Source organism: Vicia villosa, unplaced genomic scaffold (assembly GCF_029867415.1).
Source record: "Vicia villosa cultivar HV-30 ecotype Madison, WI unplaced genomic scaffold, Vvil1.0 ctg.000540F_1_1, whole genome shotgun sequence".
NCBI lineage: Eukaryota > Viridiplantae > Streptophyta > Magnoliopsida > Fabales > Fabaceae > Vicia > Vicia villosa.
The window spans coordinates 168,346-240,434 of record NW_026705248.1 but is presented as its reverse complement, the minus strand read 5'-3'; the positions used below and the strand labels follow the sequence as shown (position 1 = coordinate 240,434).

Here is a 72,089-nt window from a genome sequence, read left to right as displayed (position 1 = left end):
GGAAGATACATGTACACTTCCTCAGTCAAGTCTCCGTGTAAAAAGGCATTGTGCATATTAAGTTGATTGAGATGCATATTTATAGAAGAGGCAATGGCAAGGATAAGTCTTACAGTTGTTAGTTTAATGACTAGAGAGTAAGTGTCAAAGAAATCAATACCTTGTACATGATTAAAACCTTGAGCAAATAACCTTTCCTTGTGTCTTTCTAATGTGCCATTAGAGTGGAATTTAGTTTTGTAAACCCATTTACATCATATACATTTCTTACTTGGGGGCAGAGTTGTGAAATGCCATGTTTTGTTATTGGCCAAAGCCTGAAGTTCAGCATTCATGGCTTTGTTCCAGTGTGGATGAACACTAGCTTGCTTGTAAGAAATAGGATAAGAAGTTATAGTGATAATAGATATAAAATTGAAATATGCAGGTGAGAGAGATTTATATGAAACAAAATTAGATATGTCATACATGGTATTGGTGTGAGCAGTATGGCAAATAAAATCTTTAAGACGAGCAGGGGCAAATTTTTCTCTAACAGATTTTCGGACATTAGTAGGAGCATGATTATTCATAGAATCAGAATTGTCAAGGACATCATGATGTGTAACATTGTCAATGGAATCAGAATTGTTAGCAATACCAGAATCATGATGACTAGCATCAGGATGAGTGAGCTGATTATTGACATCATGATGCACAACATTGTCAATGGAATCAGAATTATTAGCAGGATTAGTATTAACATCAGGATTAGCAATATCAGTGTGATTAGGATGAGTGTTGTCAATAATAGTAAGGGAGTTATATGTATTGTTTGACAAGGTGGGAATGATAGAAGTAGGATATTTCCTAGGTTGAGATTGAGATGAAGGTTGAGGTGTGGAGAGGAAACAGTCTGTGTCAAAAAGAAAGGTTGTATTGGAAATAGCATGGTCACTATTAGGTGGGTTGGAATTGGGAGTATGAGGTGTGTATATGAATATAGATTCATAAAAAACACAATTTCTGGAAGTGAACACATTTCTGGTTTGAATGTCAAATAAAAGATAACCTTTTATGCCAATAGAAAATCCTAAAAAATTACACTTGGTAGCACGAGGATCCAATTTATCCCTATTTCTAAGTAAAGTGGAAGCAAAAATTAAGCAACCAAATGTTCTAAGGTTATGAAATGAAGGAGGGGTGTTAAAGAGAATGTTGTAAGGAGTGTTGTTTTGTAAAATAGGATTGGTTAACCTGTTGATCAAGTAGGTAGCATGACATAAAGAATATGACCAAAAGAATTTAGGTAAATGAGCATGAAAAAGAAGGGAACGAGTCACATTAAGAAGGTGTCTGTGTTTTCTCTCAACCACAGAGTTCTGTTGAGGTGTTTCAACACTACTCCTTTGATGTAAAATGCCAAGAGAAGCATAATAGGAAGGCATGAGGAATTCTATGCCATTATCACCTCTAATGGTTTTAATAGTACATTTAAATTGAGTTTGGCAATAAGAAACAAAATTCTTAATGTGAACACGTGTCTCAGATTTGTTATGCATAAGTAGGGTCCAAGTATATCTAGAGTAATTATCCACAATGGTAAGAAAATATTGAAAACCATCTAGGGAAGGGATAGATATGGACCCCATATGTCCATGTGAAATAAGTCAAAGAAATTAGAAGACAATTTGCATTGCTTAGCCAAATGGAAAGTGTTACAAGCAGTGATCTTATTGAAAGTAATGTCTTTAAATTGTTTGGACATGGTTTGTAAAACATCAATAGAGGGGTGTTCTAATCTATAATGCCATAAGGCATTGTTGTTTTTAGGACTATTGTAATCAACAAATACAATAGAAATAGGTAAAGCAGTGTTATGATCAGCAAGAGGTGTCCTATGCAATATGTAGAGGTTATGAAGTTGTGTCACGGGTCCAATCATCTCCTTGGTACAAACATCCTAAATTTGACAGGAATTGTGTAAGAAAGAGATGTTATATTTAGAAGTATTGCAAAGTTTGGAAATAGAAATAAGGCTGAACTTAAACTTAGGAATGTAAAAGACATGTTGAAGTTGGAAACAATTATCAAAAGTGATACTACCACAATATTTAGCAGATAAACAATCACCATTAGGCAAATTAGTCGAAATAGGTGTTATGGTAACTATATTTGAGATGCAGTGAATAAAAGGACATACATGGTGAGAAGAACCAGAATCTAATATCCAGATATAAGGATGATTAAAAATACTCCCTTTTGAAACAATACCTGAGATGAGTACAATATCAGAGGTATTGGCTTTGTATGTTGATGCTTGTTGTGTGTCTTTTCTAGATTGTTGTAGAAGCCGAACCCAATGCTTGTAATTTTCCTTAGAGATACATGTGTCCTTGTTGATTGGTTGTGTTGCTTTAGGATCAGTGGCATTCTTGGGATTGTTGTTTTTGTATCCGGGTGGAAGTCCATGCTTAAAGTAGCAAGTGTCGATTGTATGATTAATTTTGTGACAATTTGTGAACATCATTGCTGTCTTGGAGGTTCCATTGGATTTAGGTTTTGAATTGGAACTACTGGCAGCAAGAACAGTGGGAGAAGATGTGGGGATGATCTATTGTTGGGCAATTAGAGAATAGACCTTGCTAATGTTAGGTAAAGGATCAAGTAAAAGTATCTGTGTGCGAATATTATGGTAATTGTCGTCGAGACCTTTCAAGAAGCAAGTGACGTATTCCATGTACTTGTAATTTCGCACAGCTTTAGCAAGATCACATGTGCAAGGACTGGGACAAGTGCAAGAAGGAGTAGGCCGCAGATCCTCTAATCCGTCCTATAGTATTTTTACGGCAGTAAAGTAAGCAGACAAAGTATGATCTCCCTATTGTATGGAATGAATTTCGCGAAGAAGATCAGAAAAGCGGAAATAATTACCTTTTGTAAATCTTTCACGAAGATCTTCCCATAACTCAAATGCGGATACGAAGTAAATCGTGCTCTGAGCGATATGAGGGGAAAGAGTCTGATTGATCTAAGATAATACCATATTGTTGGCGCGTTCCCAGAGTTCATAGTTGTCATCATTCAGCAAAGGTTTCTTGGTTCTGCCATTGATGAAAGAAAGTTCGTTCTTGGATGTTAACGCACGACGCATTGACTTGCTCCAATTGTGATAACTGTTATCATCAAGGGGAGGAGAAACATTCGTGGCGCTGGGACTCTCTCCGGGATGAAGATAGTAAGGGTCTCTTGGATTGAGAATTGAATCGGTGGCGTGGTTTTTGGGAGATTCTTGAATTTCTGATTCATGATCATAATCGAAAGCCATTGATATTTGGTGGAAGAAAAAACAGTAACGAGAAAGAAGAAGATAAAGAGAGTAAACGTGATGCGGAAGGTGAAAAAAGTGAAGATAAGGGTATACTCTACTGATACCATATTACAATATGAACATGCATCTTGGGAATGAACAAGGAGAAAGAAAGTTTGAATAAGCAAGTTTTCCCGGGTTTTCTCATTAAGCCAAAAAGGCTGAAATAGTACAATATATAGGAGCACCTAGTGGGCCAAACTAGCACAGACCTAAGCCCAAATATGGAACAATATAAAACCCAATAGTTAATTGTCTAATACCACCAATTTCACAAATTGACAACTCTTAGAATTTTTTAGCACAAGGAACATTACATAAATGTTTGCTACACCAAGAAACCATATTCTTGATTTCAAGAAATTTGTGTACTCATTTGGATCTAAACCTCATAAAACCCATTGTATCATTCGAACATGAACACATATACATTTTTTATCTATACACTTCACTGAATCAGGAGACTTGCACATATTTATTGGACAATCCAAATCAATCTCACATTTATCAAGTTCTGTAATCTTAATATATATAAATGGAAGGTTGTCATGATGACAACCCTAGCCACGTGTCACCATAATAGCTATTCTTAATAAAAACCCTAATGTGTTATTTACTAAATTGACCCTATATTAAAAATAAATAATAATAATAATAATAACATAATAAATTGTCCCTTATTAAAAATAAATATTATTAACAATAACAATAATAATAATGATAAACAAAATAATAATAATAATAATTAAAATAATAATAATAATGATAATAATAATAAACATAATAAACTTAATAAACATAATATATATATATATATATATATATATATATATATATATATATATATATATATATATATATATATATATATATATATATATATATATATATCTTTTCTATTTCATAACCACCTACAACTTTTTAATTTTTAATTTTTTTCATCTCTTTAACTATTCATTAAAGGTGCCATAAATTACTATTTTAATGCAATATTTTATTTCTGTTTTTTTCGGTTACTATTTTTTAATAATGGGTAAAATATCCAACGTCATATTTCTTCTTCCAACTTCTACGATAATTTCACATTTGGTGCATCCTTCTCCTTCTACCGCGGTTACAAAATAGTTTATCTTCCATATGCAAAAAAAAAAACAGTTCCTACAACCGTTACCTATCACATATCCCATAAATAACCGTAAATCTAATAACTTCATTTGCAGATCTAGATAGACTTTTTTTCTTCTTTTCACCTCACTCCCACCTATATATTTGGATTCAAGTCTGTCTGCTTATCAACTTCATCCGATCTCTTCAACTTCGACAAGAGAAAAAAATGCAAATAGGGTTTCCAAATCACATTGCTAGGTTTCCATCAAAACTCATATTCTCACCATCATCTTTCTTTTATTCTTCCTCTATCTTTTTCATGCTTTTTTCTTAACAAGTTTGTGTTATTTAGTGGTGCTGGAATCTAATGTACCTGAATTTTGTTACGGGTTGATCTCAAGTCTATATTGTGTGAGTTTTTTAAATTGGGTCAGTGTGTTAAGGGCTTCAAATGCAAATTTTTAAATTATACAGTGTGATGATGATATGTGGTTCATTGATGTTGTTTGTTTATTATTGTTTTGGTTTTGATGAATTTTCATTTTCATTTTTTTCTAGCTAGGAATGACAGCCACATTGGAGATAGTGGAGAAGTCGAACCAAAATGAGAATAATCATAATAATTGTGATTTGCAAAGATGTTGTGCAATTTGGAGATAGTGGAGGAGTTGAACTAAAATGAGAATAATTAGAACAATTGGGATTTGTTGTGCAATTGATTTATCCTATTATTTTCAATATAGTAAAGTTGATTGTCATTTTATTTTCAATATAGTAAAGTTGATCGTCCTTTTATTTTCAATATAGTAAAGTGGATTATTGTTTGAAAGCAAAATCGTCAAATTTGCCTTTTATTATTCTAATTAATTGGTATTCGAAATTTGATAATAATGCTAATAAATAAAATATTTATTTAATAAAAGTTAATACGATCTAATTAATAAAATAAAATAAATAATAGTGCTAATAAATAAAATATTTATTTAATAAAAGTTAATATGATCTAATTAATAAAATAAAATTAATAATTGCATATTCAACCATTTGTGTATTATATAGATTTATTACATGTAAATGTTTTATATATAGAATAACGTGATTTACTAGAACGTAATTTCATAATTGTGCTTTTGAAATTTTAATAGCTACATATTTTTCACTACTGTAGTGAAAATTATTTTTTTCTCAAATTTTATATTTTTAGTATATTAACTATAAATATGCAATTGTTGTTGACATAAATACATTTATTTTAAATCTAATTTTTTTTATTTCTATGATATTACGGTTATTACAATTATATTCATTTGTACAAAAATTAATATAAATTATAAATTAAATGTTAAGCTTATTATAGTTCAAGTAGTAATATTTTTATATTCTTAATGTTTTAATATATAAATGCAACCATAATAGATATTATTGTTTCTAATTAAAAAATTAAAAGTATAATTTCAAACATAAGCTAAATGGACTAAAACTAATTTTATATGCAAATATAAAAGTTTAATATGAATTATTATAAAATAATGTAATTTTATTTCTAAGATATCCGTGCGGAGCACGGGTGGACAATCTAGTAAGAAAAAAAAGAATAAAATAAAGTTACAAAACATGAAAAAATATTGTAAATGAATTGCAAAGTAAAGAACAATTTTTTTTTAAGAAAAAACATAAAAAAAGCTTACCATCAGCATTCATTGCAACAAGAAATAGAGAAAATAAAATCATAACATAAACAAACTTGAAAATTACAGTCATATTGTTTTTTATTTTCGTGTAAAATAGTATAATATTTGATGACTTTATAATGCATACAATTTATACTCACCAAAAAAATTAAGAAACTGTTTAAAACATATGAAGTTGTAAAAATTCTTTCGAGTGTTAGAATCGTTATTAAATGTCTCAATAAAGTTTATCTTGATGTTTCAAAAAAAAATGTCTCTATAGTAAATCAATGTTTTATGTTTGTCCCTTTAGAACACTTAGTAATGAGGTCATGTAAAAGATTCTTAATTATAATAATCATACATTTATTTTATTTCTCATTGTTTGTTTAACCTTCCATGATAGAAAACAAAACATATTTTGGTTGGATAAAGTGAAGGCATAAACAAATTTGAAAATCGTAGCCATATTATTTCTTATTGACATGTAAGAGAATACATTTGATTACTTAATAATGTTTAAATTTTACTTTCTCCGTTATAAATTATGAGACGTTTTAGGCAAATAGAAAAGTAATCATTGTTGTATAGAAAAGAGAAATTATAAATGACATTACAATATTGTCCTTCATTAATTATAAAATAGAAAGAAGAAAGAGAAATAAATAATAGAGTGTATATTAGAAAAAATATCATTAATATTGTATTGGAATTTTAAAATGATTTATAATTTGAGACAATTTTTTTTTATAAAGTAATTTATAATTTAAAACAGAGGGAGTATGTTTTACCAAAAAAATTAATGTTTTTTCACTAAGAGTCATAAAGAATTAGGAAATTTCTTTACCCACCTCCCTACTTTCTTGGTCACCTCTGGTGAAAAACGATATATACCCCTTACTTCAGAAATGTATTTCTGAAATGCAAGAAAATGTTGTTTTCGAAGATGCATCTCCGAAAGCGCCTTTTTTTTTTCAAAATTTGTCTTATTTCGGAAATGCATTTCCGAAAACAGCATTTCGGAAGTGCATTTCTGAAATACTGCGCATTTTGCAGATTTAGCAAAACAGCCCCCTCCCCCAATTCATTTACCCTAAATCAACTTCAAACTCAACCCCAAAGAGATTTTTTTGCAAACCACTTCCAAGGCTACATCAAAGGCTCCATATACTTGCTCTATTACATTCAAAAGCCCTCCAATCACTTCAATTTGTAAGTTTTATAATCCTTAGATCCATAATTCAAATGCATGTTAGGGTTGTTAGAAATTGCAAAAATGATATAGGGGTAGGTTGTTAGTAGTATTTAGGTTGTTTAGAAGCATTATAAGTATTTTTAATGTTGGTTTTTGGGGTCTGCCATGGAAGTTGCAGAAAACTTCTTCGCAGGGGTGTTTCGGAAGTTCATTTCCGAAAACACCTCCATTCCTAGTTTCGGAAATGAACTTCCGAATTGGTCCAGAAATGAATTTTTTTTAGTTTTTTCTATTGTCTCGCATTCTTATTGATTTCAATTGTTTTCAGGAACATGGCAGACAACCAAGCACGCATCAGACAGGGTAGAGAGACCCAAACTGCGTCGGCTAGACCCGAGCGGGCAACGCAGCTGGCGTCGACGCAAGGACGGGGGCAGGGTCGGGGACGTGTGCGAGTTCCCGTGCAGATGGACGAGGGTACCTATGCATCTAGATCGAGGAGTCGTCTGGCTCGGGTATCTTCTTCCCGCCAGCGAGAGGAGGAGGAGGATTTGACATACCACGAGGCGGAGGAGGTACCAGATGTTGACCCTCCACACGGGGAGGAGGAGGAGCAGGATGAGGGCTACCCGGGAGGGCCCAGTGACACTACCTTGCTGATTACCTACCACGAGCACGTCGCTCGGCGTATCTGGGGGGAGAGGTATTTTTATAATTTGCCCGACTTTATTATTTAACCGTTTTTAATTTAGCCGTTTATTCAACATTTTCTTAACGGTCTAATTAACATACTTTTTTATTTGTTTTTGTTGAAACAGGAGAGAGAGACTTTGAAAATGGTGAACCACTCCCAAAAGGTTTTAGGTCTGTTTAAACCGAATGCTGAGTGGTTTAACGACGCGGTGAGAGCTTCAGGGCTTAATGGGTTGTGCATGACGGGGTATACCACCATTAGCCACGGCATGCAGGGTACCTTTGTGGAGAGGTGGAACAGGGAGACGTCTTCTTTCTACTTACCGGTTGGGGAGATGACGACCACCTTGCACGATGTGCAATATCTTCTCCACTTGCCGATCAGGGGGACGCTGTTGGACCACTCCCGGATCCAGAGGATCGAAGCTAGTGAGTGGACGGCGCTCTATTTGGGTATGGAGCCAGAAGTTGCTGACTTTGAGTGCCATACGACAAATGGGACTCATATCCGGTTCACCACACTAAAAGCTTATTTCGAGCACCACCTGGTGGCGGCGGCCGAATCCGAGGAGGCGGATGACGCCCTATTTACACAGTATCACCGTGGTTGCGCTCTCCGGTTCTGGTACATGTTTGTGGTAGGCGCTGCACTCTTTGTGGACAAGAGTGCAAGGTACGTCGACGTGACCTACCTCCGCTATTTCATGGACTTGACTACCGTTCACCAGTGGAACTGGGGGTCAGCTATTCTGGCATACCTATACCAGAAGCTGAATGAGGCCTCCAACTGGAGGACCAGGCAGTTGACCGGATCCTGCACACTACTTACGGTACGTTTCATTTTAATTGTTTCACATTTATTTATGTTTCGTATTTATTTTTAATACATTATCGTGTTTGTGTTTCAGAGCTGGATCATTTCCTACTTCCCCCGCATCCATGGCTTCCGCGTTGATCCTGAGTACGAGAACGAGATGCCCAGGGCCGCCTGATACGTTCTCCAGAGGGGGAACAATGCAGTGGGACCATACCGTGGGTACCTCGACCGCACAATGCACGATGACATCTGTTGGAGGCCATTCAGCGACTACACTGATGTTGTCCCCTTTGACAGCATATCGTTATATTCTGGCTGGTTGGCATGCGGGACCAACACCATGGTGCGGTATCTCCCTGAGTGGTGCATGCGACAATTTGGATTTGTGTAGCTGATACCCAGGTCACCTTTTGAGGCTGCTCCTGGCACAGTGACCCGAGTGCAGCTCACTGGCATATTTGAGGATTGGGAGCGTCATGTGGTCCTGGAGGAGTATCGTCGCATTCGGGTCACCCAGGACTGGCACAGTGTGGAGGGGTATGTCACATGGTTCTATCGGGTGTCACATCCTCTGATGAGACCCGACGCTCCCGGCGCTCCTAGGCCAACACACGAGGAGATCCTGGAGAACCAGCAGGCCGAGGATGACCACGCCATTGATCTCCTGCCAATCTGCCAGCGGATAGAGATGCTTGGGCGGGACGCGTTGGATCGAGGTATCGTTGATCAGGGCGGTCCAGAGGCAGTCGCCGTGATGGAGAGGATCGTCACTGATGCGGGCCGTGCGGCGGTAGAGGAGGTCCCAGGGAGAGAGGGTTAGACATACCTAGTAGGGGTCCGGGTTTATTTTTTTTATTCGGATTATATATTTCGCACACTATGACTCGGTCTGTATATATTATTTGAATTTTATTTATTATATTAGTATATTACGTTGATATGTCGTTTGATTTGTTCGGCTTTTCCGTTTTGTATATATTATACGTTTTGTATATATTTCGTACGGGACTATTAGAAAAAGCATAAAAAATAGACTTCTGCATAATTCGGAAATGCACTTCCCAATTACACTAAAATCTGAAAAAAGGTGTTTTCGGAAGTGCATATCCGAAAACACCCCCCTTTTGGTGTTTTCGGAGATGCATTTCCGAAGTTTAGGAAAAATTTTTTGAAAAAATACTTCGGAAATGCAATTTTGAAGCAGGGATAAATTGGTGTTTTCGCTGGGGGTGACCCCCATAAGGAGGTGGGTAAAGAAATTTCTAAGAATTATTCCAAACTTTAATATCGTTATTAAATTCATCTTAAGTAAATGAAGGTGTAATTCTTGTCCCTCTGCGATACTTAGTAAAGAGGTCACATATTTTTTTTAACAATAAGAATTATAGAAGTTTTATCCAATTTTTAATTGTATTTTAACCTATTCATAATAGAAAATTTAAAAAAGAACCTTTTAAAAATATTATTGGACTACACAAAGTTACACACTGGAGTATTTGCACTACTGGAATGGCAATATGTATGCATGAGTTGAAAGTATTGTTGAAACAATTAATTCTTTTTTACAAATTTATTGGATCAAATTGAACGTGTATTAACAAATATATTGTTGGTTAAGTAACTTATATTAATATAAGAGAGATGTGAATTGTGATTATAATTATTTAGAAATGTTAAAAAATAAATTAGAGAAGAACACACATGATTTATCAAACTTTTTAGTTATCAAGGATAAATCCTTGAGATTTCCACTAACATAATTTTTTCAATAGGATCGATCACAACCATTTTTCATCAATCTTTTATCTCTGATTTAATTTGCAACCTAATTGTGATTATAATTATTTTTAGAAAAGTTAAAAAATAAATTAGAGAAGAACACGCATGATCACCAAACTTTTTAGTTATCAAGGATAAATCCTTGAGATTTCCACTAACATAATTTTTTCAATAGGATTGACCCCAACCATTTTTCATCAATCTTTTATCTCTGATTTAACTTGCACCTAATTGTGATTATAATTATTTTTAGAAATGTTAAAAAATAAATTAGAGAAGAACACGCATGATTCACCAAACTTTTTAGTTATCAAGGATAAATCCTTGAGATTTCCACTAACATAATTTTTTTAATATGATCAACCACAACCATTTTTCATCAATTTTTTATCTCTCATTTAACTTGCAACCTAATTGTGATTATAATTATTGTTAGAAATGTTAAAAAATAAATTAGAGAAGAAGCATGATTCACCAAACTTTTTAGTTATCAAGGATAAATCCTTGAGATTTCCACTAACATAATTTTTTCAATAGGATCGACCACAACCATTTTTCATCAATCTTTTACCTCTGATTTAACTTGCAACCTAATTGTGATTATAATTATGTTTAGAAATGTTAAAAAATAAATTAGAGAAAAACACGCATGATTCACCGACCTTTTTAGTTATCAAGGATAAATCCTTGAGATTTCCACTAACATAATTTTTTCAATAGGATCAACCACAACCATTTTTCATCAATCTTTTATCTCTGATTTAACTTGAAACCTTTGTATTTATATATGAGTCCAAGAGAATAACCCTTTTATTATTTTAAATTACAGTTCAAAAATTTTGCAATGATTGTGGAACCGTGTTTTGCAGGTTTAAGAACCAAAAAAGCTCTAGACAACATACTCTTGAGAATGAATAAGCTTTTGATGATGACAACTAGCTTTAGATGATAACAACTAAAGTGCAAACATAACAAAGTGTTAAAGATGCAAGCAAACTAAGCTAGGGGTTTGATGATCAATACAAATGATCCTTCGATGATGGCACTCAATTAAGAATAAATCTAAATGCCCATCTTCAAGAAGAATTCAAACAAGTTTCTGTATGATTGGATTATCTGACAAGTCTTAAAGCTTCAGATTGTGAAAGAGAGGAAGTGTGAAAGCTTGTCAGGCCACGTCTAAGTGATCTAAGTGTTGTAAAAACACTAGGGCTTTTTCATAAAGTTAGATGGCTAAATCACACACACACACATACTAAAAAGTTTTATAACTTAATTTTATTAAAGAAATTTTCCTAAAAATGATTTGAAGTCGTGTCAGTTGATCAAAACTGCCTGAATGTTTTTGCAAAAAAATTAAAATGTCCAATCGATTGGCACATAAATCAAATTGATTGGGTTAGTGCAAAAATCTTAAATGTTTAGGACAATGTCTTAATGAATGGTAACAGATCTATATTATTTATTTCCTTTTAAAACCCTCTAAAAGTTTTTTTAGGCCAACCAATCGATTGATTCATGATGTTAATCAATTGTCTCATTAAATTAGACACAAATTTTTTGGGTACCCTCTAGCATATAAATAGAGGCCATTCCATTCACATTTTCACATCCATAATATTGATTCTTCATACCTCATCACTCCTCACTCTCTCTCTCTAATTGTTTTTTACTTTCTCTCACTTGAATTTTGCCGTAGCCCTTTGAGAATGTTCTTTTGTTTAGTGAGGCTTTTGTTGTAATTCTGGAAAATGTAGTATTGTAAATTCATCAAGCAATATTTTCTCTTGGTTGAATATTTTATCCATAAGGGAATATATATTTTGGTTAAAAGCTAAACCCGTAAAAAGCTTGGGTTTTGAGATTTAGATACTTAGTCTCAGTTTCGGTTCGTAAGTTCAACCCATTCAAAAGCTTTCTTTGGCTCGAGATCAGCCTGGTTCAAAATATCAAATTAGTTTGTGGTTATTTTGTGTAAAACCTCAGCTTGGTTTGTAAGCTTATCCCGATCAGAAGCTTTATTTGTTTTGTGATCATTCTGGATTAAAATCTCAGTGATTCATGTTCATCCTGGTCAAAACCCCGATTAGGTTCGTGAGTTCAGTCTAGTTTAAAATATTACTTTGGTTTGAAATAAGCCTATGTATAATCTTGGTTTATCTTGGGGACTAGCCACTCAAGTTACTGTTTGGAAAGAAGACAAACCACTTCAATCCATTCTTTGGAATGAAGATTAACCGTTTCTCCACTCTGTTCGGTGTTTGATTGGAAGTTATCCATAAACTTCATTTTTCTTGTATAAGGGGGTTTGAGAGTTCAACCTACGAAAATCTCTTAAGAATTAATCAATACTCTCAAGATCAAATTTTTAGGAGAGGAATAGGTGACTTCATTTCAACCGAACCTCTATAATTCTTGGTGTTATTTCTCTTACCTTAAACTCATTAATTTTCTTCTTATATTTTTGATGTTAAATTATTAAAATATTTTCAAATTTATTTTAAACTCCGAAAATGATTGTAAAAGTTTTTTTCAAACCACAATATTTTTTAAACACACAATTCACCCTCACTCTTTGAAGATTAAGGAAACACAAGAAAGGGGTGGGGGTTTGAATTGAGTTTCAAGAATGAAATTTTATTACCAACCAAGACAAAAAAACAAAGAGTTTAGAATAAAAACACAATATTTTTATCCTGATTCGCTGTTAACGAAGCTACCTCCAGTCCACCCGCCAATGTAACTTTGCCTTCTCACAAGGACTTAATCCATTATAATGAAACTGATTACAACCATAAAGACCTAATGTCAATGTCTTCTTGAGACTTCTGACTATATCCTATTCTCACAAGGAACAAAATCAACTCAAAAGTTGAGATACAGAGGTGTGTTTACAAAGATGTTTCGTAAAGAAGATTACACAAATTGAAAAACAATGAATAACACCAAAGTGTTTGAAAGCAAGTGTATTAAAAAAAGTTCCTTGCTTAAAGCTTTTCTATTACATAGAGTTTCAGTGTTTCCATTCAAAAGATTATTGTGCAAAAGTTCTCTATTTCCATTCTTCCAAGTCTACTTTATATATGCATAGAAAGATCTGTTGAATGGTGAATATGGAATTCCACAATTTCTTAGTTGTATCCTTGCATCACGGTGAGCAGAAAATGGGATACACAATGGTATTATAGTACTGTATTTTCTCCATAAAATCAGTATAGTGGAAGAAATATTTTATATTGTACCATGTACTATTTTCTCGCGTAAAACCTTTTTGATATTATCTTATAATCTTCAGAGGCTTCAGAATTTGTAGCAGCCCGGGCCCCTCCCTCACAAGGTGCTCCCGGCACTGCCACCTCACAATCTTCTATACCCCCTCTCTAATAAATTTTTTGCCTTTCGTGGGAATCGAACCATGTACCCTGGGGTTCAAGTATATGTTCAATCCATTTCCTCTATAATATAACCTTTTTATATATTTATTAATTAATAAATTAAATCAATTAATAAATAATAAATTAAATAAATATAACTCCACTAACTATCAAAATTGTTTTAATTAATTAATTAATTATCTCAAAAAAAAATTCTTTCTACCATTAATATTTCTTTTTAATTGTTCTTACAATTTTTAATTAGTCAAAATCGTTCCAAGTAACTCTAAGAAATTGTTTTCTTTTTAAATTATCCTAATTTATACCCATTTTTCACTCCACATTCAAAATATTTATTGAAACGGTTTTTTAAGTTTTCTATTTTATAGATATTTATTTATACCTCTCTTATTTTTTAATTATTAAACAAAATATCTCACCCACTTTCTTAGTGATTTATTGTTATAATTTAAAGCAATTTCTATCTTTTCTTTTACAAAGAAGTATTTTAAAATTTAAAATAACTGTACTGATTTATTATAATTTTTTATTTCATCAAACTTTCGCTGCTCTAAACTCAGCAGATGTGACATATTACTTTTATTCTATTTTTATATTTATGTTGCTCTCTTTTATTTATATTAAATTTATAATTTTCTTTTAAGCTGATTTTACATTTGTTATTAATTCAATATAAAATTCCCGTGTATCGCACGGGTTTATTCCATTTTTATATTTATGTTGCTCTCATTTATTTTATATTAAATTTATAATTCTTAAGTTGATTTTACATTTGTTATTAATTCAACATAACATTCTCGTGCATCGCACGGGTAGACGTCTAGTTCTAATTTAATATGATTAATTATTTATTATTATATTCGTGGATATTTTGGCGAAAAATCATAAAATTATAATTTAGTATGATTATTTATTCTCTTATTTTATATTAATAACATCTTAGTCGGACAACCATTGTGTTGGGTCAGTTTATATAGAGCTTTGCTCTGCTTTTAAACAAGTCTCCGCTAGTGAACTGTGAAAATAGTCCTCTTGAATTAATCGGTGGAAAAACCAATAGTAAATTTAAAAAAATCTGTCTTAAGAATACAATTCAATAATCGAAAGGTTCGAGAGATTTAGAAAGAAAAATAACTAAAACTTCAATTATTAGATACCGCCTAAAGCTTTAAATGACATAATTATTTAGATCTTTGCTAGTGCAAGAACTAATTATTTCTTTATTTTTTAATACATGTACACTTTCTACTAATACACTTCACAACATTAGGAAGCACACACATCTTTGGTGGACAATCGAAATCTGCCTCACAGCTTATTGCTGTAATAAAAAAAGAAAACACAATATTATGTTACAAAAACATGCCAAAAATTGTGCAAGAATTAAGTAAGGAAGAAAATTTAAAAAGGATAAAAATGACTTACCATCACTATTCATTGCAGCAAGAAATAGTGAAAAATATAGAACTATGACATAAACAAACTTAAAAATTTCAGCCATATTATTTTTTATTTGTGTGTAAAAGAGAATAAAATTGGATCACTATTTTATAATGTATAAAAGTAATGCCTTACATAATAATTAAATGTTTTGTTCGTACGGGTGGAATTATTATAAGAAAAAAAAACCTTTTCTAACATTAGAATTGTATATTTTTTTAAGTAAAGTATTGTGTTATGTTGTCCCTTTAGCATATTTAGTAATGAGGTCATTTAAATATTTTAAACTAATTATTTATAGTCTTTTAAACTTTCATAAAGAAAACACATTAAAAAAAAATATGGTCGGTCTGTCGCAAAGTTACATATATGAATAATGCAGAATAGATTGATTGACTACATATTTATGAACAAGTTTAATGCATTGTAGGATCAATTTTTTTTTTTTTTTGACAATTTTTATTTATAAAGTGAATGTGTATTCATTGTAGTAATTACATAATTTAAGTTGGCGATGAAGATGTAAGCTTTAAGGTTACTTAGTCAAAGTTATGGATAAGCTTATAGTGTTTAATTAATTGACATTTTTAATGGGTGTTTTTTGGTTGATGGTATTGTAGCTGTGTACAAGTTGGATGATATTGCTAAGAAAATCAATCAGAATTGTCTCATTTTTAAGGTGGACTTTGAAAAGATCTATGACTCTGTCAGTTGGAGCTATTTGATTTTTCTGATAATCATGCTTGTGTTTTTTCTAGATATTCAGCTATCCTAGTTAACATGTCTCCAACCGATGATATTTTCCAAAGGAGTTTGAAATAAGGAGGCATGTTAGCCCCCTTTCTTTGCACTCAGGATACTCTTATTGCATACTCTCCAAGAAATAATATCATGAGACTTTGGATCTAAATGCAAATGGAGTTATTCGACTAGGTGATAACAAGTCTTGCAAAGTTTATCGTATTGGTACAGTTAGACTTAAATTGTTTAATGATCGTGAATTCCTTATATGTAATGTGAAGTATGATGTCATTCTTAGGTGAAATGTGTTGACATAGGCATAGTTGAAGATTTAGGATATTGAACTAGAGTTAAACTTGGAGTGTTAAATTTTTTGCATGATGCATGGATTGTGGATAAAGGGTCTATAATGTATGATTTATATATTTATAGGATTTCAATGTTATTGGTTATACATGTCAAGGTTATGATTTGATAATCTATTCTGTACGTATTTTCTTAATAAAGCATGTGAACTCATAAATGATCAATATAATCAGATATCCTCTTAATATGTTTCATCTCTAAACCATATTGTGAGTTTTATCATTTTGATCCTTAGATGGTCTCTCAACCTAACTATCAAAATGATAACATTCAAAACTTGATATTAGTGAATATCAACTCACAAGCTATCTCTAAACTTTGTTTGTAGATAGATGAAAACCTATGTCTTAACTTGAAACCTATTTCTCAATAATGATCCAAATCACAAATAAACATAAAAACAAGGTTTTCACCATATATTAATCATCACTTGTTCACATACAAAGTATTAAGATGAATACATAATAAGAACAAAATTATCTACCTCTAATCTTGACACAAAAAGAGATTTAGCCACCCATTTCCAAGGAGACTTCACAAATAAGTAAAGAGAAGAGACAATCAAGCATCAATGATGATTTCTTACCGATCAACACTCCGGTTCTTCAATTTTTCCTTGCGATAGTGGTTTATGTAACACCCCAAATCTACCCCGAAATAAGAAGGAAAATCAGAGTGCAAAAATCTTAAAACCAATTCAAACATCATGATTCGAGGCGTCACATTTAATCGACTAATAACACATTCAAATATCATGCTCATCAACATAGATATATAACACATATAAAGGAGGGCAATATCCAATGCATTAATCATCAATGCCAAAAAGTAATCACATCGCAGCGGAAATCAAATATCAACAACAATCTAAGTCATAACATCATGGCCAACATGGCGCAATATATGCAACAAGTATCAGCATAACATAATGATGAAAGCCAACAAAAGGTAAACAACAAGAAGCAAGACATAAGCAAGTAATCCAACATCCCCCTGAGTGCTACGCATCAGAGCATCGACACACTGAATCGAGCTATAAGGTACACGACTACTCCGCGTCATCACCTGCACGTTACCAACAGAGGGTAACATTCAAACAGAAGGGGTGAGATATCATTCATTATAAATAAACGTATGATAATAATATTCAAAGCATAGTAAAGATCATACATATATCACCACTTCTCATCACATAACATGTTATACAGTTCAATTCGCTAAACATCTAGCAATACGATAAGATTGTCAAGTAACAAGTATAACATCATATTCCATTCACAAGTATAATACGAATACATCAAACAAGCATCTCATCACTACGTCTCAACAACATCTCATCACCACATCATACAAACACATATGGAGCATAACATCACATGCCATTTAAATGCGACTCGACTTATGCAAATGCATGTGGTACCAATTTGGAGTAAAACTCCCACCGTCTCAATTTTGCCATTAGGCACACCGTCGCTATTTGCCAATAGGGCCACCGTCGCTTTTGCCAAAAGGCCACCGTCTCTTATGAAAATGGATGGGACACAATGAATGCAACATCCACACCAACATAACATATACAACACGGACAATACGTTACAACATCACTCAAAATCACCATCGAACATCATCAATATAATGTCGAACTTCAACAACAACAAAATCACCATCATTCATAAGAATGCATCACGTCATTATCACGTCATTAGGTTGCACTATCATACAACAACAATTCATCTCACAACAACAATTATATCATACAACATTCCAATTCAAGAAAAGGATTCACAAGAGTTTCCAAAGATACTCAAAGCGTATACAATGTAAGGGCATCAATTAGAGCTTCACGAAGGTTCAAACGGCATACAAAAAGGAGTTACAGATCAAAAGATACATCATTTCAAAGTTTGGACAAGTTTTGTGAAACAGAGTCCGCTTAGTGGCCCACAAGCGCGCTTATGCAAACCAAAATTCAATAACTGCGCTTCTAGCGGCGTGTGGAAGAAGTTTTTTATGAAACAGGCTCCGCTTAGCGGACTGGCTCTGCTTAGAGAGCCTCTTTATTTTTCCAGATAGAACAACATCCGCTTAGCGGACTTACGCCCACTTAGCGGGAACGCGATTTTGCAGAAAAACGATAACAGCAACAGACCTGTATAATCACCTTTCTCCAGCCAAAACTCATTCTAAACAGCAATTAAACATGTACAAACACGAAATCTACCATTATCTATCATTAAACATCAATCAAAACACATTTCTAATCACAAATTCAACCTATCATAAGCAAAGTTCTATATACATGTCTAAGAATTCAACCTATCATAAGCGAACCAAGCACATCGATGTGATACTGCATTTCTTCAGAGGGGTAATCGAGCATGGAGAAGTCCAAGTGCTAAAGGTTTCGACAAATCACAATATTACTGATATGATCACCAAGACATTGCCAAGTTGCAAGTTTTTCCATTGTATGCAGTTGATAAAGTTGCATGAAGAAATCTACTTTGTTCCCTTGATATTGTAGAGTTTATTCCAAGATGGAGATTTATGATATATTAGATCGAACTATAGTATGGTCGAATGGTATCTTCTTGGTTCGACAATTCGACAAGATCTTAGCATGTCATCGAAGTCTATTCACATGATGTAGTCAAAGTCGAAGTATGCTAAGATTGTTAGCATGTCGAATTGGGCTTGTTTTGTTATGCCCAATTATTTAAGTTAGCTTGTTCTCTAAGATAACTTGTGTAATGGGCCTATGTGAAAAAATTCATTAGTTTAGTGTGTTAGTTTTTTTATAAATAGCATATTAGTCTCTCACCATTGCATAGTGCAAATCCTAATTAGGGTGAAAGAAATTATTTGTTATTTTGTAACACTTGTAACTTTGTTTCAAAGAGAAAGTAAAGAATATAAGTTTATAACCAATTCATTGTGCTCTTCTTGCTTCCCTCTTTTTTTACCCTCGTGTGTTTCTTGTCAATAAAATAACCGATTATACTTTATTATTCTGGCATCATTTTCAAAGCAGTTTTCATTATACTTTGGTGTAATATTAGTTTGATTTAGCATATTCAATTCTATCAATTTGATCATTCATGAGTTTATCAAACAAGCACAACCCTAATTGCTTATTAGCACATATATGTGCAGGATACCAATAGGCATGATAAGGAACACTTTAGAGTGGCTCAACAAAAAGAAACTTGATTGAAGAGGCGAAAACTAGTATGTTTTTCTTTATCTTGATTTTTATTTTATTTTTTATTTTTTTTATTGAATACCATCTGATGGTGTGTAGTTTAAAGATTTTGGTTAGATCGTTGTTTGATAATAATGCAGGAATAAGTTTATCTAAGAGTTTGAATGAGTTGGCTTGAATAATTTTTTAATTTAATCTAATATCTTGAGTTTGAATTTACCCATAAGAATTTCTTATAATTAAGGTTATGCTCGGTAAAATTAGGGGTTGGGTGATAAGTTAGTTTATAGTTTAGAACTTATGGCTGATGACTGATGGCTGATAGTTTGTAGTAGATGATTGATGAATGATAACTATTAAGCTAATTAAAGTGTTTGATAAAATTAGCGGTTTAACTAACTGGTAAATGTAAAATGACATAAAAAGATATTTCTTAATTAATAATTAAATGTATATTAAAAATAATTAAAATTTATGAGAGTAATAATAAAGAAAAAATGATAAGCTATAAGATAAAACGATATTTAAAATAGCATTTGAAAAATAAGCTATAAAGTAATAAAATAAGTTATAAGTTTGTGATGAAAAGACTGTTACCAAACATGTCTTTTATTATCATAGGAGCTTATAAACTATAAGCTATAAATTCAAAATAAGACTTGCCAAATAGAGCCTAAATCTATTAAAGAAATGTAGCATCAGTTTTATTAATCTTAGTAATTGGAAGAAAAAATACCCGGTTCACACATTGAAAAAAAAATAATTAATTTTTCGATTAATTATAATAATTAAAGATATATTTTTATATTAACACTCACCTTAACAAAAACAAATAATAATAATTTATTTAAATTTTATCTTTAAATAGAAAACATGATAAACACCTGTTGGTCTATATCACAAGAAAAACAAAACATAGTCACATAAAAAAACAATTATAAGTAGCTAAAAAAATTAAAATGCGCCTAATTATATTAAAAAAAATTATAAGTGGCTAAAATTTTAGAATGTGCGTAATTATAATTTTGTTGTGAGGTTCTAATTTCCTTATCTTCTATAAGAAAAGCATCTAAAGTTGTCTAAAAATAAAATTAAAAGAGAAAAATAAATTGAAGATAAATCATAAATATTATAATATTGTAAAAACATTTATAGGCATTGAAAATAAAATGTGACATGTCTCATTAAAAAGGCTATAACAAAAATAAAACCATCTAAATAAAAATATTAATTGCCATATTTCAAATCATCACTATCATTTTATTCTTAGAGTACAAATTCATACTAGAAAATAAAAATAAATAAAAATTAAACTATTAGATATCAACAAAAAATTAAATGACAACTTATTTTATATTCTAAAATAAATAAATAAACATTATATTAATTTTTTTCTAGTGCAAAAACTTCATTTCAATGCATTTGTGTATTCTTCTAGAACTAAAATACTCGTCGTAGAGCTTTGGTTTTGCAGCTACTACCTCTCAGGGTTTCATCATTAAACAAGAAAATAAAATGTAAACTATAAAAAATAAAGATAGATCTGAATATGCTTATCCATTGCAACTGCAGCCATCAGTATAAATATTAGGTTTACAAGTATAAGAGGCTATTGAGCCTAAGATACAAAAATTACTTAAAACATTTTTAGGCCTAAGTCATTTGGAGGAAAATATAAAATTGTCAAAATTAATAATAAGCTAATAGATTATGTGGTCCTTCATCCAAATAGGCTTATTGATTTTTTTTTTTGGGTCTTGTATCACTACTTTCCGGCCCAACATGAACCTTGGCCTCAAGGTTCTCATCAAGAGGGAGACCATGTAAATTTGAAGCATTAGGGTTTGGGAAATGAGAAGGTGGTATTGGAAAACGGTGGGGAGAACGTCGGTTAGCGGTAAAAGTCATAGGTAAGGTTAAGGTGAGCGGTGGGCGGTCTAATCCATCTGTGGGTGGGGAACAACAACAACTATTGGCTAATGTGTCAAGTGGTTGGAACTCAAGATCTATTCGTTGAGAATCCAACAGTGTAGTGGGGATAGCTGTAGTTGGGGTAATGTGTGCTTGGGGAAACAGATCCTTGGAACACACTACTTTGTTTTCCAATGCAATGTCACATAGGTTAAGTGCATCAGTTGTAAGTGTAGAAGGGCTGGACAACTTACAACTTTGGATTTGTACTTTCTCACTTCTTTTGGTGCACCTCTAGTGCCACTCATTCTCTCCCTTCTCCTCATAACACTCTAATAACTTGCGATGGTCAACAACAACCATGTTGTTATTACGGTTTGGAGGTTCAACAACAACGTGAGGATCAAAGGTTTGTGGTTATTATCATCATCATTTTCTTCCGAACTTAGAGATTTTGGGTTCATCAGGGAGTTTTGGTCTGGGTTATTAATGAAATTGGTTTGTTGTTGTTGTTCAAGTGCTAAATTAGATGGAGAGTTGATGTTATCAGAAAAGGAAGTCGATCACCTTAAGCGGCATAGCTATGAGACATGGATAACTCAATGAATCTTTGAAGAAGAGGGAAGGTCAAGCTCGTACGCAACTGCTCGGATTCGTTGACATAACATCGTGAAAGGTCCAAAGTAACATGGTAATGGATTTTGGGATCCTTATTTTTGTACTTAGATATGTCGTTACGGTTTCAAGTGAGGCAGAACTAAATCTCCAACTTCAAAGGTACATGCAACCCTTTTTTTATTTGCTTGTTCTATCATGTATTCTCTGCTTCTTGTTATATTTGCCTTCAAAGTATCCAGAATTTCTTGTTTGTTGGCTAAAAGTGTGTCAACTGAAATGTTTGCAAAGGTTTCTTTGTATACTCCAAGGTGTCATGCCGATGGATGAATGGTGAGACGTGTTGTACCAGAATTCTACAAGGTGGAGAAATTTAAACCATTTTCATGGTTGATCAGTGGTGAAGCAACAGAGGTAAGTTTCTAAACTCTTGTTTACTACTTTAGTTTGTCTTTCTATCTATGGGTGGTAAGAAATTATATGTTTCAAGGTCGTTCCTTGTATTATGAAAATCTATTTAGAGAAGATGTTGAGGAAAATAGGGTCTCGATCTGAGACAATAGATGAGGGGATCCCATGGAGACAACAGACTTTAGGTGAGAATCAAGTAGCAAGATCTGGTGCAGTGAAGTGTGTAGGTAAAGCAATAAAGTGGACGGACTTGCTTAAGCGGTCACAAATTATCCAAATCACCGTGTGTCGGAAAGATGAGGGCAGATGAGTGATAAAGTCCATTGTTAATTCTTCCCAGACTTGTTTTGGAATTTCTAGGTCCTATAGTAATCCTTGTTTCTTCTTTGGCATGTACTTGTTGTGTTGGTAGACAAGACAACAATGAATAAAAACTTTCATGTCTTTGTAGATTCCCGGCTAGTTGAACGACGAAGCAATTCTCGTAAGGGTTGGTTGAACTCCTGAGTGACCAGCAGTTGGTGTGGAATGATTTTGTGAAGAAGAGATTGTCTGAACTCTTGAATTGGTGGTATGTAAATTTTATCTTTGTAAAACATGATGTTATATTTAAATTTGAAAAAGAATTTTGTATACTGCTGCACTTTTTTTTTGCCGAAGAAGGCTAAGGGATGATTATCTTTAGAAAGGACGGCACCGATGGCTACAACAGAAGCATTTGTTTTGACAGTGAAGACCTTTGAGAAATCTGGAAGAGCTAACATAGGAGTTTCAGTCACTTTTTTCTTTAAAGTTGTAAATGTTGTATCGGCTGCTGTACTCTATGTAAACTTAGTGAAACATAATAAATCGGTGAGCGGAGCGGCGTGAGAGGCGTAATGACGAACAAAACATCGATAAAAGTAGGTAAGGCCTAAAAAAACCCTTGAGTGTCGTGAGTGAGCTTGGCGTTGGCCAATCCAAAACTGCTTAAATCTTAAATCTTAAATCTTAGATGGGATAATATGACCTAAATAATCCACCCTTGAAACATCAAACACACATTTGGAGAATTTAGCAAAAAACTGGTTAGAAGAAAGTAGTTCTAAAATCATAGTCAAATGACACACATGTTCAGATAAACAAGGACTATAAATAAGTATGTCATCATAGAAAACTAAAACTAACTGTCGCAGATAACGGCGTAACAGATCATTCATCGTCGATTGAAAAGAAATATGAACATTAGTTAAGCCGAAGGGCATAGCCAAATAATTATAGTTCCCATCAATGGTTTTGAATGTTGGGTTATGAGTGTCTTCTGGTGTAACTCTAATTTGGTGGTAGCCTAAATTGAGGTCAATCTTTGTAAACAAAGATGCAGAACCTAACTCATCAAAGAGTTCATCAATGGTTGGTATAGGAAATATGTCAAGGATGGTAAGGGCATTAAGGGCGCGATAATCAACATAAAAACGCCAAGTTCCATCTCTGTTTTCGCACAAGTAATCAGGAGATGAATAAGGGTTGTTGCTCAGTTTAATGATGCCTTCCTCAAGCATCTCATTAATGATAGTGGTCATCACTTCCTTTTATGAGTGGGGGTAACAATAGGGATTAAAATTCACGGGAGCAGTGTTGGGTTCAAGAGGAATGTGATGGTCATGAGGGCGGGATGGGGGAAGGCCTTTCGGTTGTTGAAAGACGGATGAATGTGATTGTAGGACAAATTGTATTTCAGGAGGTAAGGTTTGTGAGACTGAGTCAATTTCAGTGTGGATTAGGTTTTGGGTTTTTGAGGATGTGTTTCAGTTGGTTGGTACAACAAGAGGTGCATGGAGGCAATAGAATCAATGTGAAGTAACTGGCAGAGTTGGTTGTAGGTAGATTGGGTAGGTGTTGTTTTTGGGTCACCAGTATTTGTAACCTCTTTTTGGTTATGTGTGAAGGATATTTTTGGAATTAAGAAATCAGCCAGGAGAGGTCCTAGAGTGCGCAACTATTCCATTCCTAAAACGACATCCGCCCCTTCAATAGGCAATAAATAAAAAGGAATGAAAAATAAGTGATTTTGAAGCGTGATGGAGACTTGGGGACATAAACCAGAGCAATTTAATTTGGATCCATTTCCAACCATAACAGAAAAATTAGAGATAAGTTTGGTGGGTATTTTGAGGTGGTGTGTGTAACACCCGTATATTTTAATTTTTAATTTAAATGGAAATTTAATTAATAATTAGAATTATAGGTGGTTGTGGGAATTAATTGGAAAAGGATGGTTTATGGTGTTGGGCCAAGTGTGATGTTAAGGAATGAGGGGGTGTTATGTTAGTAAAAGTTTTATTCCAATTAAAAGGTTATTTTATAAAATAATAAGGAATTGGGAATAAGAAAAGGAACGTGAAAAGCAGAGCAGAGGAGATGAGGGATTGGAAAGCTGGTACGTGAAGAGGAGCAATGGAGGGAGAGACCAAATCAAGAATCTTTGGCTAAGGTAAGGGGGGACTCTCCGGTTATCATCTATTATCGTATTCTTGGATAATAATATTGATTAGGGATGTTGTTGAATCGATTGGATTATATGTCGGGTTTAGGGAGGTTATGAATTGATGAAAATTGCATGGATTATTGATTGATTATGTGTTGTTTTGATGTGTGATGATGAATAATGATGCAATTGATGATTAACTGCCTGTATATGACGTTTAGAGTCAGTTTTGTACTCAGATTGAGTCAGATCGCAGGATCTGACGCAGACCCGAAAATCTGTGAAATCGCCAGTTCGCGCCGCGTCCTAGTGTTGGCGCCGTGAAGGCGTACTTGTTTTCTCGCATCGCGCCGCGTGCATAGGTTGGCGCCGCGAACGTGTTTGTGAGCTTCAGGTCGCGCCGCGAAGCCTTGGTTGCGCCGCGTGCTGTAGCGTTAGTTGTTTTCTTGGAAAAAGTTAAATGATGTGTAACTTTCGAACCGTAGGTCCGTTTTTAGTGCCGTTTCGAGCACGATGAATCTTATGAGATAGCCTATGTTTTAAATGATGAAATGAGGTGTGAATCCAATTATTTTTAAATATGATTTTATTTCTTGGTGTATGATGTATTGTACATATATGTGATGAGATGTGTTAAATACATGATATGTTGAAATATTAATCATGTGACGATTTGTTTAATTGGATGATGTATTGTTGACATATATGATGAAATGTGACAATATGAGATGTTGTTTTGAAAAACATTATGATGTGATGATTTGTTTAGAGTCGTATGATGATGACTGATTTGCTTTGAAATGATGTGAATACATGTGTGTCCTTGTTTTTGATGATGATGATTGATGTGGGCACTTGTATGTTCTTTAATGATGATGATGATGATTGATTATATTTGAATGATGCTAGTGTATATAAACATACTTTGATGATGATGATGATAATGAAATGGGTATTTGATGATGTTACTCATTAGACTTGACGATGGTATAGTATGTTGTATATGTTGCATTCATTCATGTTCATTGATGATACTGTATCCATAAGGGTGTGTTGGATCGGTGAAGGGCATGATTCCCATTGTGTGGAATCTGTGCTGGCAGGGCCGTATCTTGATGATGTTGGATCGGTCATGGGATATTCCCATTTGATGAGGTTGGTACCACATGCATAGTGTCAGTTCATACATATGCATACTTTTATAACATGATTGGAAGTATTCCAGTGTTATAAATATTGATGACGTGTTGGTTGTGTGTTTTGTTGAATTAATGTCGAGTATGATTGTCTGTTTGAAAGATGTGTTTTGTTGACGTTTGTGTAAATGATGGATGTTCCTGATAATCTGAATATGATGAAATTGGGTGAATAATATAACTATGATGTGTTGTTATTTAAGATGCAATAACATTTGTTAACTGTGATGAGACTCACCCTTACTGTTGACATTTTCAGATTGAGGATAGCTGTTTTCGACTTGGTGAGGATTAGCTCATAAGTCGGTTTAGTTGTTGTGTCGGTGTCATGCTCTGATAGATGTAACACTGGGAACGCGATGTTTTGAGTTTCGATTATAACTCTATTGTTTATTTTATTTGAAGTCTGATACATTAACAATGTAATGTTAACTTGATGATTTGATTCCGCTGTGTAAACATGATTTTTATCTAATGAGTTATAATTCAGATGTTTCAGTGAATGCATGACATATGCCGAACGTATGTTTTCTTTTATTTTTGAATTGTGACACCCTTTGCATGTTTACTCTGATTTAATTTTGTTAATTTCCGTGGGGTTTAGAAGGGTGTTACAATAGTGGTATCAGAGCAGGTCGGTCCGTCCGGCCAATTGTTGAGTCAGTTGAGTTGCACGACAGTTGAATACTGTCGGCATTTTTATTCCTTGGTATGCGACATGTGAGTGAATCACTGTCGGTACTTGGTTGTTTGTTGCAGGTGTGGGATTGAAACAAGTGGGGGAGAAGCTTCGCTTCTCGGTTATGTTTCAGTTGTAAGAAGAATGATTCAGTAGGCTGTTGTTGGCAACAGTGCGAGCGTTGTTGGAGTTTGTTGTTTCCCGAGTTGAAGGTGACATGGAATTAAGACTTCACTGGGAATTGAGTTGGAACATCTTGAAGGAAGATGATTAAAGTTAATTGACAGTTATTGTAGGAGAAGGAAATTGGAAAGTTGTGGCGTGTCAGCTCTACTGGTGTGCTGCGAAGTTGTCAGTTGAGTAGCCTTGTGTCTCTGAAGAGGTTCAGTTACGAGTTTGCAAGGAGGATTGTTGTCGTGATGTTGCAGAAAGCGGACTTCGGCGGGGGAATGTGTCGCTTAAGTTATAAGGATGTTTGGAAGTGGAGAGATACGATAAGGGGCTGTTTGGAATGTGATAGAGTTGAAGAGAATGAGTTTTGGAGAGAGATTTTCGTAAGCAAAACGCAGGAAAGTTGCTGAATAGCTGCGGAACTTCGAAAATTCATAACTGGAGTTCTGGACATCCGAATTGAGTTCCGTTTGAAGCGTCGGAAATCTAACGAGATGAACTTTGTTATAAAAATGGTTGCAGCAGCTGTAACATAATTAATTGTGACAGGATGACGTTGGAAGGAGGCGAAGTTACGGTTACTCTTGTTCTTATAACTAGACTTGTTTATTGGTACTGCACGGGATGTCAGTGTCAGTGTTGAATGGATCGAAGGAATACTTGGAAGGTTTTTTGAGAAGTAGTTTTAAGAATTGAATTTACCAATTGAGGAGTTTTGGATATATCGTATAGAGTGTCGCTGCATGATGTCAGTGTTGCATTTTCGGACAACGATTGGAAAATTCATATCTTGAGTTCCGAGTGTCGGATTGATGTGCCGTTTGAACCTACGAAGAGGAGGGATTGTGTTCTAATTTATGGGAGAGTTATAAATACAGTAGAGTGACCCTATGAGGAAAGGTTCTGAAGTCGGTTATGGAAGCGTGAAACTTGTTGAATGAGAATGCCTACTACCGCGATTATTTGGAACGAAGTTGAGTAGGACATGTTGTTGATGAATAAGTCGATGAGATATTCGGTAATAAAGATGATTTGAATGCCGATGGATTTTAGTAAAGATTGAATTAGTAGCAAAGATGGAATAAACTTTAGAACTCTTGGAATCGTGTTTGTGATGGCAAAGTAACGATAAGTATAAAAGAAGAATTGTAGGGAATTTCTAACATCTGTTAATGTGAGGAAGACTTTGTTGAGATTCCGAGTGGAATGATATTTGGACGTGAAGGATGTCATGGAATTTGGATTAAAACCTCGAGTTATGAATGTTGTCTTGGTCTTGCAGGTTAATTGTATGGTTCAAAATTCGAAGTGTTTAGTGATCATAAGAGTTGAAGTACCTCTTTGATCAGAAAGGGCTTAATATGAGGCAGTAGAGATGATTAGAGTATATATATATATATATATTTTTTTGATTAGGATTTTGGTTTGAATTACCATCCTAATGAGGAAAATGTTGTGTTATTGTGTTGCGTAAGAAGTCTTTAAAATGTCGGTGCTAATGATGAATGAGTTGGATTTAATCGGACAATTTAGAGACTTGAGTTGGTATGTGAAGGAACTCGTAATAGTGTTAGATTGGGTATGCTAGAAGATTACTAGTGGTATTCTTGACGGGATTAGAGAAGGTCAGGAAGATGATGTTGAGTTGATCGATAGGTTGACTTTGAATTACCAAGGTAAAGACGGTGAATTCAGAATCGACGAGAATGGTGTAATGAAGTTGAGTGATTGGATTTGTGTAACTGGTGTTTTGAGCTTCAGAAGGATATTTTAGAAGGACACCGTAGTGAATTATTGGACTATGACAATGTTAATGAGTTTGGGTGCAAACTCGGAAAGGGACACTATTATGTAGTAACGACGGTTTATGCTTAAATATGATTTTCAACTAATATTGACAAATTTAGGACTTGATCACCCTAAATCTCTTGTTGGTAGTAGATGAAATCATATAGAAGAGATAAGCTTGTTTTGTTACCTTAATGGTTTAAGATGTGATGAATACTAAGCCGTGAGAATAATCACTCACTATGTTGTGTGAACTTATGAAGAAGTGAATATGAAAGAGTGCAACATGGTGGATGATGACTTAAGACGGGTAATCAGAGTCGCGTAGCGAAAGTGTGATGTGGGGTAGTGTTATGAGTACTACTCGCGGGCAGTAAAAGAATTAATATGTCAGAAGCCTACATAGAACATATGTGTTGATCTATATGTTGGATTTAGAATCCAGTGGATGTAAGGATGTCGTGTCGAAGAATTATAACTCTTTTGAATAATTGCCGAGATGATGAATATGTTATTACGGTTGTACGTAGTTAACGAGTATGTATTCGGCGAAATTAAAACGAAGAGTTGATGCTATATGACGTTGTAATAATTTTGTGTTGTTGTTAAGGGGTTATTGTAAATTCCATATATAATGAGGAATTACACTCGATGAAGGACGGAGTTGATTTGATTCTTAGTAGAGAGCGTGACTTAGTTGAGCTTTTTGTAAGCGATGGTATACTGAGGCTGATGAGTGTGTACTTGTTCTGATGGTTAGGATGTTTAAATAGAGGAAGTAAATCAGGAATTGGTTTCATTGGATGCAAGTAAGGATTGCTAAATGGTAGATTAGTACCATGAATGATGAAGAATGATTCTTGAAACGAATGAGTAAAGAGAGTCGGAATCGGGTAAAACTCAGAAATCTATTTGGTATAGATGATTGTGATGAGTAGTCAGAGTAGTACGGAAAAAGTGGAATGTAACGTGTTGGATAATTACTGGTGTGACTTAAGAGGAGTCAGATAATTGGAATCCAATGGTATAGGAATATGAGTATTGAGTTTCTTGAAGGAAGTGGTTGATGAAAAATGTAAGTATTACATTATCACTTAGATGGAAAAGTGTGTCTAAGGTTGGTATGTTTGGTAGATGGAATGCATTACTGCATTGTTGATCAAGTGTGATCATACTATGGATTGTGTAATTGTATTACTCAGTTGTTGAGCGTATTGTATAGGTTGTACCTCAATGTTCTATTGTAGTTAACCTTTTGGAGATATAACGAGTGGTATACTTTTGGATGGTCATATGGGACGTAAGAACTGGATTTGAATGTATGAAACATGTTCCTGTTGGCCATGTCAGATGGATTTTGAGGATTGACCGATGGTAATGTTAATTGGGAGCTGGAGAGTCAGGTGGAGGACTCTTATACGAACTGGTTACTTGAGGTATGTTTTCGAGGACGAAAACTCTTTTAGTGGGGGAGAGTTGTAACACCCGTATATTTTAATTTTTAATTTAAATGGAAATTTAATTAATAATTAGAATTATAGGTGGTTGTGGGAATTAATTGGAAAAGGATGGTTTATGGTGTTGGGCCAAGTGTGATGTTAAGGAATGAGGGGGTGTTATGTTAGTAAAAGTTTTATTCCAATTAAAAGGTTATTTTATAAAATAATAAGGAATTGGGAATAAGAAAAGGAACGTGAAAAGCAGAGCAGAGGAGATGAGGGATTGGAAAGCTGGTACGTGAAGAGGAGCAATGGAGGGAGAGACCAAATCAAGAATCTTTGGCTAAGGTAAGGGGGGACTCTCCGGTTATCATCTATTATCGTATTCTTGGATAATAATATTGATTAGGGATGTTGTTGAGTCGATTGGATTATATGTCGGGTTTAGGGAGGTTATGAATTGATGAAAATTGCATGGATTATTGATTGATTATGTGTTGTTTTGATGTGTGATGATGAATAATGATGCAATTGATGATTAACTGCCTGTATATGACGTTTAGAGTCAGTTTTGTACTCAGATTGAGTCAGATCGCAGGATCTGACGCAGACCCGAAAATCTGTGAAATCGCCAGTTCGCGCCGCGTCCTAGTGTTGGCGCCGCGAAGGCGTACTTGTTTTCTCGCATCGCGCCGCGTGCATAGGTTGGCGCCGCGAACGTGTTTGTGAGCTTCAGGTCGCGCCGCGAAGCCTTGGTTGCGCCGCGTGCTGTAGCGTTAGTTGTTTTCTTGGAAAAAGTTAAATGATGTGTAACTTTCGAACCGTAGGTCCGTTTTTAGTGCCGTTTCGAGCACGATGAATCTTATGAGATAGCCTATGTTTTAAATGATGAAATGAGGTGTGAATCCAATTATTTTTAAATATGATTTTATTTCTTGGTGTATGATGTATTGTACATATATGTGATGAGATGTGTTAAATACATGATATGTTGAAATATTAATCATGTGACGATTTGTTTAATTGGATGATGTATTGTTGACATATATGATGAAATGTGACAATATGAGATGTTGTTTTGAAAAACATTATGATGTGATGATTTGTTTAGAGTCGTATGATGATGACTGATTTGCTTTGAAATGATGTGAATACATGTGTGTCCTTGTTTTTGATGATGATGATTGATGTGGGCACTTGTATGTTCTTTAATGATGATGATGATGATTGATTATATTTGAATGATGCTAGTGTATATAAACATACTTTGATGATGATGATGATAATGAAATGGGTATTTGATGATGTTACTCATTAGACTTGACGATGGTATAGTATGTTGTATATGTTGCATTCATTCATGTTCATTGATGATACTGTATCCATAAGGGTGTGTTGGATCAGTGAAGGGCATGATTCCCATTGTGTGGAATCTGTGCTGGCAGGGCCGTATCTTGATGATGTTGGATCGGTCATGGGATATTCCCATTTGATGAGGTTGGTACCACATGCATAGTGTCAGTTCATACATATGCATACTTTTATAACATGATTGGAAGTATTCCAGTGTTATAAATATTGATGACGTGTTGGTTGTGTGTTTTGTTGAATTAATGTCGAGTATGATTGTCTGTTTGAAAGATGTGTTTTGTTGACGTTTATGTAAATGATGGATGTTCCTGATAATCTGAATATGATGAAATTGGGTGAATAATATAACTATGATGTGTTGTTATTTAAGATGCAATAACATTTGTTAACTGTGATGAGACTCACCCTTACTGTTGACATTTTCAGATTGAGGATAGCTGTTTTCGACTTGGTGAGGATTAGCTCATAAGTCGGTTTAGTTGTTGTGTCGGTGTCATGCTCTGATAGATGTAACACTGGGAACGCGATGTTTTGAGTTTCGATTATAACTCTATTGTTTATTTTATTTGAAGTCTGATACATTAACAATGTAATGTTAACTTGATGATTTGATTCCGCTGTGTAAACATGATTTTTATCTAATGAGTTATAATTCAGATGTTTCAGTGAATGCATGACATATGCCGAACGTATGTTTTCTTTTATTTTTGAATTGTGACACCCTTTGCATGTTTACTCTGATTTAATTTTGTTAATTTCCGTGGGGTTTAGAAGGGTGTTACAGTGTGCCATTCGAGGTTGGAGGATGTTATGGGTACTGTCTGTATCAATAAGAACCGTGACATATAGGCCATCTAATATGCCTTTAAATTTCAAATTTTTTGGGGAAAATGCCCACTAACTGCTTGAGAAGAGAGTTGAAAGTAAGTTTCTTCAGTATTGGGATCGTTTTCAACTATTTCATTAAGATCAACAGTCCCATCATTATCAAGAGGAATGTTCTCGTCCACCATAATTAAAAGGAACTTTCCTGCAGCACAACGGTGGCCAGGAATGAATTTCTCATCGCAATTAAAACATAATCCCTTAGCTCCATATTCCTCTCATTGAGCAGCGGTAATTCTGCGAATTGGAAAACGGTTGGTTGGTACGGTGACGTTGGTAGTAAGTGGGTTATGTGGGTTTTAAGGGTTTGTGGAATTTGTTGTATTTGTGGTGGAAGGTTTGAGAGTTCTATGATGTGGGTTATAGGAAGAATATGGGTAATGGGATGATGGTTTGGTGAATTTTGGTCTGGAGTCCTTAAGTTTTGACTCAATTAACTTAGCAAGGCCCACCGCTTGGGATATAGAGTATGGTTCGTGAATAGCAATTTCATTTTGAATTTCTGGAATTAAGCCTGAGATAAAACAATTAAGCATCACTTCAGGTGGTAGACCTAAGACCCTGTTTCCTATTCTTTCAAAGTTTGTTTGATATTCTGCCACTGAATACTGTTGTCTTAGCTTAAAAAGTTGAGCTTGATGGTTTTCATGCGTCGATGGTCCAAAACATAATTCTAGAGCTCTTGCATAAGAGTGCCAATCTGTTGATTGTTGGCTTTAAAACATCCATTTATAACAACTAAGGGGTTCACCCTTCATATAAAAAAGCATCCATAGGTAGTCTGTTTTCAATGGAATATTATAAAAACCGAAAAATTATTCATATTGGAACAACCATTCCAAGGCATCCATACCTTCAAACACACCGAGTTCAATTTTGGGGTTTCTCATAACACTGTTTGTAGGGTTGGGTTGATGAAAAAAGGGGGAAATAGTTGAGTTTGGTGGGAAAATAGGGTTTGGAATGGGGTTGTTTGGTAAGGGGTGGAGGCTGAACGGTTAGGGAAAATTGTGGGTTGTTGTGGAGGAATTAAGAGGTTCGGTTATGGTGGAGGTGTGAAAAGTTGACGTTGGAGGTGGTGGCACGGTTGTGAGAGTTACTGGTAGGTAAAGGAATGTGTAACAAGAGACAATATGTGCTAATAACCACATTTTCAAAACTTGTTGGGTGTAAGAGTGAACTAGAAATACATGGTGTTACAGATATGCTCGGAGAAATCGTGGTTGACATCGCTGCGAATCGCTGAGTAAGCTGCTGAGTCATGAGCTTGTTGAGTTATGCAAATCCATCCTCCATGCGTTCATTAACGCTGTTGTGCAGCTCACTAATTTTTCGCGCCAGGTTCTGGTTATCTTTCTCCATAGCAGATTTGAAGTTCCGATTGGCAAGAATTAGGTCATCTAGCCTTAGTTGGTGTGTTAAAGAGATTCATCGAGGTCTTTTGGGTTTGTGTTATCTTTCTTATGAGGCATTTGTTGGAACAAGATTGAGAAACTATGTTCAGAATTTGGTTTTGATGATAACAAGCATATATTTTGTGAGTAGCAATTTTATTACTAATGATTTCATTAAGTGTGCAGATATTATGCTATAAGCTTTATACGACAGCATCAAAAGTTATGTACAAGAAAAAGAATTCAACAAGACAAGCCTCAAGAAATTAAAAGATACATGAATTCTCGTTACAACAAGAAGATCACATGAATAGAAGATTAGAAGTTTTGATAGAGTAACCCAGTGGCATACAAAAAGCTATGACAACAAAGGCACATGTGGATAGGAAAAGAAAATACAATTTCAGCCTACAAAATTTCAAAAGCAAAGGAAAAGCCGTTACAAACATCATTATTAGCAAAACGGTTGCAACAAGTTAATGGAACAACCCCCAAGGTTGATTGAAGAAGCAACCCACATGCAGCTTGTTGGAGAAAACAACAGTAAAAAGTAACACGCAAGCATTTTATGTGCTCTCCAAAGATCAAGATAACTGATACATTCTAAAGGGGTACAAATAGAAGAAAGATTCAACATGGAAAGTGTGGCTCAGAGAGATGTAGTGCTCAAAACTGAAATATCACTTAAAGTGATTTAAAGTTTAAACTGAAGCAATCTGAAACACCATCTTTGTAGATACTATTAAACTGTTGTCCTTAATCTGCTTGAAGAGAAGAATAAAAGATCAAAACTTGAAGCAACCTTGAATAAGAACTGTTGTTCTTAATCTGCTTGAAGAGAAGAATAGAATATCAAAACTAGAAGCAACCTTGAATAAGAACTGTTGTTCTTAATCTGCTTGAAGAGAAGAATAGAAGATCAAAACTAGAAGCAGCCTTGAATAAGAACTGTTGTTCTTAATATGCTTGAAGAGAAGGATAGTAGATCAAAACCAAAAGGCAACTCTGAATAGACACTATGTTCATAATCTGACTTTAAAGAAGAATTAAAGATGAAGATCAACTTGAAGAAGCTCTCAACAACTGAAGCTAATGTTCTTACTCTGCCTACTCATACGAAGCAAGGATCTCGTCAGAAGATGCAGACAAGAAGACTCCAACGAATACTCACCTAAACGTGATTACTTGTCATGTAATTTGTACTTAGAATATTTGCTTATTAAGAAGCACTGTATTGAAACCAATTTAATTTGGTGATGATGCCTCGAGCGACCAAGCAAAATTCAGAAGCTTGAGAATACAATGATGGTGGTCAATGTGGAAATTCTCTTGGAGACCAAGTGAAGGTCAGAAGTCCAGGACTCAATGGATGTTATATCTGTGAATCAGATCACTGAACAGTCCATTGCAGTTAGTCACGAGCAGTTGGCTTGTGTAGTTTACTATATTGATGAACGTTATAGCCAGATGGGATCACTGAACGGTTCAGTCATCTAGGGGTTAGTCACTCGCGGGTAGCTTGTGCAGGGTTAGTCTCCGCAATTGGTTGTACAGGTTATTAGTCACGACGAATGATCGTGCAGATGTAATCAAGATTGGTTATAGTGGATTAAGACCTCTGTTGATAGGCAAATCACCCGAGGAAGGTGGACTGGAGGTAGCATTTTTCAGAAGGTGAACCAGGATAAAAATGAACGTGTCTTTTACTTTTTGTACAACTCATTTAACTCAGATCATTCACGCAAATGTATCCATAACTGTACTGAGACAAGTCAGAAGTTCTGATAATACAAAGAAGTTAAAATAAATATCTCATTGGTTATGCAAATCTATTCCAAGCATGCTTCCGCAACATTAAAGCATATCCAGAAGATGAGATACTAAGAGAAAGAAAAGAATTTAAAGAAAGGGAATTTTAATCTGATAAAGAACACAATTCAACCCTCCCCTTTCTTGTGTTTTTCTCCACCTTCCGCATTGAGGAAGATGATGAAAGCACCAATAATAGAGTTTTGGTTCTGCAGCTACTACCTCTTAGGGTTTCATCATTAGACAAGAAAATAAAATTTAAACTATAAAAATTAAAGATAGATATGAATATGCTTATATATTACAACTCCAGCCAACATTATAAATATTAGGTTTACAAGAATAAAAAGCTATTGGGCCTAAGATACAAAAATTACTTAAAATAGTTTTGGGCCTAAGCCACTTGGAGGAAAACATAAATTGCCAAAATTAATAATAAGTTAATGGACTATGTGGTCCTTTATCCAAAGAGGCTTATTGATTTTTCGTTTGGGCCTTGTCTCACTTCCCAAGGCAATACACGAGAACCAACACATGTACATGTTGAACCCATACACCTCACAACACTAGGAGCCATGCACATGTTTTGTGGACAATTGGAATCTGTCTCACATTTAATTGCTGCTGTAATAAAAAAGAATACAATGATGTTAAAAAGTAAGACAAAATATTGTGCATGAATTAATGAATTAAAACGTTAAAAAGAAAATATAAAAGAATAAAATATGAATACCATTAACATTCATTGCAGCAAAAAATAGTGAGTAAAATAGAATTATAGCATAAACAAATTTGAAAATTGCAGCCATGTTATTTCTTATTTGGGTGTATAAGAGAATGAAATTTGATCACTATTTTATAATGTATACGACTTATATTCTACCAAAATAATTAAGAAATTGTTTTTTGCACGTATGAAGTTATAAAAAAACCTTTCCTAACATTAGAGTTTTAATTATGTATCTTTTAAATAAATCATTATGCTATTTTTGTCCTTTTAGCATACTGGGTAAGGAGGTCACTTGATTATATTATTTTAATTGTAAGAATTATAATTTTTTAATCAAAATTTTTGTGCTTTGTTAACCTTTCATTAAAGAAAACACATTACGTATAAATAAAAATATTATTGGATTGTGGTAAAGTTACATGTATGAATATTACACCAATGTATTGATGACATGTTTATGCACAAGTTGAATGTGATCAACTTTTTTTTTTGACAAATTTATTTGATAATGTATATCAAATTTTATAATTGCATTTATTCTTGTTTTTTAACCTGAGAGTAGGGTTGGACAATAGATCGATTTAGATCGAAATCGGATCTAAAACTTAAATTTCATTTAAAATTTAAATCAGACTTAAATATTAATTTCATTTTTAAGGTCTAATTTCGACCAATAAAATTTTAGTTTTTGGTGAATTCAGTTAAATTTGTTTGGCAGATAAATCTAATGATTTTGGTCGATTTAATACTTATTGGTCTAAATTGATAAAAATAACCCATTTTTTATAATTACAACCAAACCATTTCAATGAATATATCCCATACTATAATCAACTATGCTATATGAAATCCAATAACTAGGCAACATAGCCTTTAACAATCATATTCAAAATATCATGTTAAAATTCGAAAAGATAACAATATCCAAAGAACCAAAACATGAGTTCAAATAAATCCCCAAGTGTTACATGACCAGAGCATTTGACTCTCTACCTAATCAAAAATTAAACTGAAAGCTCCTCGGCTAAATCCTTGACAAGCTCACTACTCGTCAGAACCTGCACGATATCACAATGAACATTATTCAAACTTAAGGGTGAGAATTCAAATCATTATAAATAAACATAATAATGGAAAATGTAAAACACAACAAGAATACATTTCAAGAATTCATCACTCTTCCCATAAACATGCATTCATATAAAATATATCAAGATTTACATGTTTAGCTCATTCGACAAAGTTCCATAATTCAAGTAATCATATCCAATTACCAAAATCAACAATTGTAATCCAATGATGAAATACAATCAAGTATACAATATCAAATCACAACACCCACATATATGCATATCAACCAAAATCATATCCACACAACCATATCACATAATCACACACAACAACAATTCACACTGACACGTGCGACTCAAGCATGACTCTATGCGATATGCATATGGATCCCTCCTTTATCATTTCTGCCTCTCGAACTAGATAACCACCTCAAAGCCCCATACTCGTTAAGCTTTCAAACGTCATACTCGTTAGGTTTGGGATAAGCAAATAATCTCCACGAGATTACTCGACATTGCCTCTTTCAAAGACTCATGCTATTGTAAGTGTGCCACAAACAAGACTTATGCAAATAAGATGATTCTCAACCTCTTAAACTACATAATCACATCTTTTCTAACATTGCACCATATTACACAACATGACTTCAATACCAAACAATGCATCACTTAACACACATCAATCAATCACATGTATTCAAGCCTAGCATAACATGCATTGCATTATCATTATTCAATTCACATCTCAATACATACATATTTCAAATAATCATTCCCAACAAAACACATTCGAATAGCATATATTCAATCACACATATCATGAATATCACATCACATAACACATCCACTAATATTAGCCACAATTAATCAATCCATAACGCATACATACATAATTACATGTTATTCACATATTTAAATCATAATTAATTCATCAAGTGATAACTATTCCAACTCTATTATATAGATAATCACATTAGTTTCATAACGTTTTGAACGACACTTAAAAGATTTTCGTCCTCGAAAATTTATCTCAAGCAAACAAATCGGGATAAGATTCTTTCATCTTTCTCTCAAGCTCCCACGTCACATTTCCTCTAGTCGGTCCACCCTAAACGATCTTAACTAGAATGATCTCTTTACCTTGGAATTGTTTCACCTCTCTATCTTCTATATGCAAAGGTAATGTCTCCACGGTAAAATTATCTCTAACCTCGACATCATCTAATTGGACAACATGCGAAGGATCCGCAATGTATCTCCTCAACTGAGACACATGAAACACATCATGAAGATTAGCAAGTGACGGCGGTAATGCAATCCGATATGCTACCTCACCTACTCTCTCGGTAATCTGATATGAACTTATGAAACGCGGCGTTAACTTACGCGACTCCAAAGCCCTACCAACAACCGTTACTTGAGTAATGCTCAAAAACACATGATCATCCTTCTCGAACTCAAGTGCTTTTCTCCTCTTATCATGGTAACTCTTCTGATGAATCCGAGAATCCTTCATCTTCTCCCTGATAAACTTAATCTTATCAGCAGTCTCTTGAATGATCTCAGCTCCGACCACATCACTCTCTCCCGATTCATACCAACATAAAGGAGTCCCACACCTTCGACTATATAAAGCTTCAAACGGAGCCATACCAATACTAGAATGGAAACTGTTATTATACGTGAACTCAATCAACGGAAAATAACTATCCCAAACTCCTTCTTGTTCCAAAACACAAACCCTCAAAAGATCCTCAAGCGAATGAATCGTCCTCTCAGTCTGACCATCAGTTTGCGGATGATAAGCCGAACTCAAACGCAACTTAGTACCCAAAGCACTTTGCAAACCTTCCCAAAATCTAGAAGTAAACCTTGGATCTCTATCTGAAACAATACTCAATGGAATACCATTCAAAATCACAATCTTCTCAATATACAACTTTGCAAGTCTCTCCATCGAATAATTCATCCTCATCAGAATAAATGTGAGCAAATTTCGTCAATCTATCCACAATAACCCAAATTGCTTCACAATTACTCGACGTTCTCGGCAAACCCGAAACAAAATCCATAGAAATACTATCCCATTTCCACTCGGGAATGGATAATGGTTGCATCAAACCAGATGGTTTCTGATGTTCAATCTTTGACTTCTGACAAATCAAACAAGAATACACAAATTCCGCTATATCTTTCTTCATACCTTGCCACCAAAATAACTTTCTCAAGTCTTGATACATTTTAGTAGCTCCAGGATGAATACTCAAACCACTTCGATGTCCTTCCTCAAGAATCCTCTTTCTCAAATCCGCAACATCGGGAATACAAACTCGGTCACGATATCTCATGTCACTATTCTCATCAATCCGAAAATCACCACCTTTTCCTTTGATTAATCAATGTCATTTTGTCAACCAATTTCAAGTCCAATTTCTAACATTATCGAATCTCATCAAGAATACCACAAGTAAGCTTCAACATACCAAACTTAACACATGAAGAAGTCACTTCACAAACCAAACTCAAATCTCGAAATTGTTCCAACAATTCCAATTCTCGAATCATCAACATACACATATGCAATTATTTCCTACTCAATGCATCAGCTACAACATTTGCTTTTCCAGAATAGTAATTCAAACCAAAATCACAGTCTTTCAAGAATTCCAACCATCTTCTTTGCCTCATATTCAATTCTTTCCGATCAAACAAATACTTCAAACTCTTGTGGTCACTATACACATCGAATCTCAACCCAAACAAATAGTGCCTCTAATGTATCAAAACAAACACAACGACGACCAATTCTAAATCATGCGTCGGGTAATTCCTCTCATGAATTTTAAGTTGCCTTGAAGTATAAGCTACTAGTCATTTCTGCATCAACACACCTCCTAAACCCATCAAAGAAGCATCACAATACACAACAAACGGTTCCAACGGATTCGGAAAAATCAAAATAGGAGCGGTTGTCAATCTTCTCTTAAGCTCTTGGAAATTAGCTTCACATTATTAAGTCCAAATAAAATCTTGACCCTTCCTAGTCAATTGCGTCAACGATAATGACAACTTAGAAAATCCCTCAATGAACTTCCAATAATAACCAGCCAAACCAAGGAATCTTCTAATCTCAGAAACAAATTTTGGAGCTTCCCATTGAGATAGGATAGAGTTTTGAAACTCGTTAATGAAAGAAATGATGTTTTCGAGTTTCTTTTATGAAAGAAATGATTTTTTTCAAGTTTTTTATTTAGTGGAGAAATAATGTTTTGTATATGAATGATGAAGTTTGGAGGTAAAAGATGAAGTTCGTCTAGAAAAAAGTGAATAAACGTAAGCCGTTATACATTTTAGAAAAATAAAACTGGATGACTTTTCAGCACAGTTGAAATTCCAAACTGTGAAAAATATGATTTATTTTTTATTTAATAATAAAGTAGGGAAGACACCACTTTTAACCACGTTGAATTCCAACCGTGGTGAAAAGTAATTTAAAAATAATTAAAAAAAAACTGCTGATGTTGGGATTCAAGCCAATGATTAGGCACTACTTTTCACCATTGATGAAATTCCAACTGTGATAAAAGCAGTGACTTAAAAAAATAAATCAAAAATAAATATTTTAGTGTGGAGAATAAGATTATTTTAGTAAATACTCATCATCTTAAAAAGGAGTACTCTCTCCGTCTCATATTATAAGCAAAAATCACTTTTTCAGATTCATTGAATATTTAATGTATCTAGACTATAAATAATACAGATACATTAATTATTTAACCTAGAAAGATAACTTTTACTGAGGTATAAATAAAAATTTCTAAGAGGATGACACGGAGGAAATAATTATTTTTTCATTCTTCTTTTTAACTTTCAAATTTGGAACACAAAACCATTGCCCTCGGTTCCCGATGCACAGTGCAAGTATGATGACGTGGCAGGTCAATGGTGCTAGGAACCATGCTTACGTGGAAAGTAAAAAGCGAATTTAGAAAACCAAACGGATCGTTTTAACTGTTTCCTACTCCAGAGCCAAACGCGGGCTCTCGCGCGTTAATATAAATTCTGCGTCACCATGGCGCGTAACCGCATTTGAACTTTACTCTGAACTGAATCGTCTTCGCAGAGCAATAACAGAATAGAGCGAGGAAGAAGATAAAAGCTTAAACTCTACACTCAGATTTCTAGGGTTTCATTTCTCGTTTTCGGTTTCGATCTTCGCAATGAAGAAGCTAGCATTTCCAATCTCCACGAGCCTCGACAAGTTCAAATCGCTGTACGGCACCACACCGGGAACTGCGAAGCCGTTATCATCGCTCTCTGCGCGTCAAACTTCCGATTCCGTTTCATCGGGAAGTTTCGCGAATCTGAAGCTAACCGCAGGTTTTGCACCGATTCCGCTTTGATTTCCTTCTTTTCTTTCTCTTATTGATTTTAATCGGAAGTTTCGATTGTAATGGTCTGGTTTTTTCATTTGCAGAGAAATTGGTGAAAGAGCAAGCATCGGTGAAGACTGATCTTGATATTGCGGTATGAATATGATATGATTCTAATTTGTGATTGTGCGTGTGTTTTAAGATGTTGAATGCTTGAATGGTGAAATGTATGATGCTTAGGGTTTCGTTTGGCTGTTATATTGAACGATTATTACTTTTTTTCTGTTTATGTGAAGAATACTAAGCTAAAGAAATCTCTGGAGCATATCCGTGCATTAGAAGAAAAATTGCAGAATGCGTTCAATGATAATGCGAAGCTCAAAGTGAAGCAGAAGGAAGATGAGAAGCTATGGAAAGGACTTGAATCGAAATTCTCATCGACTAAGACTCTGTGCGATCAACTTACGGAGACTCTACAACAGTTGGCTGCTATAGTTCAGGATGGTATGACAATTTAATCTCTCTGTTTGTTTGTTTTTGCTTTTTAATTTCGATTTTTCTTAGCTTTTCCTTTGTAATTTGTCAAATTTATGTATGCATCTTGTCATAGCTGAGAAAGATAAGGAAATATTGGAAAATAAACTCTCAGCAAGTTCAGAAGCTCTTGAGAGTTTGAACAAACAGATGGATGGTTTGTCTTTGAAGCTAGATTCTACACAGGAAACAATAAAATCTCGTAAGTTCTTTTTATTACTATTAAACTTTAGTCAAAAAGTTGATTTGAAAAGTTGTTTGGTTTGATTTGTTTTTGAGGTTCTAATTTCAAATGTAAAATATGTTTTTATCCAATGTTTTAAAAAACGGCCTTGACAAAACAATAACGGAACATGCCGATACCATTTTTATAGTAAAAATTAAAAAAACAAATTATGGTTAATGTGACGACGCAAAACCTGTACCGACCGAAATCGTGAAAGCCTTTACGCGACCGCAACTGTTATTTAAATCCTTGTTTGTATCCTTATGACAGGTGATAATGAGCTAGAGAAGCTAAAGTTCTCTGCAGAAGAAAGGGAGAAGTTTCACAGCGATGAAAAGTGCAGAGCTACCAATGTTATACAAGAGAAGGGTGAGAGTTAAATTGCAAATTACTAATCCTAAGAATTTATATGGCATGTATTGAATAATTAATGAATGATATAGTTAAACAGTGTCTGGTGAAGGTTGTCTTAAACAGACTGTTTTGGTCAAGTATTTTTATAAGTTTTTTTTATTTGTGTGTGTGTGTGTGTGTGTGTGTATAAGGGATTTATGAATGAATGATCTTTTGGTTCCCCAGGGTCCTAAATTTGGTTTTATTGTGTATATTATATATCTTGTTAACAGGTCATATTTTGAAAAGGGAAAGGTGCAGATAGTCAATCATGTTTTCTTTGGTTTTCATTGTTGATATTTTATTATCTTATGTAGTATTTATTCTTTAGTGAGTCTGGTTTTATGGTATGGATACTGCTTCTTATATGATGAGCAATCTAAGGTTTCATTTTGGAACACTCGTGGAAGTTGGCATAAGGTAGTGTTAGTCATTCCTATGTCTTGATTTCAAACCCAGAAGACATTTATATGAGTTGGCATGTTAGAGAAATATTTTCTGTCATAATTATGCAGGGTAAAAATACAGAAATAGTCTTTATAATAGAGCCTGTAATTTGTATCACGTGGTCCTTTATGTTTAACCTTTGTAACGATTTGGTCATTTTTATTGTTTTTGTTTCGAAACAGTCTATAAGTCACAAACATATATTAAATGTAGTCCTTTAAGTTAAATATTTGTAACATGAAGGTCCTTTAATTTATTACTGTGTTATTTGAAACAAGAAAAAACAAAAAATAACCAAATCTTAACAAAGGCCAAACATTAAGGACCGTGGAAAGCATGAATAACATTTCAAATTATTTGGTCTCTATTTTGTATTTTCCTGCTTCCCCTCATAAATCCTTATAACTTCATCATAGTGAATATCCATAATCTTCAACTTGCTACTAATTTTTTGGTTGTTTTATGGAATGCTCATTTGTTTGCAGATACCATGATAAAGAGTTTAGAAGACATGTTAACTTCTAGTAGATTGGATACAGAGACTTTGAACTCAAAGTTGGGAGAGCTTCACCTTCAACTAAAAGTCAAAGATGAAGAAATTACACACCACATAGCCTGTCAACAGAAATTGGATAAAGAAAAAAGTGATCTTCAATTATGCAATGCTGATCTCAATGAAAAGCTTGACAAGTCACTTCAGGAAATCAAAAACCTTGAAGAATCACTTCAGTCAATGGCTACAAATTTGTTGAATTTAGACAAAGAAAGCTTGAACCTTGTGAGCAAGTTTAACGAAATGAACTCTCTCTATACTTCTTGCTTCACGTTGGTCCAGCATGAAAGAGACACTTTCTCGAAGCATGCTCGAAACCAGTATGATGAGCTTCATAATAAGTTCTTGATCTTGTCATCCGAAAAAGATGGAATTCATATGATAAATCAAGAGCTAAGCAATAGTTTGAATGATCTTCGCAAAGTCCAAGAGTCTGCTTTAGCACAGTATACAGAGGATTGTCGATTATCTGCCGAGAAAATTCAGCGTTTGGAGTTAGAAGCGGAAGATTCAATCTCAAAGAAGGAAGAAGCAGAAGTAACTATTTCCAAATTAGAGGAGAAAGCTGAAATTCTGTTAGAGAGTGTTAGATCATCGGAGAACCAACTGGTATTACTGTTAATCTGCTTTATTTAACAGCCTATCAACATACATTGTGTTCCTTATCAGGATATCTATTGCTTTGCAGCAAGGTTTACTACTCAAAATTTCAGCTTTAGAGACTGAAAGCAAAGAAAATATGGAAAGAATGCAGGCAGACATCTTGAAGAAGTCAGAGGAAATTGATACTCTGCAAAAGGAGAGGATGAAAGTAGAGGAACATGCAGACTCTTTTGACAAAGAAGTCATACAGCTACATAAAGTCTTAGAGGAAAAAGAACAATGCATTTTGCACCATAAGGAACAGGAAAAAAAGCTGGAAGATCAGATCACAGAGGTTTTGAAGCTAAAATATTGTGCATGCTGCAATTTCCTCACTGGTGTTTGTATAATATTTATGTTTTTTTTATGGCTTTGCAGAACCGGTCGTTATTAACTGCTGCTGAAAGTAAACTCGCAGAAGCTAGAAATCAATATGATCAAATGGTAGAAAGCAAGAAGTTGGAATTGTCAAAGCATTTAAAAGAAATATCTCAGAGAAATGATCAGGTGTTGCATATAACTGGTTATCGATCATAGGTGCTTGATTTATTATGCAATAACTTCTCATAACATGTATTTGAACAGGCTATTAATGACATTAAAAGGAAGTATGAGCTAGAGAAAATGGAAATTGTCAACATGGAAAAACACAAGGTTTGATCAGATATATTAGTCATTGCAGCACTTACTCTCCATTGACACATTTCTGACCAATTTGAACCATCAGGCTGACAAAGCTATCGCAGAAATTGAGGGTAGGCGTGACCAAAAAGTTGCAGAATGTAAAGAAGAATCAAGGCAGCAGTTGATGCACATTCAGGAGGAACATACTAAGCTGGTATGTAATAAAAAATATAGAATTAAAATTATTGACTTAGAAATGTTTTGGTGTTTTATCTTCTGTTTCATCGGGATTATAGGTTGTCTTTATGCAAATAATTGGTTCAAATAACCCCTATTTCCATAAACAATTCAATTACTTTGTAATTAGTACTTACACTATTCAAGTAATAATGTAATTTGATCCAAGTGCACTGAAGTTTGTGTATTACTCTTTTTGGGGGTGGTTATGTACCTCAATATGTGATGTGACAATGCTATTGTGTCACTACTACTTTCTTTGTATGAGATTTCCTTGACATAATATCCAACAACCATATCCAAACACCAGGTAAGCTTATTTCCTGCCCAATCTACAGGTTACTCGTATGCAGGAGGAACATGATAAGAGGCAACTACGCCTGCAAGCTGAACACGTTGAACAATTAAAGCGCACCCAACTGCAGGCTGAAAATGAACTAAGAGAGGTGGAGGACACACACAAACTCTCAACATAAGATCCGAGCTATGATTTGTATACAATTTTACTTCATCTGCTGATAGCCTAATACCTTGATTACATGTAGAAAACAACGTTTATGAGGAAGGACCATGAAGCTCAGATTAAATCATTAAGGTGTGAACTTGAAGATGAGTGTCGGAAGCTGGAAGAGGAATTGCATCTCCAGAAATCCAAAGTATGGAGTACGTGATATGATAAATTAATCTCATTACATTTGTGATATATATTTTTTTAGCAATATTTGCAGGAAGACAGGCAAAAGGCTTTGCTGCAGCTGCAATGGCAAGTGATGAGTGACAAGCCAAAAGAAGACCAAGAAGTTAATTCAAAACAGGTTGATTTGTGTAACCAATCTTTCTGTGTTTGTTTCCATTTGTTGATTTACATGTTGCGATACGAATATATTATGTTCTTTAGATCATTGGTATATATCTTATAAGATATATGTCTGCTGCAACCCAAAAATAGCACTGAAGCTAACCTGAAGATTCAAATTAATCACGCAGTTATATTTTGAAGTAAATTTCCATACTGTGGAGCTATTTTAACTATGTTTAACTTGAGGGAATATATTCTTTCAATAATTTCATAGGATCAATAAAAGTCATTTTGTATTATATTCACATAAGATCCCCACTGTCTGCGGTGATAATCTGTCTGACTCAAAGACTCTAGGGAATATTAGAAGTACCTATAGTTTAATGTATTAGAATTGAGAATGAATTGGGGAAATGAGAAGAGTTAGTTTGTTCAATTTAACCTAAAAATGCTTAAATTTTCTTTATATTTTTTATATACAATCCTATCAACTGTGAACTTATTTGCTTAGCATGGTGATGTAAATAAGAATGCATTGCTTCATATTTATGCTCCTTAGGGTTATCTTGTCACTTATAGGCATAATATGGTTTCTTATAGAATGGCTATTTTGTAATGACAACTTATTAGCATGCTATTAGATAGATTTGGTTGGTAAAACTTTTGCAGCTATTTTGAAATTTAAGTTCAAAGAATTTTAACGGTGACTTTGCCTATAGAAGAGCATAGGTTAACAACAGAGTTCTCTCCCAAAGCTTCATATTGGAGCAGAAATAATGTTTTCTTATAATGATATATCTAGCTTCATATTGGAGCAGAAATAATGTTTTCTTATAATGATAATAGATATTGGTTTCGTTATCATTTGTGTATTTCTGTTGTTATATAATGGTATTTTCCATTCTAATCATATAGTGTTTTAAGTTCTGAAGTATTAAGATGGCTACTACAGAAAGTAACAGACCATGCTACTAAGACTTTGTTTAGAAAAACTAGAGTAATTTATTCAACAACGAATAAGGTAATTGATAGTAGATAAACTAAGTTTTTGCAAAAAGTTAATGGCTGAAAAACTAGTTGATTGGATTTGAAGTATTGAGAACATATGCATATTTCGTATATGATCATTCTAATACAATGATCACTTTTAATTCTTATTTCAAGCTATATATTATATATAAATTCAAATATTATTTTATTATAATTTTATCCTTTTTAAATATTTATATCCAATGAAATACTATTATCATTTTTTTTTATATAATAGAAATAAGTTCATATAATTATCTTTGTAATATGTTTTGGTACATAAAATATGTTCTCTGTTCTGGTAAAAAAAAGTTCTCATTTATTTTTTATCTTAATTATGTATCTGGATAATGAAATTACTCCTTAAACATATATTTTTCAATTACATGAATTTTTAAAATTTATAATTTAAAGACTAGAGGGATAAGGAGGAATTTAATTAAAACATTATGAATCAAAACTAGGTAAAAATAATCTATAAGTTATAAGTTTAAATGCTATTACCGATAACAATTGAAAAACACATGATCTAGAAATATAAGCTTGTTTACCAAACACAACTACTTTGTCAATCAAACTTAAAGTTTGTTGAAATGGCATAGCGAAAAAAGCTTTTGTGGTTGCCTTCATATAAAGTTGTAGCAATGTTTTTTCTCTTTCTGATTTCATATGTAATCCTTAAAATTTTTCCTTTGAACATAAGTTATGATTTATTAAAAGATCAAAGAGCCTTAATAATTTCCTGTCTGTAATTGAAAGGTTTAGCCATAGTATTTTTTCTGATCATTAAAAGATCACCATTGAGGATGAGTTATGAGTTATTAAAATATTTAATCGGTCTTCAGTGGGAGTTATATAGAACATATATAAATATTATGACAATATGGGAGATAGGTGTTAGAATACATTAGTAGGAGTTGAATTTGTTCAAATTTAACTAACCTTTCTATTCAATGAATGATGAACAAATTTGCAAAATGAACATGTTTTTTTGTTCATGTAATAGGAATACTCTGTCTCATCGATTAAGAGAAGGAGTCCTTTTGGTGGGAAAGTGAGTCAGCGTGAAATAGTAAGAGTTGTTAACTAGAAGAAGTTTTATTTTCTTATTCAGTAATATGTTATTATGTTCTCTCCAAGTGATCTTAATTGTTTGGTTTTATCTCCTCGTCATAGGAATCTCCTTACTTAGAAGAAACAGAAGCACCAGTGCCTAAGTTGTTGAAGAAAGTGGAGAATGTAAAAGCAGGAAACGCAGGAGGCATTCCTAAGCATCATAGAAAGGTGAATTACTTTTCTATGAACTCATGGCCAACAGGCGGGGCCCTTATTATATTGAAGTAATACAAAACAAGTATAAATTGATCAAAGTTTTAGGCCTTTAATTGGTTGTCTGAAATCATATTTAATAACTGCCTTTGCTCCTATACTCAATGAGCAGGTAACTCGCCGCGAATATGAAGTTGAGACTTCTAACGGAAGAACAATTACAAAGAAAAGGAAAACAAGAAGTACTGTCTTGTTTGAGGCATGTATCTGTTTCTCTCTATATATGCAATTAACCCTAAAGATTAACACATGAACTACATTTCACACCAGATGGCTTGACTTCCAAGTGCAGAATTCTTATATGCCTGAAATTATTGAACTTCCTCTCTTTATCAGGATCCAAGAAAACAAAAGATAAATACACCAAAAACAAATACCCCTAGAACCGTTGTTAAGGTAATTAACTCTGCTGAAATTTTCCTTTTAATTGGCATGTCATTTATTGATTGGTTTTAGCATTATTGTTTTAGCATATCAAGATGCACAGTTCTAACAAATTTGGATGAACTATAAGAGGATAATTTTTTTTATCATGTCAAACAACAATAATTTCTTTTTCATTTTCTTTACTACACTATGCTGGTGCTACCATAGATGATGATGGTTAAGAGCATATATTATCTTATTAGTTTATAGATTTTGTTTAATTTAATCCAATATTTTTTTTTAATTTAAGTATTTTCCTCTTTGGTTATTGAGTTTGTAAACTATTTTCTTTGAAAATGTAAGATTCGTGACATGTTATATTAGAATCCGATGCTGCTTTCAAATTATTCGAAGTCTAATATATATATATATATATATATATATATATATATATATATATATATATATATATAGAGGAGGGATCAAATATGAAAGCTCATTTTGACGTTAATCTTTGGATATCTTGATGATATAGTAAACCATTATAGATTAAGCTCAAACTTTATAGGAATGATCTATATGATATTATGTTTCAATCCAACGGTTGAATTTAAAAAATATTATTTCGAGATGTAGTTATTGAACGAGTGTAACTCGTGGTGTAACTCTTCGGGTGTAATTTGATCCCTCCTCATATATATATATATATATATATATATATATATATATATATATATATATATATATATATATATATATATATATATATATATATATATATATATATATATATATATATATAGGTAAAATATTAGACTTCCCCCTGCTTTCAAATTATTCGTGTAATGCTGTTGACATAGTATACTTAAAAGCAAAAAGAAAAGAAATAGTTTGTATGAAAGTTATTTCCCCCTTTTTCCTACAAGACTTTAGGATAAACCAAGTCAGATAGAATATTAATCTTTGTACATACTTTGTATAAGGTAACAAATACATGCTCTTGCATTTGTTATGTTGTTCTTGGTGTGCAGTAGTGTGGATATATTTTTTACATTTCATTGATGCAGAGTATGAGGGCTGAAGGCCATCCCCGTCCTACAACTATCGGTGATTTGTTTTCAGAAGGGTCTCTAAATCCATATGCAGATGATCCTTATGCATTTGATTAAAGGTATTTATAATCTATAAATATAACCCTGAATTTTATTTCCTTTGAAATAAGATGCTTGCTCCTACTAAAAGCCATAATATAATTACTGAAGCCCTTTCATCACTTCCTAATTTTGTCTTAGTGATACAAAGTTCTAACTATTTACTTAAAATAAAGATATGAAGTTCAACAAATACTGAATAATAATTTTTTTTTGAAAATTCTTCAACTTCTCTGACTTTCTCAGCCACACCCTTTGCCAGGGAATAAGCTTGTAGTTAAATAGTTTAAATCTAAACCAGTGGATATTTGATGACACGTCTTCTGAACTATATATTCTCTATGGCTATGTTCTTGAACAACCACAGGAGAGGTGCCCAATTATTTTTAAAGCCTGAATTTTTCGCAGCTTGTTTTTTCATGTTACATTATGATAAAGATGAAAAGTATATTACTAATTGATGGCAAAAACTATTTCAGATGAAAAATACCCGCAAAACCTAGAGCAAAGCTCCAGACTCAGCAACTTTTGTGCCCATCAACAAAATTCCCATTACTGATTCCTCCCACTTGACTCTTATATTTTCTTTTCAGTTTTATTCCTCCTCAATTTTCACTTTTTTACACACCAGCTTTTAGTTTCATTTGCAGTTTCTGTTGAGTTCTTTTTTTATCCCTGAAATATGCATCTCTCCCTGAATATGCATCACCACATGCCTAAAATTCAGCCATGTTCTCAGGATGAAGTCTTAAAATTTGGAAGTATCTTCTCATACAGTGATTATAGTCTCTTTTATGGTTTGTCCTTGTCAACGATTAGCTTATTTAGGCGTTTTCTTCCCCTGTTCTACAGTATTTCGAGTAATCAATTCTTTCAAATGTCATTCCACACCTGTGGCTTCCACTACCATCCCCTGAGAGCCACATGCCTGAATTTCAATCATGTTATCTCAGGGCATTTTCAAAGCATCTTCTCATATAATGTCTTCTATGGACTGTCCTTCTCAATGGATAAATGATTTGGTGTTTTCTGCCCCTATTTGCAATAGTTTCCGTGTGGGTAGATCCTTTACAAAACCATATTTCTACACAACCCTCTTGAGAGATATGAGAAAATGGATGAACTCTAGAAGTAGCAGGAAACATGAGCTTATAAGCTACTGGACCAATTCTTTCTATCATTTGATTAAGTCCATACAGTAGTACACCAAGTCAAATACTCCCTCCTGTCAATCTAGTCCCTTGTTACAGACTCCGCGCTTATTTTTCCCAGAAGATATTGGATAATGGTTAGTCTTGGCAGCTTTCTAATTACTTGATAAGTGGTACTGTGGTAGTGTTGAATATGTTTATGACTCCTATCAATTTAGAAATAGGTTAATTTTAGACCATATAAAATGCGAGTACTTTATACGGGACTGGTGAGTGGTGATGAATAAAATATACTTTTTTTGGTTAAATATAGTGAATAAATTTCTAAAATATTTATAGGAATCGAAATTAGTATATTTTCCCATTGGATTCTTGTTTTTGCTCCTCCCACTCCATCCTATCTCCACAAATAACTAAATAATAACTCAGATTCAGGTTGTCTGCAATCAAAATATACTCCAATCACTTTAATCAGCATGCCTCAATTGTTGGATCAAGATTGGACAATTTAAATTCCTACATTACCGAATTAGATTTCAATTACAAACTTAGAATATGAATCGTACAGTCTTACCGATGGCTGAGTTATACTACTGAAAGTAATGACCGAATGGTGTTTTTACTCCATCTAATCCAAATTTTTTTAGTTTTAATCCCTCCTCTCATTCGTTTGTAAGATTTTAAGTATGCTGAATTGTTCATATCTGGAAATTTAGCCAATACACTGTTCCTTAAAGTCTTTCTCAAGGTTCTTAGAAATAGGCTTTCCATCTCTGTCCCTATTTCCTTGGATGATTGCTTTATCTCGTTATGATTTTCTGTATCAGGCATGGACTGCTGTTTTATTAACTGTCATAGTGACATAATTTATGGAAGAGCAGTTTTACTGAATTGAAAAATAACCAGGCTGAGTGGAAACTATGAAGTTGTCATCATAATTCTGAGGATTGTTGATAGATGTCATCAAATTTTACTGAACGTTTTTAAATCTCAATTTGTGAAAATGGCTCTGATTGGATTGGATTTCAAATTAAAACTTGCGATTAATTGCAGAAATGATAGGAAAGTGTTTCAAAAAAGTTGGCCATTCTTTGTTTACGTCAAGGACTCCAAATTTCACCTGGATGAGTGGTTAATCGGAAAATTGTCTCAGGATTTTGTAGGACTAATTTTTATTTCTTCCTCTGAATAAGTACATCTGACAGGCAACTGCTATCCTTGGTCAAATGGGATAATTTCATGAATTTCGCATCCTTTATTTGGTGTATAAACTAATTGAAATTTAGAACTTCCTTTTATACACACTCACACAACTCATCTCTTACTATTACTAACCCCTTCTTTCTATATATTTTTGAATGCTTGTACATGTTCATGTGATTCTTACTGCAGTGCTGAGAGTGAAATATCTTTAGTTTGTGGCAATAAAGTGATTAATCTTTGGCTTCTTGATGGTTTCTTATAGTGCCCTATTTTTTATACTAATGGGTTTGATCTGAACATGGAATGGAGATTAAAATTCCATATCTGTTGGTTTTGATCTACAGCTGCTACCGACAGAATGGCAGACTATTGGTCTACAGAAGGGATCTGACTAATGCTAGTTCCCCGTGTAATTTGTCAATACACAACTGTTTGCTTGGTTGCAGTACATACCAGTTCTCTGCTGGTGAGCTTGTAAAATAATAAAAGGTCCCATGAGTTTTTTTTTTCATAATATGGACATAACTCTAAATTTCAATCACTCTGTTCGTAAATATTTCTTTTAAAGGAACTAAAAAGATGCACTATATCCCTTGCTATTATGATGTAATAGGTACAATTTGAAACAAAATATCAAAGTGTGTTTTCCAGACACTTGCATGTCTTTTTATTTTTTATTTTTTTATGGTTGAACGTTCTGCGGTAAATATTTTGCTTTCCACTTTGTACATCGGGGATGAATGAACATTTTGTTGATTAAACACATGATATTTAGACACCAAATTCGACATCAAATACTTTGTTGACATAGGGTATCAGGTTTAATGTAAAAGTAACAGCGGTGTTGATTAAAGCAAAACAGTTATTCGATGACAAACTTCCTACTTAGTGTTTTGTTGGGTATAGGATCCAATACTCAATAATTTGATGGTTATTGGTACCCAAGTTTTATAAGGGAAGCAACACAATTTTATTTATATTTTTACTGAACAACGATACAGTTTTTCATCACATGTAATTGGTTAGCAAGGATCAACTAACGCTATAAATTCTGTCAGTATTAAGATTAACTAAGAACGTGACTCCAGGTTCAGTGAATTGCATGAAACTTGGTGGACGCTAGAGCACAATAAATATTTAATTCCACCTAGAGTAAGAGCCAATGTTCCACCCAAAGTGACAAGAAAATTAATAACTACGACCATCAAGAGACTAAGATTTTGTTTAGAAAAAATTTAATGATAGAAGATGAGAATATAGTTGATATTGTACTTGTAATTTTGTAAGAATTAAGTTGGTTTGAAAAACAATGACAACTTTGATGATAATAAAGTACAATAATTTTATTGCATTTGATTGTGCAAATATAAACGTTATAGTATATCAAACAGTGTCTATGGTATATAGCATTTGCCTCTAATAAACTTTGACTCTGATAGATGTCCTATTAACTATTGTCTATATATGATAAACAGGACGTCGGTACCCATTCAAAACACATTTCCATTGAGAAACACTCATTAGATTTTGACTTTCATAAGAGTATATACTTGCAAGTATTTTAAGAACATTGGTTGTCAATCATTCATATGATCTATATGTTCTTCAGTCACTCTGATTGATTCAGTATAATATTATCATGAGCAAATACAATAAAGCTTGAGAAAATATGTTTGGCGCACAAAATGACAAGTTTAAAAAGGTCTTATTCACATATTTGTCAATAGTAATAAGTTGTAAGCGATATCTGAGATATTAATGTGAGAAAGAATAAAAACCTTCCGATTTAAAAAAGAAAATTTGAAATTAAATTATTGTTTTCGTTAAATCATGTGCTATTAGGAGGAAAGAGAAATCATTAATCAAATTCTAAAAATATTATTTAATCACAACCATTAAAAATAAATCTAATTGTTGTTATTAAATTCTCACATTCTATTATAACTCATTCATTCTCATTTGATATGTTTTATATACACTCGCGGAACCACTGTATGATTGAGAAAGGTCATGGTCAACCATCATATTTTTTGAACATAAAATTTATATACTACCAGTCTTATAGTTGGTACCTTGTACTTTAATTCAAGAATTTGAATATAGATAATAATACAAGCAGGTAACGTGTGTGGTCTGGTTTGTCAATGAAAATGTAGTGTATACGTTTTTTTTAATAGGCAATGACATTAAAAAAGGAGTATAAGGGGTACTCTAAACCGAAAACAAGGCGGAAAATTTCTACCACTTGAAACAAGAAAGTGGAAGAATATTCCAAATGCGAAAATTACAATTTCCTTCTAACTTATAGGCAGAAATAAGCCATCCCCAAGAGTTGTAAACAATTTCCGTTATGCTCTCGGTAAAACTATATGGCTCATTCTTGAAAATAAGCGCATTTCGCCTATTCCAAATGCACCAAACCGTGGCTAACCATATGACCGCTACAATGGTCCTCTTGTCTTTAGACTTCACCTTCTCCGGGTTCCAAATAAACCCCACAAAATCCTCCACGGATAAGTGTTGTAAGAGTAATGTGGTGTACTTTTCGTTTATATCGTATCCACAGGGATTATTGCGATATCACCGCCGTTCTATAGCCTATTTTGTCTTGAGTTAATGTTACTTTAGTTTTAAGTTTGCAAAAGATCATTCAATCACTTTAGTAGCAAAGAGTAAATTAATGAAAGTTCTAAGTTAAAGAAAATGTATCAAGATTCGATTTCATCGACCTAAATTTGTATGTTTCCTTATAAATATATGTCTATGAACTTGCTAACGATCAATATAATTACGTATCGCCGTCTATATCGTCCGTGTCCGCAACGATATAGCTAGATTTACCGTATTGTTTAACCGACGATTTCTCCACCGTTTAAACAATACAAATAACGTTTTAAAACCGATACTTAGTAAACATCAAACGCTAAATCCATGTCTGCAACTTATAGTTTGAAAGATGATAAGTTAGGTCTAGATACAAACATTGATGTCTCAAACATTTATACCAAAGAAAAGCTTTAATAAACAAACTAAACCATCTATATTGATCATCACTTGTTCATACACAATATATTCACAAGAAATACATACAAAAGGCTAGGAAGATTACATCTTATCTTGATACAAAAGAGATTTAGCTATCCATGAGAATGGTAGCTTGCTCAAGAAGGAAAGGATGAAGATCAACAAGCATCAAAGGCGATTAATCGACGATCAAGGCTTCGAATCTTCAACTCTTAGTATGCTACAGTGTTTTGTGCTCTTGGTTCTCTCTCAAAATATCTCTCTATATCATTTTAAGTGATCTGCCCCATAAACTAGTAAACAAAGTTTCGCAGACCGCGCTTAGCGCGGTGTAGCCCGCTAAGCGCGCCATCAAAAATTGCTAAACCGCCCAACCGCGCTAAGCGGGCTCCAGACCTCGCTTAGCGCGGAACTCTCTGCCAGAACTTCCTTCTTTTCTTCAAAACCGCGCTTAGCGGGCTCAACCTCGCTTAGCGCGCTACCTCTTTTCAGCAATCTTTGGCTTTGGTCTTGGAACATCTTCAAAGTCTTTTTTCCATGGTCCAAGCTTCCAATTATCTATAAAAACTACAAAATCCAACATAGATTGCAAAGATAAGAACTATTCAACAATAATATAAATATAAGAATAAATATATACCAAATGATAATAAAATACTACTATTAACCACAAAAAGACTTGAAAGTTACCAAAAATTACCTAAGATATTTACACAAATTGGTAACTAACAATAAGTTATCCAACGGACCAATCCAATCAAAAATCCTCCTCCAAATGAAAAGGACAGTGTTGCAGCCCCCCATGAGATGATGTAAACTTTCCTCTTCCAACGAATAGAAAACACAGTTAAAATCATCCAATAAAATACCCCTCTTCTTGATTTGGTCCTTCGTAGCAACTCTATCGTGACAGATTCGCCATCCAAAAAAAAGGATTTTCGGCGGCACTTTAACCTTCCAAATGAACTCAGCCGCCTTCACTAAACGAATATTGATAGGAGGTCCGGTGAGTTTTGCCTTGAACCTTACATAACAAGAATTCACCGTGAACACGCCATCATTTGTACTGCTCCAACAGAACCCATCCGGAACATCCTGCTGCGGAACAACATGCTGAATAGAATCCGGCATCTCCTGCCATAAAGAATCGTTGCTGTTAATATCATCCAGAAAGAAGGCATAATCTTTCCACTGCCAGCCCTCCTGCGTGAATTCTCCAGCATCTGCCACGGTTAAGGAATCAAATTTCGCTTCGACGAACAACTCCGTATAGGCTTGAGACAGAGCCTGATTACCGGCCCAGGAGCCAAACCAAAACGGGACAGCAGCACCATTGCCCACCTTGCAAGAAACCGTACCTGAAAAATTATGGTTCAGAAGAGAAATATAATTATCGGATAAAAGAATGTCCCGCCACCAAATGGAGTCCTTTTTCTCTATTACGGATTCGTCGCCGATAAGGACCTTCGACTTAATGTTTCCGTATCTAGAGATGAGGATACCCCTCCAAACCGCCTCCTCTTCCGTGAGAACCCTCCACTTCCATTTACTAAGCAACGCTATGTTCATAATCTCTACATTCTTTATACCCAACCCCCCTTCTTCCCGAGTTTTACACACGTCATCCCAACTAACCCAATGAATTGGCCTTTTCAAATCGCTCCCTCTCCAAAGAAAATTGGATTGAATCACACGAATTTCCTTTAGAATCTTGGAGGGAGCTTTATAAAAGGAGAGGGAATAGATAGGCAAAGCATTTAAAACGGAATTAATTAAACAAACACAGCCCGCTATATTGAGATTCACTCCCTTCCATCCGGCTAACCTTCGTTTCAACATCACAATCAAATCCTTCCACATTGAGAGTTTCCTTGGGTTGTCTCCAACTTTAACACCAAGAAACTTAAAAGGAAGTTTATCCACTTTGCAAGCTAAAAACATGGAAGCCGCCTCTAAGTAACCTTCACACACATTTACACCATATAAATTGCTTTTGTTGAAATTAACCCGCAAACCCGACATTAATTCAAAGCTTCTTAAGATAACCTTCAAACACCATAAATTTGCGGTATCTCCCTCCGCTAGAATAACCGTGTCATCCGCGAATTGTACCATATCAACACTCTCCTCTTCGTTGATCTTGAATCCTCTAAACTCACCATTAGCAATGGCCTTCCTCATTAACGCCGTAAGAACCTCCGTTGCCAAAACAAACAAAAACAGAGACAAGGGATCTCCTTGCCGTAATCCTTTCTCAACCTTAAAGTCCTTCGTAGTACTACTGTTTATCATAATGGACATAGTACTAGAGAAAACACATCCCTCCATCCACCTCAACCATCTATCTCCAAAACCCATTTTCACTAAGACGAACCTCAAAATATTCCAACTCACTGGATCGTATGCCTTTTCAAAATCAACCTTCAAAACAACACAACAACGTTTCTCTCTTTTTGCTAAATCTAGCACTTCATTAACAACCAAGACCCCGTCCAAAATATTTCTACTGGGAACAAACGCCGTTTGATTAGGCGAAACCAACTTTCCTATAACACTTCTTAATCTCCCCGCCAAAAGTTTAGCTAGAATCTTGTACAAACTTCCCACTAAACATATAGGTCTATACTCATACAAAGATTGTGGATTCTTGATTTTTGGAATGAGAGCGATGAAGGACGACGTGCATCCTTTCGTGAGTCTTGCTTTGTCATAATAATCCTTCACAAAATTGATGACATCCTCCTTAATCGTTTCCCAAAAGTGTTTATAAAACTCGATGGTGAAACCATCCGGGCCTGGGCTTTTACTACCGTCACAATCCCAAACCGCTAGCTTGACCTCCTCCTCAGAAAACAGTCTCTCCAACCACAAACGATCGGCCTCACTTAAAGAAGAAAGAGCCAAACCATCCGGAACAGCCCTCATATTATCCGATTCTTTGAAGAAAGATTCAAAATGATTTTTCACCTCATTTTTTACTTCCTCAACTCCTTCCACCCGACCCTCCTCACCTTCCAAAACCGTTATAGCATTCCTTCTTTGTTTCTCCCTAATAGAATTATGGAAGAAGCGCGTGTTCTTATCACCATCATGTAACCAAAGTTGTCTAGACTTTAGTCTAAGCATACTTTCTTTCATAAGAAGATTTTTCCAAAACTCGCTAGTGGCCTCTTTTCTAGCTTTCACATATGGGTCAATATCACAATCAAAGTTTTCCACCACCAAATTGTCCAAAACGTTGATCTTTTCCACCTATTCACTAACTTTAAGATCGATCCAACCAAACACCTCCCGATTCCAAATTCTAATCTTAGCCTTCAAAAGTTTAAGTTTCTCAAACAAGATAAAGTCTCCTCTACCTTCAATCTTCAAGTTAGCCCATTCGTTGCAAATGAACTCCTTGAAGTCCTTATGATTGATCCACGCGTTGTTAAATCTAAACGGTTTAGGTCCCCAATCGACAACTCCGCAATTCAAATTTATTGGAGCATGATCCGATAAATCTCGATTACCAATCCTTTGATCAAGAACACCCTAATCATCAATCAAAGATTCTGAGACTAAGAATCTATCGATTTTACTCATAGCCTTTCCGTTGTCTTTAAACCAAGAGAATTTACCTACACACGGAATATCAACCACTCCCATTCTCTCGATGAATTCCCGGAACTCCTTCATCCCTCTCCATTTGTACCCGCCTCCCACTCCTAATCTTTCGACCCTACTAGTGATTTCGTTGAAATCTCCTCCTAAACACCACTTCTCATTCCCACTTTTTAGCCTCCTTTTAATCAAACCATCCCATAATCTTCTCCTAAAGACCATACTGCAAGGAGCATATATGTTCACCAGATTGAAACAAACGCCATCCTGAGTAGCATTAATACCCACAAACCCATAACCATAAAAGCTATAGTTAGCAATCAAAGAACCTTTCTTTCAAAGGATAACCATTCCTCCCGACGCCCCTTCCGAATTACTCACAGTCCACTCTATCTCGTTACCACCCCAAAAAGAAGCTAAATTGTCATTGAAACAAGTCAGCTTTGTTTCTCTGATAAAACACACATCCACCTTACTAGAATTGAGAAAAAAACTAATTCTCTTTCTCTTGGACAGAGTCCCTCCTCCTCTAATATTGTACGAAATTAAATTCATGGTACAATTGTCTTAGACACCTTCTTCCCCTTCAACCCCAAAAAATCTCTTAGTTCCATTTGCTCGACCAACTTAATACTAGAACTCTCATCCGCCCCACTGGCCACCCCTAGTTTTGCTATAGATTTCCATAATTTCCTTTCCACCTCCGACTTCGTATGATGCATAATTCTGCTATTACATCTCATAAATTCAGAATCAGTATGTGAAATACAGGGGTGGAACGTACCAATTGAAATAGAATCATCATCAGCATCCTCGATAGCATCAGGCATAGACTTCCTACTTGTGCCGGCAGAATTTCTTGGCGCAATACAAGCGAAGTAGGAGGGAGCAGGGTCTATTCTATCTCCAAGATCATGGACGCTTCTCATCTTCTTCCTTTTAGTTTTTGTTTCACACCTTCTGGGCTTTGGTTTAGACAATTGTCTGCAGGCAGATTCAAAAGATATTGGGCTTAATGTTCGCTCCCTATCCTCCTCCGGCCCATTCTCATAATACATACACCTATTTTTTTTATTGTTAAAAAAAGCCCCACCATCGACCCAATTGTCCATCGTATCAACAAGAGGGCCGTTTGGCCTTCTACCATTCTCCTCGGTACTCCCCTTTCCAATATGACATGCACTAAATGCATTTAATGCTTGTGAAGACTTTTTCACGTTTTTTAGCAACAGTGTATCATCAGAGGACACAGGTACCACAGGAGTATCCTTTGTGGAGACATTCTTCTTAACACCAAAAGAAGATTGTTCCGCCGTTCCAAAGTCAACAGCTGTCCCTGCCACAGTCTCCCTACCCCTATTGTCTCATCATCTGCCTCCATCTTCTCCACCACTTTTGACAAAGAAACATTGGGAACATCGTCTAAGAGGCCTTCCTCCTCCCCGTTAGAAAAAGTTTCCGCCGGAGAAGATAAGGCTTCCGACCCATCATCGCCCCTTAATGTTCTCACTGGCTCTTTTGTTGATTGAAAAGAAGATTCTTCCTTCAAGAACAGTCTAAACGGAACTCCATCCACTGTTGCCATACAAGCTTCATTAATCAACGATAAGTGACTAGTTATTAAGAGAACTCTAGCTTCATCCATCCTAACCCTAGAAAGAGTTAGATCATCACATTTTACGAAAGAACCAAAGAGTTCTGCTAAGAGCTTCAAAAGCTTGATCCCCCACGCATGACACGGAATGCCCGACACCAATATCCAAGCTAGTCTCTCGGAATCAATGTCGGAGGATTTCCACAGCTTTATACTACGAAACCACTGCTCCCACCATGCTCTTCGTTCTTCAATGATAAGCTCAACCTCACCATGGACTAAGTCTTCAAGCAAACAAAGGTTTGGTCCTAAAGATGTAACTCTTATGGTAAAAATACCTTCTTCGATAAACAATCTTTTCATCTCAAAAGCCATCGCCGGGTCCCTCAGAACCCCAGTGAAAGCTCTCCCATACCTACTAAGGTCTTCATCTTCCGTTTCCATCGTAAAGGTTTTGGAAACAGAGGCTTCTCCTTTCAACAAAGTGGATTCCTTCCGGTTCAACGTAACATCGGCAAACGAACGCTTATCGACCCACCCTGAACCATGTCTATCTTTAAACACCGCACCCCTGGTTTTAGAAACCTCAGCACCGTGAAACTCTCGCAACCTGACATTCTTACCATCATCCTTCTCGAAGCGCTGGAATCTTGGCAAGTTTGCGAAAAGCTTCCTTCCATCCAGCACTATGCTATCAAGTTTGATAGCCAACAACTTCTTGTCTGCAACATTATAGAAGCGGGCGAATCCGTATCGTCTACCTCTCCTGTCCCTTTTTGGAGGGATCACTACCTCAGCTATGTCACCGAACTCCTTCATCTCAAAGAACAAATCCAAAGCCTTCCATTTGTCTCCAAACTCAGTGAAAAAGAATGACGTAACTTCGTCATTGCTTCCCTTCCTATTCCCTCCGTCCGCTACATCCCATGGCTTCCTCCCTGATGACCTTTGGTGAAACTTGCCTACCCTTCTCCATCCGTTACCCTGATCCATCACGCACACCAAGAAACACAAAGCAGAAAAAAAACACAACCGTTAGAGAGAGGAGAGAGTTTCTCTCTCTAAACCCATGTTAACCTCTTGCTGCTGATAATGTAGTGTATAAGTACTAGTAGTATATTGGGTCAATAGTTTAATGAATATTATATACAATTAAAAAATATTCTAACAAACTTTACTATAAAAACAAAGAGGCATAATTGAAATATATTTTACCTCTAACTAAAATACAACTTTTTTAAATTTCAAATATATTATACCTAAAATATATTTTTCAAACTAAAATACAACTTTTTTTAATTTCAAAAAAAGGAGGCATAATTGAAATATATTTTACCTTAAATATATTTATATATTTTATTCTTCATCTAAAATGACGTAGTTTTGACAAGTTAAAAAAAATCAATTTATCGTTTCAAAATTTTATTAATTTAATAGTTTAACCGGTGCATCGGTATCACCAAACCAATTACAACTATGGTGTTATAACTTTATCGAATTGTTTTATTCTTTGATTCACGATCTAATTGATCTGACAGGTCGATTTTAACAGGGTTTCAGAACATTGATTATAATAGAACAATATGAAAATTTAATTATTGATTAATAGACTACTCGACATTATAATTATTGATTAGTCAAAATTTATTTGATTATAAGGAAGGTTTGAGATTAAATTGTTGTCTTCGCTTAATCATGTGTCATTAAGAGGAAAGAGAAATCATTAGTCAAAATTTAAAAATATCATTTAATGTCAACCATAAAATATAAATCTAATGGTTGTTATTAAATTCTCGCATTCGCATATAACTTACTCATTCTCATTTAATATGTTTTATATATGTGGACATATATAGTGAGAATGAGTAAGTCAAATGAAAATGTGATGAATAAGAACCATTAGATTTAAAAAGGAAAGTTTGAGATTAAATTGTTGTTTTCGCTAAATCATGTGCCATTAAGAGGAAGAAGAAATTATTAATATCATTTAATCTCAACCATTAAATATAAATCCAAAGATTGTTATTAAATTCTCACATTCTCATATAACTTACTCATTCTCATTTGATATATTTTATTAAACAATTTTTAAAATTTTTAGAATTAAAGGATAATTAAAAAAATTATTCATTCTAAGACGTTAATTTTTAGAATAAAATTCCCCTGTATGAAAAAATTATTTAAAATTTTAAAAGTTAAAGGGTAATTAAACAATTTTTAATTTTTTTTAAAAATAACAAGGACTATAACTTTATGCATAAAAATTTGTAGGGACCAAAATATGTTATTTTTTTAATAGGGACTAAAAATAAAATTTAAAATGTTTATAAGTGCCAAAAACATATTTAAACCTAATAAAAAATATATTATTTCGACTAATGCATAGACATTTTAAACAAAATATAGTTGCAAAAATAGTCCATGCAGTGATCATATCCTTTTGCATGGTTTCTTCATGTTTTTCAACAACCTTTCTCACCAAGCAATGATAGACCATTTTTTGACATATGCCTTAGGCGCATGTGTCATATCCTTGTGCATTGTGTTTGATCTTTTACTTCATTTACAACTACTTTTTAGAAAGGCATATTAGTTTGGGGGGACAAGCATTTCCTTTATCTCATATAGTCTAGCAGTCAATACTTTAGCCATCAACTTATATAAATAACTAACCAAAGAAATAAGCCTAAAATCACTAAGCTGAACATGAGATTTAACCTTTGGGATCAAAGTTACCAAGTAAGAAGAAAAGGAACAGGGTAGGGAAGCAAATCGATGAAATTGATACATAATCCTAACTTGCTCTCTAAATAAAATCCAAAACCTTCTAAGAAATGAGAAGAGCCCATTGAGTCATCACCCCTCCAAAAATTCGACTAACCATTAGAAACAAGAATCTTATTCAACCTACTAGAGGCACCACCATTGAGCTGAAACCAAGTGAACTTCCTACTTACAAGGGAGAGATCAATAAATTCCATTTGAGAAATAAAGTTAGCAAAATCCAAACATTCAACATTCACAAAAGGAATAGAGGAACCTCGACCCCATAACTTTTCATTAGGAAAGCAGTGAGGATAAAAGTCACTAAGAGCACAACAAATATCACCTCTCAACTTGTCTTTACATGAATGGTGTAATACCCCAACTTTAGTTATTTCCTTTTAATTGAATTTATATTATTTTATTTGATTAATTTGAGTGATATATGTGATTTATTAGATTAATATGGGAGGGTAGAGATTTATTTATAATTATTGTTAAGTATTTAATTAATAATAGAAAATTAGAGATATTTTAGAGTTGAGAGAAAAATAAAGTTTTTATTAAAATTAAAGAGTAAGAAGGGGAATTGAGTAAGAGCTGAGGGTGTGGTGAGATTTATTGAGATAACTGAATTAGAGTAATATTTTAATTTAAATATTAAAATACTAAAAAATATTTTTTTAGAAAAATAGAAAGAATGAGGGCGGGAGAATAATTGAGGGGTGAAAGGAGAATGGATCAAATTAGGTTAAATAAATAGTTAAGTTGAGGGAAACTTTAGCCAGATCGTGAAATTTTGGAAAAAGATGCAAAAGACTTGAAGTGATTGTGGGAAGGAACAAAGAGGAAATTCCAAAGGCCAAAAGCTGCTTAGATCAATAGTTTCGAGGTAAGGGGAGAATTATTTATATATGAGTAGCTCAACATAAGGATAGTGAGGGTTCCTTACCTTTCAGTCTTCTCCTTTTTCTTTTATTTGTGTTTGATGTTTCTGGCCAAAAAGGATTTGGACAAAAACCTATAACGTGATTGATTGATCATGTTACCCTTTATTCTAATGTATATGACATGAAATTGTATCATTTGTAAACTCGTTTGCCTTGTTGATGCCTTGGTGTTGATAGATGAACTGCAGTGGCACAATATGGCGAAATTATAAAATTTTGAGAATTGTATATGGTTTGTTTGTGGCTGTTTATTTTTTGGGAGAAATCATACAAAGTTGGAAAATCTAAATAATAGGAAAAAGTAAAAAAAATTGAAAAACGAGCGACGGAAGGAGTCGCGCCTTTTAGGCGGCAACGTGATGCCGCACCTGATCGGCGGTATCCATGTGAAGCCACACTTAACTGACGGCGTTGCGATGTCGCACCTGGTCAGCAACGACAAAGGCACTCAAAGTTGCAACAGAGTTGGGGCGTGCGCGGCGCGAGGCCGCTGCAACGCTAGAGCACACGCAGCTCGAGGCCACATCGATGTTATTCGAGATTTGTTAGAGTTAAATTGGAGAAATTTAACACATTCAGAGTTGAGTTGATAAAGCTAAAATATGCGTGCGAGTAATTATTTTGTTACCCTGTTGGTGAGCTTACATGAGTAATAATGTGTTTACCCTATTGATGAATAATTGTGAATATTTCTCTAATTATATTAAATTGAGTTATAATTATATAATATGCTGAGTTGAGTAGTTCAGAGAGGAATTACATGTTTGGCCTTACATTGACAAATTTATGGGTTCAGAGAGGAACCGTTGTTTAGTATGTGTTTGAATATTATTTGTTGAGATTCATGAATTCATGTATATTAGAGATAGGTAGGACTTCGGTCTAGTGAGATTATGGTTTAGAGAGGAACAAATGACTGTCTCAGGTTCAGAGAGGATCCAGAGACATGGAAATTCAGTAACATGACTCTGACATCTAAATCTTGATACCACATGCATTGAGAAGTAAAGGAGAAATACATTTCATTAGATTTACACTAATGATTATCTAATTATTGTGAATTATTTTATGAGATTGTGTATGTTGTTGTCAAACTATCCTAACTGTTTACATACACCATTAACATTATGAACATATTTCTCACCCCTTTTTGTTTTATTGTGTTGTTCATTATGATGATAAAATATACCCAGGTAGAGGAGCATTAAATGTTGCTTATCTGAAGGATTGGCGTAGATGTACTTCTCTTTGTTTATCGTTTTGAGTTTTAATTTTTCACGGTGTCGCCCTGATAGTGTAACATTGGGACGTATTTCGGTTATTTGATATTTTTTGAAAATTGTTGATTCATTTGCCTATGTTGAATTAGTTCATTTGTTTTGGTGAAGCATAAGATGTTTCAGTTGAAGTGATATGATTTAAATTTCTATTGTGTTGTTAGAAAATTTTTAGGAAGCATGTTTTTGTGAGAGATGTGACACTTTATTGTTGAAATAATTTGTTATTGCATGATTTTATTTTTAAAAATGTGCGCCAGAACTTTAGGGTGTTCTAAATAGAGGTCAGATCACATTTTTTAACTCGTTTCAGGCCTTGGTGTAACACGGTGAACTGACTTTATTTTTAAGCAAGCAATGTTGCGGTAAGCATGAGTCGCCACCGGCTTTTATTTTATCCAAATGGAAAGGAAAAAAGAAAAGAGAAAACCTTTTAAAAAGAAACTGAGTTCGGGGGGTAATTTATACAAAGGGAAGGTGTAAGGCACCCTTTGTATCCATGGTTATTCATGGGCTCTTAATTTCTTTGCTCTTTTTGAAACCAAAAGTTTAGAAATGTAGAAGAAGAAAATAAGGACTTTAGCTCATAAATGAGCGTAGCCTTTTTGAAGGTTTATGAAAAAGGTAGAAAAAGAATTTAAACCAGAGCAAGCAATTAAGGGCAAATTACCTTGACATTGTAAAAATGTTCTTTTAGCCTTTCAGGGCTATCCATACCATAAGAGGGTAGGAAGTCCTTTTATTTGGAGGTTGAAGGGTCGTCGAGAGTTCGTTCACCATAAGAATGTCCCTTGCCATAGAGAAGGTAGGTAGTCTAAGGGAAGGATCAGAATAGTCATCATTATAGGCAACTAGAAGACACCTCAGCATTTCGTAGGCAATTCGAGGGACGAGATCATATAAGCGAATCGAAGGCAACATCATTGGGACTTATGATCTTAAGAATGAACTGAGGGCAACATTGCTGAGGCGTCCTCGTATTCGAGGGACTTGACTATTCTGCACTCAAAAGGCAACAAGGCAACAGGTGACAGGCAACAGAGGAGGTTACCATAAAAGGTGTGTGGGTGCACAATCACGCGATTAGTTCAAATAATTATCTTGTAATTAGTTATTCTAGGTTCAGTTCGAGTTTTCACACCCTAGATTACTAACCACACATTTATAATAACAGTTTAAGTGCCTTCAAGGCCAAACAATACAACCCGGAAGCAGTTACAAAATATAGCCAGGGGGAAGGGGGAGAAGCAATAATATAAACCAATAAACAATAGGTTTAACACAAGTAATAATTAAAGAAGAAATTAAAAAAAAGAACGAGTTTTAGGGTTACCGAAGGTTCGAGCTTTGACCGGTTGATTAACCCTGAAAATTGGCAAAGAAGGAATAAAAAAAGAGTGAGTGTAGGAGGAATTCATTAACAGATGAAGTAAACCCTAATTTAACCTATAAGGAAAGAATTAAAAATAAAATGATGTTTAAATAAAAAGAATTAGAACTTAGCTTTTCGAAAGGCATGGCGCGTAGTCGGAGGATCTTGGAGTAACCCTGAAAAGTTGCACAAAGAGAAGAAATTTTTAGTGTATTAAAGATCGACAACCCTAATTGGTGAAAACAAACCAAGTAAAACAATTAATTAAATAAATAGCTATTAAAAATAAAATGTTTAAATAGGTTAAAATAAAAATAAAAGGGGAAGGTTTTTTGAAAAGATTCGGGGCAAACCCTGATTTTTAGGGAACAAGGTTTTAAAGTTAATGGAAGACATCTATCTAAAAAAAAAACCTAAAGCTACTAGGGTTTCTAAATGCATCGAGGTTAACAAACCTAAAAATTAATTATTAGTTTCTAACCTAATTAATTTTTGAATCGGCTAATCCCGATTAAATTATTTTAATGACCCTAAATTAACCCAAATTTAAATTATTAAAACTAAATAAAATTACTAACTCAAATTAATTATTAAACTATAAAATTAATTAAACTAATTTAAGTTTAAAACATAAGCCTATTAATATGTAATCTAAAAAACAAATTGATCTTGATTTATGTAAAAAAAAGGGTAATTATTTAATGGATAATAAAGGGTTTTGTTTTAATTAAAAAGAAAATAAATAAAATCAATTAGAAAAAAGGAAAAAAAGAAAAAAAAAGAAAAAAAAAGGAAATTGAAAACTCAGCGTATGATTCAGTGGAGGTGAGTTTTGAAGGTGCATGGTGCATATGCGCTCTCAAGAGCGTTGGATCTGAGCTTGTTGGAGATCCAATGGTTATCGCGCGAGGGCATACCATGTTCCAGTGTAGCTGCATGCATTAGATCTGCAAAATACATTTTTAAGAAAAAACCTGGGCGAAGAAGGGTTCGAACCCACGCCTCTGTATGTGAAAGCCTTAAATTCGCTCTTCTCTCCACTGGATCAGTTTTCGCTTGCTGTTAGTATAATCAAACAAGAGTAATAAAAGAAAATAAAAAAAACAATATTTTCAAAAAAAAGAATACGCGCGCCATCTTCGTCTTCCTCGCGAGAACACACAGACCTATGGCCACGGTTTTGTTCCGTAGCGATAGGCTATACCCACGGTTTCTGGGCGTGGCCATATGTCTCCCTCATTCAAACCTGCAAATTGTTAGCGAACAGAGCACAAAAACATTCCAGATAGACTATAGAGGGCCTCCCGAACCTATTGGATTCATTAATTTGGATTAAAATCAACCCTAATCAAAAACCCTAAATCTAAACTCACGAACCCTAATAATGGTGAATGATTCGTTTCGTCCTTAAACTTCAATCCAATCATCCAGAAAGCATCGAATCGTTAATATAAACAAGAATATGGGATCAAATTCAATTAAAAACACGTGAATGCATGGAATCGAAGTTAAAATTAAAAGGAAAAACCAAACTCATATTTTGCGTTTCTGGGTGTATGGAAGATTTGTAAATATCTGGGATGAATCAGAGAAACTCCATGAACGTGTTGGGATGCTCTGATTTGCTTGAATCGCCCTAGAATCTCGACTGCAACTTCTCTTTTTCTCACGGATTCCTTACTCCTGGAATAGGGTTTTCTTTTTAGATTTTCCTCCCCCTTGCGTTTGGAATGCTTGTCCTTATGTATAGGAACACATTAGGTCAAAACTTGGGCTGAATCTTGGTGATTTGCAAGATTTATAATTGATTGATTCTTGAACGCAAACTTTCCAATATTGACTCCAATTTTGTTCATCTCAATCCAATCTTGGGGAGCACGAATTTCAATCATGTATATGCTTAATATTGTGATTGGATTTGATTAGAATGAATAGCCAAATCAAATCTTTGATTTTTTTGCTTGATTTATTTGAAATTAATCACTTTTAAATGAATAAAAATTCATAATAAATCAAATAAATTCTATAAATTTGCGCCAACTGGATTTTAAGTCTTAGATGACTTGAGGATCAAGCTTGGGCCAAAAAATATTGGGCTCCTTTACAAGAAAATTCAATTTGAAGCCTTTTGTTTCACATTTTTTTCTCTCAAAATTGTCCAACTTTGACAAGGCATATCTCCCTCAATTTTTAAGATATGGATGATTTTTAGGACTTTTTGGAAACCTCAAGATGTCCTCTACAGGCCACTTTGGAAGCTTTTTTCCATTTGGAGAATTTATCTTGATGATATGGGCTTTGACAAAAAACTGCTTTTGGTTGACTTTCAAAAGGACCTATAATCTTTTAATCCATATCTCTCAAATGAAGCATTTTTAGACTTGGCAAGAGAAAAAGTTGTAGAGAAATCAATTTCCTTCAAATTGAGCTTTGGATGAGAAATTTCTGATGTTCCATGTGAAAGTTATGGCTGGTCAAAGTTTAGTTGACTTTCTCCGATGAAAACCCTAATTTAGAAACTTTTGGTTTTGTTGATTTCTGATCTTTTCTTGATGAACCATGATCAATCCTTGATCAAATGATGAATGATACTTCAAAATAAGGTTGTTGACAAAAAAATCAGGAGTTTTGACTGTACTTTGACCACAGTTGACTTTTAGGTCAAACTAGTCGACTGTTGAGTTTCTGAGCAATTGAGTGGTCAATCCTTGGAATTGAAACCTGAATTTGTCATGGAGATAGTTTGAAACATCATAAGCCATATGAAACGTATTGGAGCCTTTGATTCATTGTTTTTATTCAGAGAAATCAAAACCCTAGTTCCTTGAGCTATTGTTCATGAGAATTTGCCTTTTAGTCTTGAGTTTTTGGGAAGTAAAATGAGATGGGCAAATTTTGGGGTATGACACTTGGTATTAATTATCATAAAAGCAATTTGATTGGCATTAATAATGATCTTTCTTTTTTTGGAAGCCGCGTCTTCATTTCTATCTTGTAAAATGGAGGAGAGCAACTTTTTCTTCCTCGATATCCCTATCGGCTTCGATCCAAGGAAGAAATCAACTTGGAATCCTCTTTTGATCAAGATGAAGAATAGGTCAGGGGTTGGAAAAATAGCTTTCTAAATTTGGGAGGTAGAATCACTCTTTTGAAGTCTATTCTCAATTCTCTAACTATCTTCACTATGTCTTTTTACAAGATACCGATGAAGGTGGTTAAAGAGTTTAATAGGATTCAAAGTAATTTCTTGTGGGGGGGGGGTGGAGGAAAGGAGGAATATTTATTTAGTTAGTTGGAAGAATGTGAACTTACCCTTTGAAAAAGGGGGTTTGGGGGTAAAAAATATTTCGGTGTTTAATATAGCTCTCCTTAATAAGTGGAGGTGGAGGATTTTTCAAGGGAATAATTCGCTTTGGTACAACGTGTTGAAATCTCGGTATGAAGATTTATCTTCTTATGTATATAACGGTGGTAAGGGAAGTAAAGACTCTTCTTTGTTTTCTTCTTGGTGGAGGAATATTGTAAAAATTGGTAAATATTCTTTTGGCGATCCTATTGTGGAGTGTTGTAGTTCTGCTATCCATAATGGTTTAAATACTTCATTTTGGGAAGTAAATTGGTTGGAGGGAGTTATTTTAAAAGAGGCATACCCGAATCTTTATAAGGTTTCTCGTTTACAAGGAGTGTCGGTTGCGGCAATGGGAGGATGATTAGAAGGGAATTGGCATTGGTGTGATTTTTGGATTTCCACGGCTACTTTGGAGGACGCCACTCTTATGGAGGAATATTTTTCGTTTCGGGAGCGGTTGACGAATTTTAGTGGTGGGTCGGAAGAAAAAGATGAGGTTTCTTGGGCTTTCAATTCCGGTTCCAAATTCACGGTTGCTTCGTGTTATGAGTTTTATGTTAATGCTCAAATTTCTTTTGGTCCTCCTCATAAGTACGACAGTGCTTTTTGGCTATTATGGAAATCAGACGTGCCTTTCAAAATGAAGGCTTTTGGTTGGAGACTCCTTCTTGATATACTCCCTCTACAAATGATCTTTTGGTTTATAGAGGTATTTCTATTCCTTTAGATAAATTAAAGTGCATTTTTGTTGTTTTGATGTAGAAAATAGAAATCATTCTTTTTTTGGTTGTCAGGTGTGGTTATGAGGATTTGGAGTGCTAGCTCAATGGGTGGGTAAGGTGGATAGATTGGAGGATGAGTGTTTGCCGAATTTTATGGATTGACATTTGTTCTTTCATATAAAAAATGTTAAGGAGAGTAAGATAGATGTTATTTGCCTCGCCACTTCTTGGACTTTATGGTTGGTTAGGAATACAGTTTGTTTCCGGAATGAGGTTTGGAACTTCAATGATACGGCGTGGAACATAAAGCTTTTGGTTTGGAAGTGGTCTTTTTGTGGAAAAATTACACACTTCAATTATTCATTTTACGAGTTTAGTAAAAATTTATTATTTCTCTCGTAATTTAATTGGTTTGTAATTTTTCTTTTTTGTCGAGTCTTCCCGTCTTCTCGTGTATTCATATTAGAGAACCCTTAATTCTCTTTTATATTATATCTTGCTTAAAAAAAAACATTGCCTCTATATCAGCTAAAAGACTCTTAGAGTTTACATTTACAACAAAACAAAAAGTCTTAGAAACACTTCATTCCAAACAAAAACCAAGAAAGAGAAAAATTACATTTTCTTTGAACAAACTAAATAAAAAGACGACCACCAATAGACGATGTGAAACTCCAGTCACACAAAA

At 34.2% G+C, this 72,089-nt stretch overlaps 2 protein-coding genes and 1 long non-coding RNA gene across 3 annotated transcripts; 1 reads left to right on the top strand and 2 right to left on the bottom strand.

The window, feature by feature from the left end:
* Nucleotides 1-15,050: 15,050 nt before the first annotated feature.
* Nucleotides 15,051-15,570, bottom strand: LOC131629266 (uncharacterized). The gene is made up of 2 exons (XR_009291997.1): nt 15,431-15,570; nt 15,051-15,326 (listed from the first exon to the last, which is right to left on the bottom strand). It is a non-coding gene; the product is annotated as an uncharacterized LOC131629266 (long non-coding RNA).
* A 22,054-nt stretch (nt 15,571-37,624) lies between these two features.
* LOC131629263 (uncharacterized) lies at nt 37,625-39,647 on the bottom strand. The gene is made up of 4 exons (XM_058900065.1): nt 39,562-39,647; nt 39,021-39,360; nt 38,847-38,954; nt 37,625-37,678 (listed from the first exon to the last, which is right to left on the bottom strand). The coding sequence occupies exons 1-4, from the start codon at nt 39,645-39,647 to the stop codon at nt 37,625-37,627; spliced, it is 588 nt and encodes a 195-aa protein (XP_058756048.1).
* A 2,082-nt stretch (nt 39,648-41,729) lies between these two features.
* Nucleotides 41,730-53,394, top strand: LOC131629252 (synaptonemal complex protein 2-like). The gene is made up of 18 exons (XM_058900052.1): nt 41,730-42,070; nt 42,168-42,217; nt 42,360-42,567; nt 42,674-42,799; nt 43,094-43,192; nt 44,149-44,825; nt 44,905-45,153; nt 45,237-45,365; nt 45,444-45,512; nt 45,586-45,696; nt 46,058-46,165; nt 46,265-46,375; nt 46,448-46,534; nt 48,554-48,619; nt 48,724-48,831; nt 48,989-49,075; nt 49,213-49,272; nt 50,310-53,394. The coding sequence occupies exons 1-18, from the start codon at nt 41,911-41,913 to the stop codon at nt 50,409-50,411; spliced, it is 2,607 nt and encodes an 868-aa protein (XP_058756035.1). The 5' UTR covers nt 41,730-41,910; the 3' UTR covers nt 50,412-53,394.
* The last annotated feature ends 18,695 nt before the right edge of the window (nt 53,395-72,089 follow it).

Coding starts and splice junctions, on each gene's coding strand:
- LOC131629263 (XM_058900065.1), bottom strand. CDS start 39,647: ATGGAGAGACTTGCAAAGTTGTATATTGAGAAGATTGTGATTTTGAAT. Junction 39,361..39,561: donor GTTTCAGATAGAGATCCAAG/GTTTACTTCTAG, acceptor GTATAATAACAG/TTTCCATTCTAGTATTGGTA. Junction 38,955..39,020: donor TTACCGAGAGAGTAGGTGAG/GTAGCATATCGG, acceptor CATGTGTCTCAG/TTGAGGAGATACATTGCGGA.
- LOC131629252 (XM_058900052.1), top strand. CDS start 41,911: ATGAAGAAGCTAGCATTTCCAATCTCCACGAGCCTCGACAAGTTCAAA. Junction 45,697..46,057: donor AGGAGGAACATACTAAGCTG/GTATGTAATAAA, acceptor CCCAATCTACAG/GTTACTCGTATGCAGGAGGA. Junction 49,076..49,212: donor GAAGTACTGTCTTGTTTGAG/GCATGTATCTGT, acceptor TCTCTTTATCAG/GATCCAAGAAAACAAAAGAT.